Source organism: Parasteatoda tepidariorum, chromosome 8, assembly GCF_982258835.1.
Source record: "Parasteatoda tepidariorum strain Cologne lab strain chromosome 8, Ptep-v5.0, whole genome shotgun sequence".
In the NCBI taxonomy this organism is placed as follows: Eukaryota; Metazoa; Arthropoda; class Arachnida; order Araneae; family Theridiidae; genus Parasteatoda; species Parasteatoda tepidariorum.
The window spans coordinates 5,576,709-5,633,960 of record NC_141762.1 but is presented as its reverse complement, the minus strand read 5'-3'; the positions used below and the strand labels follow the sequence as shown (position 1 = coordinate 5,633,960).

At 28.4% G+C, this 57,252-nt stretch overlaps 4 protein-coding genes across 4 annotated transcripts; 2 read left to right on the top strand and 2 right to left on the bottom strand.

The window, feature by feature from the left end:
• Positions 1–7,584: 7,584 nt before the first annotated feature.
• On the bottom strand, positions 7,585–14,219 carry LOC107436570 (acyltransferase PGAP2). The gene has a single exon (XM_016048335.4). The coding sequence runs from the start codon at positions 13,951–13,953 to the stop codon at positions 13,129–13,131; it is 825 nt and encodes a 274-aa protein (XP_015903821.1). The 5' UTR covers positions 13,954–14,219; the 3' UTR covers positions 7,585–13,128.
• Positions 14,220–14,353: 134 nt separating this feature from the next.
• APP-BP1 (Nedd8-activating enzyme E1 regulatory subunit APP-BP1) lies at positions 14,354–16,378 on the top strand. The gene has a single exon (XM_016048340.4). The coding sequence runs from the start codon at positions 14,644–14,646 to the stop codon at positions 16,240–16,242; it is 1,599 nt and encodes a 532-aa protein (XP_015903826.1). The 5' UTR covers positions 14,354–14,643; the 3' UTR covers positions 16,243–16,378.
• A 7,287-nt stretch (positions 16,379–23,665) lies between these two features.
• LOC107436567 (uncharacterized) lies at positions 23,666–42,718 on the bottom strand. The gene is made up of 12 exons (XM_087149752.1): positions 42,688–42,718; positions 41,988–42,185; positions 39,759–40,034; positions 37,086–37,198; positions 36,204–36,283; positions 34,747–34,877; positions 33,300–33,548; positions 32,450–32,528; positions 31,951–32,085; positions 29,087–29,464; positions 27,591–27,670; positions 23,666–24,695 (listed from the first exon to the last, which is right to left on the bottom strand). Exons 3-12 carry the CDS (start codon positions 40,023–40,025, stop codon positions 23,847–23,849), a joined length of 2,361 nt encoding a protein of 786 aa, XP_087005878.1. The 5' UTR covers positions 40,026–40,034; positions 41,988–42,185; positions 42,688–42,718; the 3' UTR covers positions 23,666–23,846.
• On the top strand, positions 42,550–44,096 carry LOC107436577 (vacuolar ATPase assembly protein VMA22). The gene has a single exon (XM_016048341.4). The coding sequence runs from the start codon at positions 43,035–43,037 to the stop codon at positions 43,623–43,625; it is 591 nt and encodes a 196-aa protein (XP_015903827.1). The 5' UTR covers positions 42,550–43,034; the 3' UTR covers positions 43,626–44,096.
• Positions 44,097–57,252: the final 13,156 nt, after the last annotated feature.

The window sequence follows — 57,252 nt, the reverse complement described above, 5'->3', positions numbered from 1 at the left end:
ATGATGGCTCAATTAAGTCAATCAGAAGCCTGTATTTTTGTAAATATATTGCATTTTGCAATATGTAAAAATACAAGCTTTTGATTAGCCAAATTTGTCCGCCATAATTGTGAAAATTTAGCTGAATTCCGCTCTAGAAAGTCATGGATTTATGAAATATAGATTTTTTGTGTTCATACGATAGATTAATAAAAAGCTAACATAAAATTGACGGATTTTACACTGTACTGATATTTTGTTTGAAAAAGTTCATTGAAGAAGGAAACCTAAAAAAAACTTTTTATTCGATTTGGGGCCCCCCTCTGATGTGGGGCCCTGGGCAACTGCCCTCTATGCCCCTGCCTTAATCAGGCTCTGGGGTGGAGGTTCCCCAAATAACAAATGTAGGTGGGTCAGCCGAGTGTAACTTAGGGATTCGAAGACGGGTTAGCTTAACATCGGCATGCCGTAGACGCAATACAGGATAAGGGTTAAAATCTGGTTTTACTGAGTGCAATTTGTTATAAATTTTAAGATCCCATTGTTGTTGCCATAGAGAGGTGATGAACTGTCGAATATAAGTTTTTGCGTCCGAGAAAGATACAGATGGAGTTAAAACAGAGATCGTGCAGCCGAATAAACCAAGTCGTTCCCTGGAATACCGACGTGACTCGGTACCCAACAAAATAAAATCTATTTTTGTGAAGGGTTATCAACAAATGATTAATGAAACATAAAATAGGATTTCCAACCGGAGCAAAACACTCATACTGTCGAGTATATGCAATACTTCCTTGTAGAGCCGATAGAAATCAGCCGCAATGCCAAGAGGATGGCAACATCTTCAGCAGTAAAGACGGAGCAAATACCTGGGATTTCGTAGCGATGATGACACCACAGCCTACCTAACCCGCAGATTTTGATCCGTCAGTAAACATAGGTACTACATACTCTGAATATTGGCGACGATGAGAAATGAATAGTTGTTGCTAGATAATGGGTGCAACGTTAGATTTATTATACATCATAAAAGGGGAATAAAATTGATATGGTATAATGTTCTTTAGAGGTATGAGAAAAAGATCCACTGATTGCGATGGTGATTCGCAAATATCAAAAATTTGAATGAGTGAACGCATGCGAGCATGAAATGGACGGACGTGAGAAGATCTAGCTGCATATAATCTCTCCAAGCTTGACGAAATTATACATTGCTTTAATGGATGGTATCTAGAGGACCAATACCACGCACCTTCGGTTCCTACATGAGCTGATCAAAGTGGTCACTTTCCCACTTACTGACAGCAGCCATTGATGTTTGACTTCGGTGTTCAACTAGGAATCGTGTCTTTATGATTTGTCCACTGCTGGACGGCCTCATTATAAAACTCGCCCTGTGTAAAATATTGAAATTTGTCCCCAAGATTTAAAGTGGGTTCTTCATTTCGATCGCCAATTTAAAATACTCACCAAAAAATGTACTTAACTTTAGTTATTACAATCATCAACTAGATTGCTTTCAATTTCAATTTCCTCTTTCGTAAATATTATCGGACTATACAGCATAAAATATACTTCGCTGTCTAACTTATGAAATTCTTCATTCTTTATTTTCAATGTTCCGAATTTAGCCTTAAAGTACAGCAATTTTTTTAGTATCTTCTGGTTTTAAGTTCGCTGAAATCTGGTTAAATAATATTGTGAAAGACTTCCATCAATATTTCATATATAAAGATCGAAATTATTCTTAAAATCGCGATCTTCTTCACCACAAATGTTAAGATACTCTACCAAAAAGTTTAATATTCTGTCGTTCTCTTCTTAAAATAAATATTCAGACTCCATTTTATTAAAAAAAAACCTTTTTATTTACATAAGTTGTTCCATCATAATGTCAGAGTTCTGTTCTTGTCTCCAAAATAACAATAACTCAACAGCTTTGTAAAAATAAAACAATAATAAGTTTTATCAATTCTAGTTTATCTTATCACTTACTCGTAATTACCTAATTTCAACAAACACATTCCAAATAGCTTTAACTATGTAGCAAGCATGGTTTGCAAAGCAAACCATATAAGATCGCATAGCAATTTTCGGGGAATGAGGTGTCAGCGAAGGGATTGCATAATTAAGGAGTGTGGAGTCCACCAGTAATTTAGAAATCATATAATGAAGTTTGAATAGAATTGCAGTGTATTTTCAATTGATAAAAAGGCGAGATTTTTTTTTTTCACTAGAAGTAACAATTTTATTACTTATGAGTAAGAAAATTTTTTCTTCTTCCATAAACTGCAGAATTATTTTCAAAAGTTACTTAAATAATACATCCCAAAGAAATTGCTATTTTGCAGAGTTGGCCGTTGATTACAGTAATCGATTACAACTGTAATTGATTACAGATAATTACAGCTATGTAATCAATTACTTGTAATCACGATTACAAGTAATCAATTACTTGTAATCGTGATTACAACTTTAAAAATTTTTGATTACAGCTGTAATCATGATTACAATTTTGATTACAGTAATCAATTACTTGTAATCGTGATTACAACTTTCAAAAAATTTTGATTACAGCTGTAATCATGATTACAATTTTGATTACAGTAATCAATTACTTGTAATCATGATTACAAGTAATTGCGATTACAAGTAATCACAACAAAAACGATTACAAGTAATTATGATTACAAGTAATCAAAATATATGATTACATGTAATCATGATTACATGTAATTTGATTACATGTAATTGTGATTACTTGTAATCAAACTATACGATTACAAGTTATTACGATTGTATACTATAGTCAAATTTTTTATGTAAGTATTCATGAGTTTACATATTTTTATGTACATAGAATGTACGCACGCATGAACGTACAATTTGCGATTCCTATACATACAATGTATGCACAAACGTTGTTTGTACGTACAATATTCATAATTATATTGTAATATACTTAATGCAATGCGCATATGCTTAGTACATATAATTATGCATTTATGATACATGTACGCATGTATGTTAGTTTGTACAAAAAGGCAATGTTTTGTATCTTTGTATACATAGACAATGTATGTATGAACGTATATGAAAATAATGTTTATGCGTTTGCATGCTTTTATGTACTTAAGTGCATATATTGTATAAATTTACGATGATAGCACGTATATTCAATGTACGTTTGTATATAAAATTGTACGTATTTGCGTACAATATGTAAAAATGTTATTTAAAGGTACAATATATGCACATAGTTGCGTAAATAAAATGCGTACATGTATACATGCATATTTATATGTACATCGATATATGTGCACGCAAAGTATGTACTTATGTACAACTTACGTATGTACTTGTATAACTACATACTTTGTTAATACTTATGCGCATGTAATGCATGGATGTACAAAAAAATAGTTATATGCACAATGTATGCATGTGCATACAACGTATACATGTACATAATTACAAGTAAAGTACAAATACGTTCGTACATTTAAATATATGTAATTGCAATATACACATACATTGTGCATACGTTAAAAAAATTTATATGAGTAAAGTTATTAAAATTTGTTTTAAAATTATTCTAAGGTATATGAATCTCGACCTCATATTTTTTAGAAAGCAAACGATAATTTTATTTGGAATTTCTAAATATTAATTCCACACATAAAATTTACCGTTTTTCTTACCATTTAAAAAATTTCTATGAATCATCCATTATGTTATAAAAAAAATAAATCTGTATTGTCAAACATTTCATGAAAATACCTGAAAATAATTTTTTATTCAGAGAATTTCAAAATGATATAGAACAATTAAAGCTGAAAACTAAATTTAAATATCGTTTGATTTTGTCATTTAACTTGCTTGAGTCATTAAAAGTTAACTTACATGCATTTTATTTATTGCATTGTACACATATTTAGACATAAATGTAATGTACATACGTATACGTGTAATGTATGTACGCATGTACAATGTATGTACATACATTCATGTATTGTACGTGCGTATATAGTACATATGGATATGCATACATGGAACATACGTGTACATGTGTGGATACATTCATTGTACATATATACATTGCACCATATGCATAGATAGGGATAGCATGCATGTAAACATGTAAAATTTGTAGGAAAGAATTATGCCCAATATATTTATGCACATACGTACTGTATATGTACACACATATGTACATTATATGTTCATTTCATCATATGTACATTATATGAATATACATCTGTACGATATATATATAAACATCTGTACGCTATATGTATATACATCTGTACAATATATGCATCTCAAATGTGTGTATGTATGTACGTTACGCATGTCGAATACATGTATGAATATATGTGAAATATAAATACGCCCAATGTACGTACAATAGTTCACAAATGTATTATGCATATTTGGATACTTACATTGAGCATGAACATATTATGTACATGTACATAAATACACTGGACATGCATATCATGTACATGTATACATACATATATTGTACATCCTACAGATATACCTATATTGTACATGCATACATATATTGTACTGTTCATAAATAAATTGCACATACAAGCATGGGACATACATTGTACAGACAATGTATGTATGTTCGTACAAACACAAGTACTTGTATATACATGCGTACATTAACATAGATATACATTTTACATACACAAATATTTGCATAAAATGCATATATTCATTGTGTATAAATGTACATGTCTACATTGTTTGCACATACATACGTAATTATTATCTATATACATGCGTACATATATTTTATACCTACAATATAAATGTATGTACATGTGTGTGAAACTAAAATGTCTGAACATATGCACTAGATAAAATCATATGTACATACATTTCAGTTACATTCATTTGTACGTATACAAATACGTACAAAATGCAGTACATGTTAATACGTGCAAAATGTATCATTATAAAATACATTCTACTATCCACTGTAAAATATAATCATTTATAAGAATACAATAGTCTTGTAATCGTGTAATTAGATTACATGTAATCATAATTACATGTAATCAAATTACATGTAATCAAATTACATGTAATCAAATTACATGTAATCATATATTTTGATTACTTGTAATCATAATTACTTGTAATCGTTTTTGTTGTGATTACTTGTAATCGCAATTACTTGTAATCATGATTACAAGTAATTGATTACTGTAATCAAAATTGTAATCATGATTACAGCTGTAATCAAAATTTTTTGAAAATTGTAATCATGATTACAAGTAATTAATTACTGTAATCGACTATGTAATCATGATTACAGCTGTAATCAAACTTGGTAATCACGATTACAAGTAATTGATTACTGTAATCAATATTGTAATCATGATTACAGCTGTAATCAAAATTTTTGAAAATTGTAATCATGATTACAAGTAATTGATTACTGTAATCAAAAAATGTAATCAATTACATTTTTGGCCAACTCTGCTATTTTGCACCAAAAAACAAGGTCACTAAAATTTACAAAATCAATTAAAATCTCAAAACTTACTTGGCTTGTTTTATGATGTAAAAAAGGTTTTTTTCATTTTTTAAATTAATTTTTTAGGCAATTTTATAACAAACAATGTTAGAAAAAGGTAACAATAAACTTGAACTGACAGGTTATTCAAATTGAACTTTTTTCTAGGTTTCCTAACACCATTAACAATCAACAAATAGTGAAATTTTTCTTTAGTTATTTTAAATGTCTGCAAAGTGTAAAATTGTTTCAAATGCTTGTAATTTTTCGAAAAACAGTTTTTTTTTTAATTCTCTGAAACTTTTGTTTAACTTCCTTAAATTATTTCACAATTAAAGAATAAACTACGCAATAAATTTTTTTTTTCTCTTCTTATCTTTGCAAGCCTACAAGCAAAAATAAATTAATGTTCTTTTTCTTCTTATCTTTGCAAATACACAAACAATATTTATAGAATTATAAGTAAATATTGTACCCAAAGCAAATATATTAAAATTTTTTTTGTGACTAATTAAAAAGTAGATACATATATTTAACGGTCTCCTAAATCACCAGTAAAAATATCATGCCTCACTGATTCATATTTAATGTTGAAGTACACAGTAGCTCTTCTGCTTGAAGAGCATGGAAATCTATATTTTGATGGGCGCGTTTTTTGGATCGTTTAAATATTACGTAAGCACCTAAAAAGGGGTTTGCGATTTGTTGATAAGTGGGAGATGAGCAATTCTCATGCAGAGAGCTGTGATAGCACAGGGGATAGAGCGTTCACCTCCCAGTGAGGTGAACCGGGTTCGAATCCCAGCGATGGCGAGTTGATTCGAATTCCGCATCCGGCTTCTACCGACCACAGTGCTGACATAAAAATGTCTTAAGTGATAGACGGATCATGGGTACCCCGAAGTTCTCTAGCCAGCGGGCTAACCGTGGGAGGTTTTCCTCTCAATGCAACGCAAATGTGGGTCAGTTCCAACAAAAAAGTCCTCCATAAAGGCAAATTTCTCTCAATACTTGATCATCTAGGAGTTCCCTTGTCTTCTGGATTGGGTTCAGAATTACAAGACTACGGAGTTGAACATTAGTAGTTGTAAACTCAAAAAACTCGGTCCTCTGTTGAACGACGGGTATGAAATAAAATCCTCATGAAGGAAATTAATAACACCTTATTTTCAGGTCTTTATTATTTTTTTAAGCAAGAAATAAATTGTAACATAAAATTCGGAAAAAATTAAACTTTGCACTTAAATAAATTTGAAAATAAAATTTAAAAAAAAAAAAAAAAAGTTTCTTCTAGGAGATTCAGAGGTCAAGATTTTTGACCACAGAAAAAAATGCACAAAATAATCCTTAAGAATATTCTACGCAAAATATGTTATAGAATGAATTAAAACATAAATTTTGTTTCATGCAAAGTTTTGAATTTATTCCTAAAAATTAGAATATTACCACTAAGGTTATATTTAAAACAAAAGACCCATCTTTTGCTTTAATTGCAACTTGTCGTTCTTTACTAGCAACTTGGTATAGCGACTTTCTTATGTAAACATGTAGGGGATTTGTGATTAGCTTATATTTACTGACAAGAGAGGAAGGAGTTTTTGCAAAGTTTTGTTAAATTAGATCTTACAGCAAAATGAAAGCGAAAGACAAGGTAGTGAAACTTTCTTACGTAAACAAGAGGGGGGGGGGGAAGGTGTAATTTTCATATTTTTGCTGACAATGAAGGAGAATCTAAAATGACCAAAAACATGTTTACGTGATTCTTGAACGGCTTTGTTACATTGAAAATAAATTTTATCAAATAAGGCTTATTTATGTTTTGAATTTTTTAAAAAAATTTATTATATTTATCTGCACTCATACAGCAGAATGAAAAATTTTACTAAGCCCCTCTCCCCAAAAGAGAAAATACACATTTTTTTTATTAAAATCGAATACTACAAACTTTTTAAATTTGCAGCAAGCCATTGTTAGCCTTTTTCCGACTCTCATAATTAAATAAAATGTTTAGAAACTAAAATTAGCCTACAATAAAATGTTCAAAAAAGCAGTACAAAAACATGGGTACAAAATACTGATTAAATTTTTTTTTATTGTTTATATACAGTCATTTTTCAACGAATATAATTTAACAGACAATTTAAACGAATAATTGGCACATAACAAATAATATTTCGATTTTTTTATGCTTGACAATACATTTTTGTGATTTTTTATAATGCAATTAAAAAGAAAAACATACACAAATTAGATTATGATTATATGAAATAATGATCATATTGTATTGAAGAACTTAATATCACACTACTTTTCTTTTGATGAGGCTATGCTGACTAGAATAGATATATAAATTTTCACATTCATACTTAGCCTAGTATGCAATTATATAAATACTGAATGAACTGGAAGAGAAAGGATTAATTTCCTAAAAATAGGAACAGGTGTGGCACCATAAAAAGAGTCCTCTGCCCCCCCCCCTTTCATTCTCGTAGAGGGTTTTGTTGGGAAACATTCAACACACTCAAATTTTTATTCTTTTTTTCGTCCACAAATTGCATTTTTTAACAGCTATTAAGTCATCATGGTATATTAGATTGTTTGTGTCCGTCCATTGTTGCCCTTTAATACAAGCGGCTAAGGGGAGGACAATTCCACAATGTTAAAAACTCAGTGTGATGTCAGAATGGAAAAGAGTAAAATTACACTGAGGATAATGGGGATTTTTTCATTTGCCTCCTTGGAGCATTGACTACGTTTTTTTAACGAAATTATAAACAGTCCTTTCTAATGCATACTTATTTAAACTACTTGTTGTTAAAAAATTTGTCTTCTTTGCTGTCATCCAAATAGAATCGCCGAATGTGGCAAAATATATTCATAGATTTCTAATTTGTACAAATAATAAATTAAATATAAAATAATTAATAAAGTTGATTTTCAATGTTTTTTTTTTATAAAATTTTAACTAGAATGCATGACTTCTTATTCCCCTTTCAAGCATGAACAGAATTTTGGGAGCTCCCTCTGATATTTTAGAATAACCCCTCTATGGATCAAAACAATATTTAAAAAAAAAAAAAAAACTCCATTCTTGGTGTCGACATTACAAAGCTAATAAAAAATATTTTTTGGACTAGTCTATGTTTCTTTATATAAAAAATAATAAAAGTTTAAATAAATTAATAACGAAAGATAATAGAAAGAGCACCGCAAAAATTGAGCGAGGGTGATTTTTTTGAAAAGTTCCTACCAGCTATGTATTCCAAAGTCCCCTTTTTGTTCGTTTTCTGAATTTTCTAAATCAGTTTTTATTACAGAATTGTCCTGCCCTTACACGCTTGTCCTTTTAATAGCCTGAATAAATTAGAATTATTTTTTGTTCTCACCAATCGTATTTAACCAAATTGAATGAATTCAGCTTTTTGGCAGCTTAAATTATTGCAATAATGAAGTTGTATTAGGTACACTTCAAACAATAAAAATAATCATTTGCAAAGCTTAATATTAAAACCGTATTGTTACCCTGATTCTCTGATTTTAACCCGATAGTTATGTAATAGATTCTTAATTTTTAATGTCTTTTTTTAAATAACTTCTGGATAACATACGATTATGTTTTAATTCAATCAAAATTTATTACTTGACGTAAGAAAATATTTTTAATATTTCCTATTTTTCCAAGTTTTAAATTTATTTATCCCGAAAACATGAAAAATTGGGTTGAAAATACAAATGGTTTGAAACAGGATTCATATGTTAATATAAACAGTGCCCTCTAGCTGGGAAGTAAAGAATAGACTCATCAAAGAATTGCAATTTTAATTTATTACCAAAGAATTGTAATTTATTTTTATTTGTAATTTTTATTCATCTCCCTTTTTTTTCTTCTTAATGGCATTTTATGCTTACTTATTGGTTAAATAGATACCACGAATCCAAGTTCACAAACAATGCCATATTTACACATATCTTTCTCAATAAGACATAGGTTTCTTAAGAGGACAATACAGCAATAATCAATAGTAAATATGATATTTCAATCATTATGGATAACCATGATTAATGAATTTAATCCTGCTGCGATTATTATCGATAACATCACAACCTTTATTATTGAATATGATATAAGTGCGTTTTGAAATAAATTTTAAATTGAATGAAATAAATTGAATGAAATAATATTTGAAATAAATTTTAATGAAAATATTGATGAATGTAAAAATAATATAACTTAGTAAATTTTTATAAATCTCGCGAAAGATTGTTAAACCTATATTCCTTTTTTGATATACAACATCACGATCTTATTAATTTGTACTTATTGCCTCAGAGCTCCAGTTGGCAACAACTTTGAAAAGTAGTAGCAAACATTTGATCTCTCTAATCGATGAGTATACTTAAATTACATGAAAACTCTTTGTTTGATATCCGGTTATTTGAAAATAACTTTTTGTACATTCACCTGCTTTTTAGCATTCATTTTTAAATGTATTTTTTCCCCAAAATGAATAAAATTTGGTTTAAAGTACAATTGCTTTGAATCATGATTCAATATCCATATTTACAGTACAAAGTTCCATTACCGACATCTGTAAACGTCTATTTCCCAGACATTTCTTAACAATAAAAAAAAAGAACCTCTTTTCCTTATTTAAAAAATTTTTTTTGGATACACACTTTTAATCTGTTAAAAAAAAATAATCTTTTCCTTATCACCTTTGCCACAGCTAACTTTTTATTGTCTCAAAAAGCATACAAAGAGAGTTAAACCAAGAACAGTTAAATGAAAACAAACATTTGGGAGAAGAATAAACTATGAATATTAATAGTGAGTGAAAAGTACATCAGCCGACAAGTTTTCTTTCTCTTTAAATTATTAATAGATTCAGTGTGCCTTGCTATGACTGTTTTTTTATCTCCATTAAATCAGATTAACTGGAATTTAAGCCTCACTTTTTGATGTCATTTTCAGAGTTCTCCCTAGGTATAAAGAATGGCAGAGCACTTCCTCTTTGGAAAGGGAACTTTGAGTTTTGAAAGGGCACTCAACATCGCAAAAATTTATTAACATGTGTTAGATTTTGTAATACCTGAATTTGATCCACAACAATTTATAATCTATCCTCTTATACTGATATACGTGTAGATTTCAATAAAATAATGATCCTCCAAAATAAGTAATTAAATTTGTATTTTAGAAAATAAGTAAAAGACATGCTAAGAGAGAATTTCTATGCATAAATTTTTTTCAAAAAAAGTAAACTAAAAAAAAAAATTCATTGGTAAACTTACAGTTTGAAAACATTTTTCTATAATTTAAACTGAAAATAAGAAAATGAAGATTCAAAAGGTGGATTACTTTTTTAAAAAAACAGTTGGTACATATTTAAAAAATAATTTTCAAATTAAAAAACATTATACGTTTATTCAGGGATGAGAGTAGTCAGAAAGTAAAAAAGAGGAAATCCAAAAAACAAAAAAAAGAAAGAAAAAAAAAAGATGAAAAAAAATATATACACATATATATATAAACAAAAATTTGACAAAAAAGTGCGATTTTTAAACTTGTAAACCATGTGAATATAAATCCCGATATGAGACTTTTAAATCACGTAAATATGAAACTCTACATCGAATTTAAAAAATGCGAAAATACAAATCATGATTTTTTAATTTTTTGATCACGATGCATAATTTTTAAATCGCGCGATATTACAACCACAAAAACGAATCACGATATTGGATTTTAAGCTCACGTGAATACAAATTGCTACATAGGGCTTTAAAAGCTCGTAAATACAAATCGCGATATTGATTTTTTAAATCTCGTAAGTAAGAATCGCACTGTACAATATTTAAATCGCCTGAATAAGAATCGCAACGTTCAACTTTTAAATCAGGTAAATACGAAAATCGAGATTTGATAATAAAATCGAGATTTTAAAAATGCATAAATAAAAAACACGATATTGGATTTTTAAATGTCGTAAATAAGAATCATAATATACGATATTTAAATAGCGTAAATAAGAATCGCAATGTGCAACTTTTAAATCAGGTAAATATGAAAATCGATGATTGATATTAAAATCGCGTGAATAAAAATCGAGATCTGAATTACGAAAATACGAGCTATCCAGCCGACGGATAAAAAAATACGGAAAATCTTATTTTCTGTGCGTGAAATCGGAGAAAATAGCTAAAATAAGTAAAAATGCGGAAGGGTTAGTAGCTAGGGTGTAGATTGAATTTTCTGTTTATCTTTGAAAATCGTAAATAAATATAATTATTTTACTTCAATGACTGAATTTAAAAAAAACGGGATACTTATTTAAAAAAACGAAACTTTTAGAGAATCGGAGTTTTTGATAAAAAGGCTGAAATTCGAGAGACAAAAAAAATCTCATCCCTGTATAAAGGTCAACCAGTTTTATCCCAAGGAAATGATTTTTAGAGAAACTTCAGAGGGAGGAAAAGGGACTTCAACAATTTCCTTCCGCGGAAAATTAAATTCCTCATAAAACATTTTAACTTGGGCAAAAAAAAAATTTCAGCGGAAATTAGCGGGAAAAATGGAAAAATCTGAAAAAAAGGGGAAATCCGCGAATCCGCGGAAGAATCTCATCCCTGGTTTATTACTATCCCCCCTCCCCCCCGAAAAAAGAGATACTTATAAATATTTAACTAATTTGGAATAATCCTAAGAAAGTAAATATTTGTAACAGTAATCAGAATTAAACCAATAAACAGAGATATTTTTACTGCTGTGTTAATTATTATTTAAACAGTGAATTAATTTCTTTCAAAATGGAACATGAATAAAAAGGCAGTGTTTTTAAGGCAGCTTATCTTTTAAAAATGGGCACATTTATTGGGATCAAAGTGCAAGCAGGACAGGCCACCCTTCAAAAGAAAGAACACTATTACATTTATCTGAGCAGCTCATTTTTTCTCATCAAATTGAAAAAATGGAGGGAGAGACTTCACTCATGAAAGAGAAAATTCCAATTATCTTTCAGTTTTTGTTTGTTTGTTATTTCATCACATTTACAGGGTATCTGCTACATTTTAGATTTTCAAATTCATGACTAATTCAAAGAATTTTTCATGACTTATAGAAGTTACTATTTTCTCTCACAAAAATGTAACAATAAATTTAAAAATGCATTATAATAACATTCATTGAAATGATAATTATAACCAAAACAGTTAGACTCTGCATCTTCATATTTAGAGACTTTAAATTTAAAAAACAGAGTAAAGAAAGAGCTGATAAAAAAATACCAAAGCAAATTCTTTTTTCTGTAGAATTATATTCTAAAGATACTTTTCTTACGGATCAGAAAGGAAAGAAATACTCCTTATTTGTCTGTTCTCATTTTGAAATTAAAAAAAAATTGCCAATGATTGGCTTGCTTCCGCTTGAAATTTAAATTCATATAAAAATAAATAATAAAAATTCTTAAATCACAGAAGTTTAAGATAATTTGCTCTAGAAATGATGCTTTTTCTTTTATTCTTATTTCCACAGTATATTCTTCCCCAGCAAAACACCCCCTGTCAAAAAAGTTCCGTCCCCACCACTAATTAGGAATGACCATAAGTACATTTAAAGTTTAAGCAACTTTGACAACAAAATCATTTGTTAAATATTTTGCCTGTTGTTTTGAAGTAACTGAGAGACTGCAACAGGAACTAACAGAAACTACATGATCACAGAAATCCCAATAAGCAGTCATATGATAAGCCATGTTTGAAAAAACCACAATATATTCAAAGAAAGCAAAGTAAGTGTAGACCGTAGCCTCACAATACCAATTATGGCGGAAATAGAAGTATACAGCGAGTAGAAATGCAGTAACATTTGTCAAGCCAAATATAGTTTTATACTTCAGAGAAGTTCTTTCCAAAAGAGTAAGTCTATGCTTCACACCACGTTTCATTGCAAAATACAATAGCAGCATATTAGAAAGTGCGGATATCATGAAAGTGATAAAGCAAAGTTCATGAATGTGAAAGTTTTCAGATGAAGACACAAAGGTTAAACCGAGCAAACTCGACACTTCCGTGAATTGGAGAAGAAAAATAATTGAAGCTAACCATTGCCAAATAGCACTTTTATAAAGAATATCACAAAGATGGCTGTAATACATAGCAACTACTAAATATCTAGGTGCAGAGTGGATGGCTACGCAAATTTGCCATACGTGTCTTTGAGGTGTGAAACTACCGATAGATGCACTTATGGAAGGTAAGTAATTTGGAACATGGCAGTGAGTAAAAGTCGCTCTTTCAAAATTATAGAGAATAGACCATAAAACACAAAAAACAAATGACACCAATGGTAAAGACACAGTGTAGAGAGCTAAGGTTGGAAATTTTAGTTGCATTCGGGAAACCATGGTGAAATTGAGCTGACTTCTTCTCCAAAAAGGATACATTTATGCGCCAAATATAAATTTTACAATTCCTTTTAGCACAAAATCAAATCATCTTTAAAACACATCGATCAGATTATACATCTTACTAAATTAATAAGCGAATATTCACGGTACAAATTAAAATTTCATATCTCCTTCTCAGTTGCACAACTAATTTTTAATAGCAAATGATTGTACATTTATAAAACATAATACTAAACAGCAGCATTAAATCCAAAAACTAAAATTAAGTCAAGTAAACGAAAGAGTGTATTTTTTTTTAATTTGACAATATGAAAACAAATAATCGATTATTTGTTTCACATCTAGAAAAGAACTGGAAAACCTCTTCAAACGGAACTTCTTCAACGGACAATATCAAGAAATACTTTTACGAACAAAAATATTTAAAAAGTGTAAACAGTTGAAAAGTATGCGAACATGCATCAATTTATTTTGCATAAAAATTTCGCTTTTAAATTTCAATTTATTTTCTTCTTCAAAATTTAATTTTCTTCCTGTAATTAATTTAATCTGTCTAACAGCTGTTGAAGTCTCTTTTTAAGTTAGCGTACATAATTTACATTAATTCTTAAAGCTTAGGCTAAAGCGCAACTATATAATTTTGAACTGTTAAACTTGTAAGAAAAAGTAATTCATATCGTCCTGCATGTTTTGGTTTTGGAGGCAAAACCATAGAGGCAAAACAAGATGTCACATATCGGCGATAGTAGTTACGAAGATTCACCGAAAAGAATCAAATATGACAGACAGCTAAGATTGTGGGATGATCATGGGCAGTATGCTTTAGAAGCGGCTCATGTTTGTTTAGTAAATGCCACTGCTACTGGAACAGAAATTTTAAAAAGCTTAGTCTTACCTGGAGTAGGTGCTTTCACTATTGTTGATGGTCATACTATTGAAGGTAAAGATGTTGGAAATAATTTCTTCCTTAATAAAGATAGTATTGGCAAATCTCGAGCTAAAGTCGCCACAGAGCATTTACTTGAGCTTAATCCAGACGTTCGGGGTGAATTCGTTGAAGAATCCGTGGAAAGTGTTCTTCAAGCTGATCCTGATTTTTTCACGAAGTTTACTGTTGTTATTGCTACTGATTTGAAAGAATGCACTCTATTAGGCTTAGCTGATAAATTATGGAATCTAGGCACTCCATTACTGCTCTGTCGTGTTTTTGGAATGGTGGGATACATGAGATTACAGTTTACAGATAGAGCCATTATAGAATCCAGACCCGAAAATGAGTTTCATGATTTGAGGTTAGATCAGCCTTTTACTGAGCTAAAGGAGTTTGCTGAGTCTATTCTTATGGAAACGCTGTCTGATATGGAATATGCTCATGTGCCTTTTGTGGTTATACTTCTTAAATATGTTGATTGGTGGAAAAGTCAAAATAATGGTCAATTGCCTAAAAACATGAAGGAAAAAAACCTTCTAAAAGCTGAAATTATGAAAGCCATGAGAAAAAAAGACGATGAAAATTTTGAAGAAGCTTGTCGTGGCGTCAACAGGTTGGTGGCTAAAACGACCATCCCTGGGGAAATACAAGATATATTAAAAGATCCATTATGTGATAACATAACGAGTGAAAGCAAGCCATTTTGGATTATGGCCAGAGCATTGAAGGAGTTTGTTAATAATGAAGGTCAAGGTTGTTTACCTGTACGAGGGGTTATTCCAGATATGACGTCGGACACTCAAAGTTACGTAAATCTACAAAATATATACAAAAGAAAAGCCGAAGAAGATGCTCATTTCATATATAAAAGGGTTCAAGATATCCTGAGCAGTATTGGAAAATCTCAAAATTATATTCGTGAGCAAGATATCAAAGTGTTTTGTAAAAATGCTCACTGCTTAAGAGTTCTGCATGGACGTGCAATCAAAGATGAGTACAATCCTTCTACAACTAAAGTTCAACCTTTGATTTCTAATTTAGAGCATGAAGATAGCGATATTATATTTTATGTTCTTCTAAGGGCATCTGATAGATTTCGTGAGGAGTTTGGCAGGTATCCCGGCCAAACGGATGACGTGGAATCGGACATTTTAAATTTGAAAAATTCTGTTGCCTCTCTTTTACAGGAATTGCAGTGTCCGGCAGTTATGAAAGATGATTATGTGCACGAGATGTGTCGTTTTGGTGATTCGGAGCTTCACTCTGTGGCTGCTTTTGTTGGTGGCTGTGCTGCACATGAAATTATTAAATTAATTACTGGACAATATGTACCCTTTAATAATACATTAATTTATAACGCTTTGAGTCAAAGTACCTCTGTTTTTTACTTATAAATGAGCATATGTATGATAAAAATTATATTCTTAATTTACTACTTCTTTAGCTATATTTAAAATGCTTAATAATTTGATTCAAATTTTTTTTCATAACTGATTGAAGTTAAAAAATGTCATTAAAATTAATCTTGCATTTTGTGCGTCTTTATTATTTACATAATTTTAGTAGTACTTTTTATTTTTACTGATCAATACATTCTATTATGGTCAAAATTTTAACTTAACATTTGATATTCCTTGTGATTATAAATTGACTTTATCCTTCTAGCAACCACACCTTAAGGGGTTTAATGCCCCTGAGTGAAACAAAACTTATTAGCTAAATCTTCAAAGGATTTTTTCTAAAAAACAATGTGCAAGAATTCCAGAAAAGAAAGTTGTACAAATTACTGATATAAAATTTATAATATTCATATTAAGAATATATAAATGTGAAAATTATGTTAAAATAGTCTAAAAACGTTTCAATGTAACAGACTCTTAATTTAATTTGAAACAAACTCTCTGATTAATTTTATTTTTGACTGTTTTGAGCAGTAGCCAAGTTAGTCATCATTGTTTTTGTAAACATATTAAATTTAATTTTAAAACTATTATAATTAACTATTATATTATAAAAACTATTACATAAAACTATTATAAGATGTTAGTAAACTAAGAATGAGGATAAGTAATAATTGAACAATATTTTAAGAAAGGAAGTAGAGGTAATACATTGAATGTTTTAAGGAGAAATAATGTTTGAAATTTGAACTTAAAAGTTTTTCTATCAGGCACTCTCAGTTATTCCAAATACCACATCTGAATTCCATACCACGAGTAGAACAATAAAATTAGTACAATTTTTTTTTTTTAACTGAATGGAATTCGATGAAAAAAGACTTTTCCTTACTATTTTGTAAATTCCAAACATATTTCAAGGCGACAAATTTGTTGCTTAGGCATATGATTTTACAACACTTGGCATGAACTTTATATATTATAAAATGTTTTTCAAATATATAAATATCAACCAAGCACTTCACAAATTCTAAGTAAAAAACTTATGGAAAGGGGAAAAAAGTTTTTGAGAAAATACTTATGCCTGTAAGTATTTATATATATTTTTAAAAATTTCAGATTAATTTTAATATGGTCTTACAGGGTAAACTAAAATTTAATAAATTTTTACTAATACAAAAATATAAATTAATTTCACAGTGATTATTTGCACACATGTGATTATTGGAACAAAGAATTATATCTGAAAATTTTGGTGAATTTATGGTTTTATAGTTTCACTTTCAAATGAAATTTTTTCTCAATGTGTACTTTTTTTTAATACTAAATTTTTTTATACATCAAAGTTCATTTCTTTTCAATTGCATGAAAAAAGAATATTTTTTCGTGTTATGCAGAAACATTAACTGCCATAAAACGATGAAATGGTCCTGTTAAAGAGTGAGCACTCAAAAGCGTGATTTGAATTTCTAATCTTATAATTTTTCATATTAAAAATATCAGGATTTTAAAAAAGTGTGCGAAAATCAATAGTTACTAAAAAATGAATTGTTAGAATTTATTCTTTTTGTAGAAATTTAAGCATAAATATAACTTTAAAATTCGAAATTAATATTTATTCATTTTGAATTTAGCTAATAAATATATTTTATTCTAAAAGTGTTGAAAATCAACCGACGCAATCCTAACTAAATGTCTGGCATGCTCATCGAAAAAAGTGATATTGGACTGTTTATGATTTAAATGTGTTAATCAACAAAATAACTCTAAATGTTAGTGATTTATAATCTATTTTCAACAAGTATTTTGCAATTATATCCATGCAACTTAATTTCTTAAATTTTAAGTTATTATAGTAATAATTTCTCCAATATTTAAAAAGAGCCATTTATTTTTAAGTTTTAAATTATTCAGCTTATCATACAAAAAAAAAAAAAAAAAAAAATTGATTATATTTAAATGTAACATTTCTCTTATTTATAAAACATAAATATCTTTTTTTGTTATTAACATTTCTGCAAATTAATTATACCACATATATCTATTTACATAATTTTTTTTTAACATACCTTTAACACTGAAAATAAACTTTTTTTTAGATAGAGGTTTTCGAGATAAAGAGGTTCAACTGTAATTATAATTTCTCTAACATTTAAAAAGGGCCATTAATATCAAAGTTTTCAATTATCAAATTATTCAGCTTATCATAATAAAATAAATTATTGATTTTATCACTTAAATGTAACAAATCTATTTTTCTATTATTTATAGAACACAAATATCTTTTTCTGTTATGAACATTTTAAAAATAATAATTTAATATTTCAGTTTGTAAGACTGAATACAAATGATGCATAAATTTTAGAATATATCCTTTAATTATTTTTGAAATTGAAAATTTAAATAAATTCAATTTATACCTATTACATGTTACGATGATTTGCAATATTCTAAAGAATAAAATTATAAATTTTGAGAATGTTTTTCAGGATTATATAATGTTACACTATGTAAATGATCGCTGAAACAGTTTAAAATATCAGGGCTCGAAAAAACTGAGAAATTTTACCCGTCCCCGAGGACGGCTTGTCCAAAAATGTACCCATCCTCCTTTGAAACTAACCCGTCACTTCTAAATAAATAAAAATATAATTTTCTCTTATTTATTACAAACATTTATATAAATTGCACAATGAATTAGTAGTTACTAGGATTACATTATACAGTAATAAAATAAATACTAGGTTACTAATAGTAAAACCTAGTATTTCTATTATGAAATAATTTATTTCTTTGATGAAATAATTTAAATAACAAAGTTTAAGTTATCTGTCAATTTATCCGATGGTACTGCGTTTTTTAAATGAATCAAATATGACGTTTGCCAGTTCCACAATCAAGCCTATGATTTACAGCGGTTTCTGCACAGAAATCTGAAAGAGGTTTTCCATTTAGGTAGATGTACATAAATGCGTTTAACGCTTCTTGTTTAAGACCAGTAAGTAATGTGTTTTTTTGTAGGTTCATTGCTGAAAAGTACCTTTCAACCGCTGCAGTACTCCCAGACAGAGAAAACATCAATTCCACTATGCGCAGTATTTCGAGATTAGAGGGTCATTTTAGAAGTGTGGCGCTAGACTCTTGTAAGATAACAAAGATTGAAAATGTATCACGAACATTTACGGGAAAATGGCCATCCGCGCGGACGCTGGATTCGAAAAATTTGTTGTTCACGGGGAATTTTTGACCGCCGAGGACGGGCGTTTTTTCGAGCCCAGTAAAATATGATTTTTTTTTAATGATTCCTAAAACAATATTTTCTATCAAAGTTTATTTTAACGAAATTTTTGAGGGAGTGTATTCTTAATTGTTGATTTTCACTTCAGTTATTTTTTAACACAAAAATTAAATAAACCAGAAATGATGCTTTTTTCAATACAATTCTTTTTCTCTCCCGAAAAATCTCTAATTTCATATCGCCAAAAAAAAACATTGGCTATAGCACGTGAATATTTCTGGCAATGAAAGAAGGGATTGTCTTGAGATTAGTTAAATTCTGTAAATTAAGAGAAAAGTAACATATTTGTGAGATTAAAAACTTAAGTTTTTGTGTTACTTATATATTATTAAAAAAAACATAATTTAACATTTATTTCAAAAGCCAAAATATTCTTAAATATAAAATCAAAGACATCTTATTGTAAAACTTTCTATGCTATGCTTTAAATCAAATTTAAAACACATTCTAACCTATTATTTTTTTTATAAGACATTTCAGTTGAGAATATATTACTTGGAATAATGAAACATCAAAGTTTTTAAATGGTTTCATTTTTATTAATTTTTTTACACATTAGAGAGAAAGATAAACATTTTATAACTACATAATAAATATAAAGAAAAATCTACACTACATATTTTACAATCTAATTCATATCTAAATAGCTCAGCCATTTTGTAACATTTTCTCTTAATTAAGTTCAATATTTATGATCAGTTTACACTATGTTTTTTTAAATAAACGTTTCTATAAATATTCAAACAATCATTATGAAATTAGGTCCTTGTTTCAATACAGAAATTTTTTTTAAAAAAATATTTCATGATATAAAATAAAATTCCTGTGTATAACTCACGTGTACAATTTTTAATAATCCAAATGTTTTGAAATTGATGTGTATTCTTGAAAGAAAAGAAAAAAAAATGAGAAGACAGGCTTTTAGTTGTCTAAATAATCAAGTAAATACCATAAAATATGATAAATGTTATAAAAGCTGATAATAAATATTTAACCTGTGTTTTACTTTTCAACAGTAAACTAAACTAAAAATACAAATAGCTTAACTATTTAAAGAGTAATCAGGAAAAGAAACACAAAGTCGTCAAACATAGAAACATCACAGGAAGAGCATTTTAAGTGAATCTATTAAAAAACAAATTTATAACGCATATAAAATGTTACAGAGCTGATCATTGCATATTTGCTATCATTAAAATAAAAAAAATAATAATTTATCTCATGCTTACAATGAATCATTTAAGCATCCTGGAAAAATTCTAGTTGAAATTTTTTTCTTGACTTTTTATGCTGAAAACTCTAGCTTACTTTTTTCACGATATTTACTTAAATCTACAAATCAATAAAATATTAAACATGGTAGTATCAACAACAAAGCTGGTTGACATGCTTAAATAAAATATGAAATTTTCTTTTTTTAGACTTTCAATAAAATGAAAAATTTTAAATCTTAATGAAAATATATATTAAAAGAAATGAAATTGGGTTTAACATACCTATCATTAAATAAATTAAGAAAATTACTTAATTAAAATTGTAAACTAATGTATTTCAATAAAAATTGTCTGTTAATTACTAATAGAGAAATACTTTTTTTTCTATTAAATATGTACAGATTAAAGAAACAATTTTCACTAAACGTGTTTCTTTTATTCCATAACAAATCACACAGAATTTCTTAGGTTACAGATGGCAGAAATGCATAAAAGAGTGAAAATACATTTTTCACATACATTGAAAAATTTAAGTTTTAAAAGCTATGGAAAAATTCTATTTTTTCCCCTCAAGAACTCAAAATTTCTTTACTAAAAAATTAAACATTTTCCTCATTTTTAAAAATGTCCTTAATTTTTTTCAGTTTGCTAAATATCCTTCTGTAACATTTTCTCAAAACTAAGTTCAAAACAGGGATGACATTTTATTAGGAAGAAACTGGATGAAATGGAAGGAAAAAAATGACCAACAAAATTGTTTAGCAATATGTATTATAAGAATACCTTATAACCAAATTAAATTTATAATAGTATAGGCAGTTAAAAGTTTTTTGAATAAATTCTTTTAAATAATATATTTTTTTTTATAATTTAAGAGTCTATCTGAGTATTCATACTGCACAGTAATGATAAAAATTAGTATCCTATTTGTAATTATACATTCAATATGTGATTTGTAGTAGTGTATATGTTTATGTGATAATTTAATTTAGTAGTATTAATGGAATTTTATTATGACATTTAACTCTTTCCTCATGTAATTATAAAATAAGGTTTTATTATACTCATTAATGTAAATTATTGAAGGATTACAGTTATTTTGATTTCCTAAGAAATTCATTGAATGTATTTTTATTTACAATTGTTGCTTTTTAATTTTTACATACTTCAAAATAACGTAGTAATTTACACTATTATTTCAACAAGATAGCAATCATAATTATGAAAAAAAAATTGTTTTAATATTCAATATTTTTTTGAAAAAGTTTCTTCTTTTGTTGGAAGAATTCTTTTTCTTCCTGGGCGGATTTTTTTCATTGCGGAGGAAATTTGCTATCACTCTTTTAAAACGTCACTTAACATGCTCTTCACACTCAACTATTCTTATAATACACAAATATATATATATAAAACCCTCTAAGCAAATACCTAAGCAAACAAGTTGGATTTTAACAAAGACATTTATAAGCTCATTCATTACTGAGATCCATAATATACCTAACCATCACCAAATGGAGAGATTTTATAAAAATGTTGGCAACAGCTACAGGCATAAATACAAAGGTTGTTGTATCCTAATGTGTAAATTAATAGAAAACTTAGCTTCCATATATTTCACAATTCGCAAAACTACTACAACTACATGATTATTTTGTATTTTCTTTATTCCTCCCCCCTCCAGAAAAAAAGTCTTTATGGGAATTATTTCATCCAAGGTAAAAATTTAAAGCCCTGTGTTCTTTTTATTAATAATTCAGAGTTCTTATTCAAAGAGGAGTAGAACAGGGCGATGTGTTCATGACGTAGAACAAAGTGTATGTAAAATATTGAACAATTTTAAACACAACAATGAAATTTTATAAAATATACTCCGGATATATATTTTACAATAAATATTGAATACTTATTACAAGTATTATTAAATTCAATATTATTTAGAGTGTGTTTAAATTTCATTTTGTCAAGGAAAATATTGACAAATGTAAACTGGTAAAATATAATGCAATATTGTGAAATATTTCTGGGCATATATTGAGATACGAAAAATTTTGATATTGCCCAGCACTAATGTAAATGAGAAAAAAAAAAAAAAAATTCTAAAAGGACTCCAAAAGTAAGAATGAAAAATCTTTCAAGGTTAAAAATTAAAATTTTCTTGACTCTGACTATGTAAAAGTTAGGTTCTTAGGGTTAAAAAAGATTTTATGAAAATTAAGTTAATTGTAACCAGGACGTTGATAATAAATGAATTTTTTTTTAAAATTTATAAATTATAGATTTTTCTTCTAATTATTATTTTTTTTTGAATAATATTTAATACCATTAATTATTTTCTTTATAAATTGGTGAAAATTTTACATTAAATCTTGTTATTTTAAATAATAATAAAAAAAATTTTTTGGAAATTTTTAAAGGCAGTATTTACCCTTTTAACGTTATTTTTTATCGTTTTCAGAGGAATTTTTTAAATGTATTTTTGAGAACCTTTAGCTCATTATTATTGGTTATAACCTATCATGAAAACAATTCTGTTATAAAGTAGAATTTTGTATAATTATCATTAATTCTGCGAGAAAAAAAAAACGTGCATAGAAATGATCAATACTTGACTTAGATTTATAAAAAAGTTCAATTGAATACAAATAGGAATTTGGCCTTCCTAAAAAACATAAAGTTGAACATTTTAACTACAGATTCCATCGCTTAATTATATAAATATCTTACGGACTTTTACTATCGTTTAATAAAGCAAGTTATATTTGTGTAATAATGAGTAAAGCGGTCATAAAGTGAAAATTTTGAAAAACTTGGAAGTTTATTTTACTATAGTTTTTACATAAGATATAAATGATTTTTTCCTATATTTAAATCAAAAACATAACCGCAAAAAAAAAAATGTGATGTCATAGAAGGTGAAAAATAGTTTCAACATGTTTTATTAAGGACATGTATAATATATTTCTCTAGGTATCTAATACATAAATAAATTCAAAACTTTTAAATAGAAAAACAAAAACTACGCCTATACATAAGAATAAATAAATAATTTGCATCATTTTTCAACCCTTTAAATTTATGACAAGAGGGATTCAAACTTTTTTGTCACACACAGTATCATTTTCAAGTTTCAATAATGATGACTCTAATTTATTGCTAGCAGTGTTTTGAAGTTTTATAAAGGGTTGATACAGAAAAATAGCATCAGAGCTAATGTAAGGTGGCGTCATTAGTGGAGAAGGTGAAAGAATTTTAGCACATCCATTCGGTTTCTTAATCGGGCTTAAAATGGTTTTTTCATCAATCAAGAAAGAATGTGGACGAGATGCTGTGGCAGTTGCACCCAAAGGAACTTCTTTCAATATGTTGGTAACTTCAGCATTCAGACTTTCGCTGCTGCAGCTATCTGAATTGTGACGAGATAGTGGCATACCCTTTATTGGCACACAATTTCTGAAAGATTGAAGCATACCTTCGTGCTTCTTTATGTTCTCTCCAATTACAGGCACATCATTGCGATTTTCAATTTTCTTCAATATTGAATCAACTTCACTGTTTGAGGGAAACGAAGTTATATCCGACATTGAAGATGGTATTGGAGTAGTATAGCCACTAGGTATGCTAAGGGGAGAGTAAATTCCTTTAGTTTGAGAGACCGGGCTACTGTTTCTGGAACTATTGGCGGTTGATGATTTATCACTTTCATTGTTATGAGCACTGACATCTTTAAAAAGATCTTGTTGTTTAAGTTCTACAGAACTTATTTTATTACCATTATCGATAATTTTTAGTACATTACATTGATTATTTGGAGTTGTATTAAAAGATTGAGTAGAACCAGCAAGTTGAATAGCAGCTACTTGACCTGGTGTAAGAGAGATGTTTAGAGATTTCAAAATATTATCACGTTGAGCAGGAGATAATTCAATTGTTTGAGAAGTCTAAAAAAGAAATACCGTATTGTTAATTAAATTTATGATACAATATAATAACTATAAAACACTTATATGTACGCAAGAACTTTGGAGATTTAAGATACTCAAATACATTAAACATTAAAGTGAGAATTATCAAACTCTTAGGATTCATATAAAGATTATCACAGTTTTCAGAACAGTAGTTTTTAACAGGGTCATAACTAAATATAATTTACTCCTGCGATACTGGGTTATTGATAATTATAATATAACAAAGTATGATGAATGATATTATAAATTAGAGTATGAATTTTAAAGTCCTATTTTTTTTATAGGTGCCCCTATTTATTTATAGATGCCCTTATTTTTTATAGGTGCCCTTAAAAGTGTATTATTAAAGTAAAAATATTTAACTGAAACAAAGCTTTCTTGTTTAAAATTACTTTCAGTCTCGTTAAAATATATGAAAACAATACAATGCAAGTTCCATGCATCTTTTAAAGTGTTATTAGTTAATAGTCTGACTACTGAACATAATAAAAAATGGAAAAAGAATACCTTAAAAGTTAAAAAAAGGAAAAAAGCACAAAAATGCAAATGTCATCAAACTTTGGGCCTTAATGAGAGTCTTGAACATACTGGATGCATATCTTGTGTACTATATCTTAGAAAAAAGTATTTTAAGGTATTTATTTATTATTTTTTTAAATGGCACTTAGTTCTGTACTAAAATATAACATCATCTTTAAGATACATCTCCTTATGGCATACCCATCAATATTATGCATCTGTTAATAATTAGTTATATACGCCTGGTAGCAGAATTTACAAAGTCAGCTACAGAAAGACTGATATTGTAGAATGCAATGCAACAACTTAATGTAACACGCGTACAATAAAATTATCAATAATAATAAAATTACCTTGCAACATGAGAATTACTTTTTATATTATCGATTTTATACTTAACTCACAGTTTTGCCATGTTCACCATAATGGAAATCCTCTATTTTATTCTTTTGTTTCCAAAGTTTATCTGAAGCTTCGTTTTGCTTTTTGAAATCTTAAACGAAAATTGCTTTGCGCTCGAACGAGAACTCAGGAAGAAAAAAAAGACATTGGTAAAGGAGGAATAAATGTCTCGTTAGGAGGATTTCACAAAACAAAAAAAAGTGAGATTAGCAGAATTGAAAACAAATTTTTGCCGTAATGTACATTTTTAATTCACAATTTAGGTCTTAAAATTTGAGGAATTAAGCACATTATTGGAAAAATTACACACCTAACAAAAAATATTGTTTAATTTTACAAAAGAATTATCATTATATTTCTGTCATTGCAAATGATAAAATAACTAGCTTCTGACAAATAATTTTTTTCTTGATTATATTAGCCACCATAAAAATATCGAAAGATTTTTCAGAGGGTGGAAATAGAAGCCTGAAATTGAGAACATTTTGCAAAATGCAGCAGAGTTGCATCATATGAGAGTGCAAGAATCTCACCGAATCCAGCTAAGTAGATCCACAAGCAGACTCCCAAGTATTTCATAAAGTATGTAACACGATTGGCGCGCAATTATTTCCGAGAAGGGAAAATTAAGCACTTTTTAAAAACACCCCATGGAAAAAAGCACCTTTAAGGGCTTTTAAAAAATGACACCTTTCAGCACTTTTTAAAAATGCTACGCACCATGTAGAAAAAATTTAATACTAAAATTTCTTAAAAAGTTTATCATTTCATTTTCTAACAAGCAATAGCACACATTAAGAAAAAAATTTTGGCAACAAAAAAGTTGCCTTTCTTTTCCATGAGATGACCAAAAGATTGAAACAAGATTCTAATTATGAATGATGAGTAATTAGTGGCCAGTCCATAAATTGAAACTCTAGAGTGTTAGCAATTTTTAAGAATTGTTAAGTTTTATCACTATTAAATAAAATAAAAATGATTATATAAGCATTCCAAAAAGACAAAGTTTTGAAGTATCAAAACTATGCAATCAGAAATTAGTGGACCCAAGAATTTAATGACTATTTTTACAACTTATTAAAATAAAATAATAATAATCATTAAAATAATTGACTGCTATTTGAAAATAGAATCCAATAAGACTTTATTATAGTTTGTCTAAAGTAAGAAGTGCAAGAACTCCACTAGCCATTCGCCTGGACCCGTGGCGGTGAACGGTAACGAGGTATAACTATTTCAAGTAGAGGTATGGTGTCATCGTTTAGGAAAAGTTTTGGATCGGACCAGCAAAAGAAAGGGGATCTTTTTCTTCGTTTTACTGTGTACTTTGCTTCGTTTTACTAGCACTACAGTGTAGAGAAACTAGCCTCCCTGAAATGCGCTGCTCTTGTTTCCATTACAGCAGACGGCCTCAGACTGTGTGGATAGAGTAGTTCTTACCGTAGACAAACTATGCTTCATTATACTAAATTAAAAACATAGAGGGAAAAAAAAGGGTTTTGTCACTCATCATACATACATAGATCTGATGATTGGAATTCATATTGTAATTATGTACAATTTTCAGACAGATTTTATTGAACTTCTTTGATTTTTGTGACGGTATCTTAAATTTAATTATTAATATGCCAGTTATGTTTTATTCTTAGTCATAAAATATATTATAAGATACTTATAATTGCTACTAGAGTTGAAAAAAAATTTTTTTAGAGAAATTATCAAAAGACTATCCCCATCTTTTTTATTTTGCAAAAAACATCAGACTTTTAGGTGCCCTAAGTTTCCCGTTTTTCCCAAATTCATGAAATCATTTAACTTTTCCCTGTTCTATAGTCAATTAGCGTCAATATTTTTAAGACTCATAACTAGAGTATTGTAAAATTTTTTAAATAACATCAATTAGTTGATTGAAAAAAAATAGGAAAAAAAAAAACAACTATATATTACCTTGGCAGAGTTTTTCTTATTTTCCTCATCTCTTGATTGTTTAATTGGAAGAGAGCAATGATTTATGACAAATATAGTTCCTGAAAAAAAAAAGAACAAATTAATTTTCAAAAATAAGTTTGGCATTGCCATTCAAATGGAAACAGGCATTATTCGTGAATTTTGATGGATTTTTTTTTCTGACAGTAATTTATACCAACATAATTCTGCACTTATCTTTCTAAAAAACAGATTATTTAACATGGAAATTAGGAACTATTATGGAACTTTTTAGATATCTGAAAAATATTTGTTTCTGCATAATTTATATTAAGTTTTTCTCTTATTAAAGTTTAAATAATAATAACAGCAAATTTCTACTCAAACATTGTAATTAACATTGAAACATTGTAATAAATATTGAAACTTTGTTTTACTTCTGAAAAATTGAGAAAAAATATGAATAAGTTCTAGTGCTGTTTTATTCACTCTAATAAAACAACTTATTATTTGCAACTTGAACTGAAATGTATCATAAGTGATACATAAGAGTTAAAAATTTGTTGAAAGCAAAAAAACATTGAAAAAGGTAGAATCAAATCGAACCCTACCTAAAAATGAAGGAACTAGGTTTCTTTCAGTCCTGTTATAAATATGTTGTTACTTAATGTAGGAATTCAAAAAAATGGTGTGTAGCTTAGAAGAACAAATTTAGAGCTTTATCACTCATATAATAAACCTGACATTATTAAATTAATTAAATGACGAAGAATAAAACAGGCAGGCCACGTTATCAGAATGGATGAAGACCGTACCGCAAAAAAAGTTCTCAATGCCAGACGAAAAAGGGGTAGGCTGAATTTGAGATGGATAGATGGCCTTGAGAAATATCCTTTGGTCCTAAAAATTAAAAACTGGAAAACGCCAGCCGGAAAAAGGTTAGCCTGGACTAAACTTCTTGAGAAGGCCAAGGTCTACCCTGGACTGTCGAGCCATTGATAATGATGAATGTAGGAAAAAATAAAGATTTCAAATTAATCCAAAAAATTCTGTATCAAATAACTCAAAGAAGTTAAACTATAGATTAATTAAATTTATAATAGTAATGAAACAGGTTTAGGTTTGAGTGACAAAAATGTAAGTTTAGATCATTTACTGCTTTTTTAGTTTATAAAATACAGATAGCCAATGAGCTTTTTACTCTGGACATAGCTCAAAATCTGTGTGCTAAGAAAATACTTTAAGATAAATGTTAAGAATGAGTTGTGTCCATTTTCTAAAATACGGATTTCGATCAGTGTCTATTTTCTTAAACACGCATTAATGAAAATATCACTGATAAAATATATTTCAGAAATATTTTCAGATAAGTAGGATATTACTATAATCTGCAAAAATTGAAATCTGACTTGAGTGTAAGGGCTAACCAAAAAGTATGAGTTCATTTTTTTATTTTATAAAAACCCTAACATTGGTAAAGAAAGAAAATATCAATATATATCTAAAAGAATTCCAACCTGGTTGAGGAATGGTTGTATTGTGATTCAAAACAAAATATGACCCACTTTTGGCCAATGTAGGAATCTGTGCCTTCACAGTTCTTGCAATTGGTATTTTTGCAGGTTTTGGAACAGATTTTTTAGCATTGCTGAAGACATAATTGGCTCTTAAACCATTGGAAGTACTATCATTTTTACTATTGATATTGAAATTCACACAGTGAGGTCCTTTTCCTAAGCTATTTTCAAAAGGAGGTGCAGAATTTGGAGTTTCCTCTAGGCAAAGTTTCTGATGTTCAAGTTCTGCAACCTCACAAATTTCTTGAAATGAAGAATGACGAATCAAACTCTTTGGTTTGATTTTTCTAAAGGAATTCATCAGTACAGTTTCTTTACCTAAAAATTAAATACAAGATTACAAAAATGTTTTTTTTAAAGAAAAAAAAGCTAACAAAATTATTTAACATACAGTTTACTAAAGTACAATGCAGGCAAAAAATTTAAAAAATAAATAAAAAAGCACATTCATGCTTTTAAAAATATTAAAGAAGCTTGAATTAAAGTTTTGTACAGAACATTATGACATAAAAAATGAGATTATAGCACGTTATAATAAAGAATAATAATTACTCAAAAAATAATCTAAAGTGACATTTATTCATTCTAACTTCAGGTGATAGTATAAAAGTAAACTTTTTTATTTTAATACTAACAGATTTTTTTTGTGTCCTAACAAGCTGGATAAAAAAAATAAGAACTTCCGTATAAATTATTCAGAATATTTTTGTTATTGTATGTAATTTAATAAATGCCTTTGCCACAACAATTTTAAAATAAAAATGTAAACTTTTGGTCACAAATAAGAGTGGAAAACAAATGTCAAATGAAAATTTATTTCAAAATGCAGTGCCGAAAAAAAGAAAAAAAAAGCTTTCTAGGTTTGACTGGAAAAAAAATTCTTCACATAAATGTAAATTTTTTTTTCCATTTCAAATACTAAAAATGAGGAAAGGAATAAGATAGGATTTTGAATATTGAAAATTATCTTAAATATAAATGATAAACTTAATTGATTTTTCTTGATATTGTAGCAGTAGCTACAAAAGAAAAAAAAAAATTAAAATCATATTAATTTACAAATGAAGATAATTAAATAAATTTTCATTAATTCATTCTATAATAATAATAAAAAAATAAACAGATACATGAGGTGTACAGTAAAAATATTGACCATAAAAAGCCAAAACACAAAACCAAACTAGTAAGTAAGACATATAAATACAACACAATATTGAGTTTATTTAATAGCACACAAGATGATGTATTTCCCTAAAGGCAAACATTTATATAACCAATTAAGTAATCAAATAGTGTTGCCAGCTAAGTCGTGTTGCCAGATGCAAAAGGGAAGGAAAGATCAGCTGAGTGGTTCAAGGTCAATTGACTGATGAATACTTAAAAACGGCAAAATCCGATAAAGGATTTCAATACAATATTTAAGAAAATAGTTTGAAGAACTTTGATTTTACTAAAATTTTTGCCATCAAATAAAAGTTAGATTTTCTTAAAAAACATAGTTATGCTTAAATCCTTAACTTGATTTAATGATAAATTTATCTTTTAGATCAAGGGTTTCCAACTTACATGAGGCTGAGGGCCACAATTAAAAACACCAGTCAAAAGGCGGGCCATAACTTCATCAAAATTTTATATAGGACTCTTTGAAGTTTGAAGGAACATTAAATATTACTGTCAGACTTTTATCAAGTTGTACAAAATAAAAGTATTGAACTACAAATTAAAATAAGTAGATTTAAAAAAATATTTAATCGCATATTAAAAAAATCTGGCTATAATAACTTTAATGTGCACCTAAGTATTAAACAATTAATGTGCAACAGACATCAAATTGTCAAGACATAAAACTTAAAAGCATTTTAAACCCATATATATTTTTTGCAAAAATTGCCCACAAAAAATGACAACTAATATATTTAGTTCGCGAGCCACAAAAAAGGCTTCGCAGCCCGCCAGTTGGTAACCACTGTTTTAGAAATTTTCCCTAAATTTATCTGATAGATTCAGCTTGATTAGAAAAAATTCAACAGAAATGATTTAAATTGTTTTCAACAAAAACATGTTATAAAAGGCTAAAGTGAATCTTTAAAAATTTAGTTCACTTATAACAAATACATCAAAATAAGTAACTTAAAACTTGCAGGTCACATCTGCCAAATGGAACTAGAGTTAGGCCTCAGATCAGATGGCTTGACTGTGTGGAAGAGGATTTTAAAATCATAAGAATTACTAACTGGAGAACAGTAGCAAAGAAAAGAGCAGAATGGAGGAAAGCTCTGTCCCATAAAGGGCTGTCATGCCAATAGAAGAAGTTAACTTATAAAATATTGCAATACAACAATTTATAACCCTAAATGCTTCTTATCTTACTAAATTTTCATTGTGTAAAACATATCATCAATATTATATATTGCACAAAAATATAATATTGAAAAAGATTATAAAAAACCCCCCTCTGAAAATCAATTCTTCTGCATGACTGAAAGCATTACAATATCAAAACATCCTAAAACCATCCCTTAATAAAATCCTTATCTCTGTCTTGTAAAATCAAATTTTTGGGAAGTATGTGGAAAAAAAAAGATACTGTAATATATTTTTATGCATTAATATTTTCCCTATATTTAAACAAAGAGCATAAGCCCTAAGAGTTAAAACTATATTCCTACGAAACTTCCTGAGTGTCTATTGAAAAGAATGAAAGTATAAGGATTCTGACAACAGTTTTAAATTACTTATTGTAAAAACAGATCAATAAAAAAGCACTAGTTTGTAGCAATAAAAATCGAAAGAAATCAACTCACTACTGTAACTGTCTGCATCTGGCCCAACATATTTAAAAGCGGGCTTCTTTCCATTCGCACTTTTAATAACTTGTTTTTTAATAAGATTAATGCTTGACAGCACATTAGCAATATCATACAAACGTCTAATTTGAGCTAAAAGAGAAAATGAATACATTTTAGTATTGAATTGAAAAGGAAATACAATTCATTTAATGTCAGTTACACCATAAAACAACCTAAATTAAAAAATAATTTCTCCTAAATTATCATATGAATGTCAACAGAGTAAGATTCAAAAGCTTTCCTACACTGCTTTTTCAGTGGAGAAGCACTGATTTAAAGACAAGCTTGTCTAAGTGGAACAGCAGTAAAAAAGTTAAACATAATAAATAAATTACACAAAAAATTATTTTATATATATATATATAAAAAAAACTGATTCTTTTTCATGTTAAAAAAGATACATAAAAGCATCATTAATAATTTGGAATCAATAATAAGTGATAGTCATCCTTACTTTTAATCTGAGCACCTTTTTCAATTGTTTGAAATCCATTCAAAACTTTAGCAGCTTCACCGAGACTAACAACTTTTGTCTATAGGGATGAAAATATATAAACTGTTATAAGCTGTAATCATATAAAAAAACAACACAAACATGGAAAAAGTTAAATATTCAAACTATTGCAAACTGTAATAATAAAAAAATCAACGCAAACTGTTATAAGAAACAGAAAATCACAATCATGATCCAGTAAATATTTTTCTGACACACAACTGGTAAAATATTTAGAATGGTATAAGCTGTAATCCTAAGAATTAAAATAAAAGCAAAGAAACAGTTACTAAACGGTAAAAAGCAAACCAAACATAAAGGGAACCTATGGTTTTACTTGTTATTGTTTTTAAACATTTTATTGAAGATAGACTTCCATTATTAAGACAGAAAAAAATTGAAAATTCAATATAGCAAATAAGATTTATAGTTTTAAAAAATTAACGATGAAAAGAAAAAGCATTTGATTGTATATCAACATTTAAATCTCGTCTTTAAATTAGATCATTACTACTAATTAAATTCAGTATTTTCTTGTTTATTTATCTATTATTTTTGCTAGGTTACTATTAACATATTTTGCTTTTTACTATTAACATAAATGATATATTAACTTAAGAAACTTCCAAAACTTGGCTAATTACTTGGTTTTTGTTTAAAATATTCTTTGCCTACTTAGTAAAAAGAATTTCCATGCAAAACTTTCTCATAAAATATAATAAATGGAATATTAAACGACTTTAAATGATGTTACAATTCACTAATAATATAGACAAAATAACTAGCAACTAATTTGGAAATCGATGCTTACAGGAGACACTAAAAAGAGCATCAAAAACTTTTGACTCATAGCAGCCAATGACTTTTCTTTTCGAACTTCTGGATGTGAAAAAGTAGGGGTTAGCAGTTCTTTAACAACAGATTCACTCTCTCTGTCCAGTCGTTTACTAAAGTCTTGCACTTCATCTAAAATACATGACTGCCTTTGATAATTAGAACTACTCTCAACATCCTGAACATATTTAAATTTCCTTGCAATCCCTTCACAAACAGCAGAGTTCTGTAAAGGAAAAAATGAAAGATTTGAGATAATTATATTTATACCACTAAAAATATAATGAACACATTTGGAAAATAATGTTTATTACGATTCTCTGTTTAAAATGCATTTTGCAATAAAAATCCTAAAAGCGTGACAAATATAGAAAGATTTCTTATGAGTGGAAGTTAAAAATATATATCAGGGGTCTGTTTAGAAGAAATTTGGGTCCGTTAGCGGACCCTTCACAAAATATCTTGTCATAAAAACGGACCCATCACAAAATATTTTAACTTAAAAACAGACCCTTCACAAAATAATTTATCTTTTAATCTGATCCTTCACAAATTTGTTTATTTCATTATTGTTTTGTTAATCGAATAAACCCTTCCCAGGAAGGAGGGGAAGAAAGACAGATGCAAACGAACAAAACTTTGTCTTCGGCAGACGCTTCTTCCTTTATTTGTTCAAAATGAATATACTGCATACAGCAGTATAGACTAAATACCAAATATTTGTATGTTGCATCTCTAATTTAGTAGCAGCAATTGCTGTTTGTTTTCAAAAACTTTATTTTTTAAATTATAATTTTAAAGTATTGAGCGTAATCTTGTATGTCTTTACAATTTAAAAACTCCTTGAAGAAATTTTTTTGCAATAACGGACCCTATTTGCACAAATTCACAAAACGGACCCTGGTTGAAAGAATGTGACTTAACCTTTATTTCATATTCCCAAATTAGGAGTAATTTTTTCACAATTGTACAAAAAAGGACCTTTCACAAAATTTCTGGACAGACCTGTATATACATATAAAAGTGCTTAATTATATGAAATAAACAACAGCCATAAAATATGTACATATATATCTCGTAAATCTTGTTTATATATATAAACAAAGGCTTGCATGCTAGAAAAGAAAACTAAAGTTGTAAATAAAAAATAAAAAAAACTACACAGACAAATATAGATATTAATTGAAATGTATAAATACATAAGAAATGAATAGTTAAAACTATGAGTTAGCAAAATTCTATTATTTTAAAGGCGTACAAGAATTTTTTTTATTTTTAAAAGCATAAAAAATAAATAAAATAAAAATATGCAAAGATATTTGGGATGAATAAAGACATTCTTTAAAAATGCAAAACAAAATTAGGCAAAGATTAAGACTGCCTCTTGATTTTGTATGTAAAATAAGCTAACAAACTCAACCAACCTTTATGGAGTTCAAAGATCTTAAAAGAAATCTTCGTCCATACCAGATATAATGATTCTTTGCCACCTTAGAAAGCATTTCAATGCTTTCAAAGACATTAATAATATCATACAGACGTCGTCTTTCCACTTCTGTAAAAAACACATTTTCATAAGAAATAAATTCTACTTTCCTTTTAAAATGGAAAATCTGAGTTAATATTTTCTGCATTTTAACAATTAAAGTATAAACAACAGAAAAATCATAATTTTACTTTAAACAATAACTATAAATTGTTTTTAGTTATAAATTTTTTTTCACTTCCACAAAACAGCTGTTAACAAGCTGATGTAACTTTAACAAACCTTTGTAAACCACAAATTAGGCAAAGGGTTCTTTTACAAAAAAATTATAATTTTACTTTACTGACTATTGTTATCCACAGCATATTCATATTGACATCAATAGTAGAAATATATATATATATATATAGAAACATGCACTAAGTTAATGCTTGTTATATTAATATAAGATATATTACATGTCATATAATATAAGAAATAAAATTATTTATTGATAAACAAACATAAAATAAAAGAGCTTTACAGAACTTTAATATGTTCATTTTAATATTAAATAAATTACAGTAGTTATATAGTATGTGTTAATCAAAGTTACTATTTAATCTTAAGTTCATAAAGAATATTTAACAAAAACTGATTTAGTAAGAGGTGAGAGTTGGCTTTTAAACTTTAAAAAACTTTGTTTTTAATATACAAACCTAGTCTAATAATGTATTACTTCAATTGTAGTTCCATTTTTTATGATATTCCTATAATCAGTCTCCATATTAGGTTTAAGAAAGCATTGGATGTTTTCGGACAATTTTAAAATGTTCTAGATAATTATCCAACTAAGAAACTACTCTCGATCATTTTCTTAATATAAATTAATGAAATAAATTAAAAAAAATAGCTTCACTGAAATAAATTAAAATAATCCAACATTGGTAAATAAAATTGTCATTAAACATAAAAACATTTTTAAAAAAATCAGTTTTAATAAAATATTAAACAACTGAGGAGTTACATAGCACAGTTTAAATTATGGAAGATATTGGATTTAGAGTGGTTAACCCAGAACTGGTTAATAGTGTCTTAACCATGTTCAAGACACTATTGATCAAGGATTAATAAACAGTTTATTAATTCACATTAGCCTAATTAAATTGATATATTTGTTGAATCTTAACTTCCAAAAGATAAATAAATAAATAAAAATTCATCAATGTAAAATTTTACACTGATGAACAGTACTTATAGATCATAAAACAACAATTAGTTTCTGATCATAAATCCCCCCCCCCGGAATTAACATTTTAAAATGCCATAGTTTATGAAACAAAATAATTAAATTTCAATATCACACAAAAAAAAAAAAAATCATAATACAAATTTATGTAAGAAAGTGCAACTCACTTAATTTCCATGATGCTTCATGCAGTGACACAACAATATTTTCTTTAGGATCAGGATCAAGAGGGTACATAGTAAGAAACCTAAAGAAAAATAAATTTTATTAAAAAAAAAAAAAGACTTTTTTAAAAATAATACACAACTGACATAAAAAAAAAAACAATAAACAAAACAAAACAATTTTGCACAAAATAATTTAAGCTGATGGAGATACAGTAATTTTTAAAGATTAAGACTAATTGTACTAAAAAAGAAACTTGAAGGAAACGAAATATCATAAAAATACTTTTTAAAAAACAAATTGAAGTAGCACATTTAAAATTAGTATAATAAAAAAAAAAATATGAATAGCACCGAAATAATTGAAAGCAAGTATATCTTAAACAATGTAAAAAAAAAACTTTGAGTCATTATAAGAAAAATCTATAAACTATTAAAAATGCCAGTGATGCTCAATTAACAGCAATAAAAAGTACCAAATATACAAATACTATGGAAATAGGTTTTTTATACCCACATAAAGAAAAAAATAGGAAGGAAAAAAAAGTGTACATATATTCTGAAGTATTATTGAGATTTAAGTTTCTAACATTTAATCTAAACAAATAAAAAAAAGTAGTACAGTCAAAGAGGGTTATTTAATATTTCATTAACTTGAATTAATACAGTTAAAAATTTCATGAATTTTTTTTTTTCCTCATTGAAAATATACAGACATCTAAATTCATGATGTGTAACATTAAGCGAAGTTTTGTTTTAAGCTTAAAAAGAATAAAAACGATAAAAGTTAAGCAAATATATATATATATATATATATATATATATATATATATATATATATATATATATATTTAATAGATAAATACAAAACAAGGAAGGACATACTTAAAGCAAACTAAAGCTAAGGACTTTTCTTTTCGGCTGGGTTTGAAAGTTGAATCTAAAATAATATCTTCTTCATTGCTGTATTCAATACAGTTTTCTTCAGATTTTGTTGACTGTAAACAGAAATATATTTTAAAAAATATATATATATATTCATAGCACTTTTTAGCACTTAACGTAAATATTTTAATAAGCATAAACACTAAAATGTTAAGTTTCAAAGCAAAGACTATATATTGAAATTTTAACATTTAGGACAGTTTAGTGTCTTATCTCAGTCCAAATTAAAATGAAAATTTCAGAAAATATTGAATCGAATTTCCCTAATATTCTTATAATAAATTTCCAGAACCAATTTTAATAAAAGCAGGTCAACTAGTTAAAATAATATAAATCTTCCATTTAAAGATGTAGTACATAAAAAGTAAATCTTTTGTGATTAAGAAAAAAAAATGAGATTGGTTATTGGCAATTAGTTACTACTACTGGTAGCAAAGCAACTACCCAAAAAAAAAAAAAAAATAAATAAATGAAACTGAAATTATCCTCAATAGATCTGAATCATGTGATCTTTAGAAAAGATAAGACAATAATATGAATTTATTATACTGATCAAATCAATTAAAATAATGCTTTTCTAAAGGTAAGATAAAACTGAATTTGTAACTTGCAAGTAAAAAAAAATAAAATATCTGCTTTAGTATAACTTCAGAATAGCAACAAATAACATAAAATAATTGTGCTTCCCATAAAGAAAGACAACTGTATAATAGAATATTTTTAATAGGTTTTAGTTTCCATTTATTTCTAATGAAAAATACATCTAATAAATTATCAAAGCATTTTTAAGTGCAATTCAGAATGAAAATCACGTGTCCCACAAGATGTCCACAACTTTTTTTTCGAATTTCCTCAACAATTTTTGACCAATTAAATGCACTATAGCGCATAAGAAAAACAAAGTTCTTAATCTACAAAACTCTTGTCAGGCCAGTCTTGACACATGCTTCTAAAGCTTGGACAATGACAAAACTGGATAAAATTGTATCACAATAGTTGAGAGAAGGATTTTGAGAAGTATACTTGGTGGTGTAAATGAAAACAATAACTGGAGAAGGAGATTTAACTTTAAACTGAACAAGATTTATAAGCAACCTGATATTGTTAAATGCATAAAAATAAATAGAATGAATTGGATGGTTCACATGATTCGAATGAGTGATGATAATACAGTAAAAAAGATGCTGCTTTTTAAACCCACTGGAACAAGAAAGCGAGGAAGGCGGCGATTGAGATAGGCTGAATTGGTGGAGTCTGATTTTCTTGCAATTAATGAAAAGAATTGGAGATCAAAGATAAATTGGAAGTCATTATGGAGAAATTCTCAGAGGAAGGCATTGTCCCACATTGGGCTGTCTGGCCAACTATGATGATGATAGCTTATAAGCCGAATCACTGACTTACATGTATACTATTAGTTGTACCTTCATTCATCGTTCTCGAATGTTTTCGTTTTCCCATATGTATCACCTTGTTCGGTTCCATCACAAATACTGATTGCATAATATTAAAAATGTTCGTTTTTTGTCGCTAGTTAATATAATAACTACCGATATTTGTAAAAAAAACTTTGATTTGAGAAGAAAAGCAGTAACTTCTGATGCTAACCACAAAGAAAATAATAATGTGTTACATTTTGAGAAAAATGCCTTAATCATATTAGTTTGCATCAGTCAATGAAATTGTTTAAACTTGTGGTGTTGCTGGTTTAAGTTATGATTGTAAGAACAGAAGGACACACACACAGAGTGACATTGATGAATACAGCAAAATGGAACCACAATCAGTGCTAACATTAATAAGGAATTTTCTAAAATGACTCGAACATACAGAAAATGAACAGCAATATGTAACAAGTTATTTACATTGAGAAAATTTTTATTCAAACTAAGATTTCTTAATATTTTAAGTAAACAAATGTGTTTATTCTTTCTTTTGCATCCTAAATATTTTGCAGCAAGTAAATAATTTATTCAACTAGCTTTTTATACTTATAAGTAAATTTATTTTCAAGTTCATTATTTTTTTAAATACAGATTAAAGTCATTATTTGACATTTTATGTTAACCCTGAGTTTTCCTGTTTGCAATGAATGGTCTCACGAAAAACCATAGATCGAGGTTCTATACCAAGTTTTTTTTCTGGTAGTCCATTGTCAGTAATTCCAAGGTAACTATGTCACTGACGGTTTTAGAATAAAAAAAGTCCTTCCATGAATGGGAATGCGATACAGGTGAGCGTGTGCAAGTGCTGGAGAGCATTACTAAGGACTTTACAATGCCGGACCATTGCTAACAGCCTGTCAGTGTAGCTTAATATAATGTTAATAACACAACCAATTAACATGAAATTATATTTTGTTCAACAATAATAGATTATTCAACCCCCCAAAAAAATATATATACAGAAATACAGACATTTGGAAATAGTTAATTAATCTAAAATATAATACTAATTTTCAGCAAGATAAATCCGTCGTGAATTAACTTTCAGTAAATGAATATTTGTTTCAGGTCACAAAAATCTAAATTAAATATAAATTTCAAAACACGCTAAGAGGAGAAAAACAGATTACTTATGATGATTTACACCAAATTTTTCTTAAAAACTTACCTTTGGAGTGTTGCATATATTAGCATAATCAAGAGAGGCAGCCAATGATGTCAGCAATTTAATGTTAGCATTTGGTGTGATAGGTTCATCTTTAATTTTAGTACACTTTTTAGGGGTGATTCTTCCAGAATTGCTTAAGTTATTAGAGACATCAACCTCAGGAGGCGTATTTTCTTTCACAGAAATATCCACTTTGCAAGTTTTTGGTGATTTTAATGCGAATGGTTCCCCTGAACTATTCCTTTTTCTAGATGGTGGACTATTCATGTTTCTGACCTGAAATGTGAGATTAAATTACTTCTGTATAGTTATTTATCTGCTATTAAACTTTAAAGGAAACAAGAAATAACTTAGACAAAACTAAATATCTTTATCGCAAACACATTTAGGAAGGTAATATTTTATTATTTTTTTCTCCAAAGGCAGACACTTTTGTTCTTCACCTGGGAAGATGACAACCCCAGGTTTCCCCTGTTCTCCCTAATCTGTGGGAGCCCTGTTGGTTGCTTATTTCAGGTTTATCAGAACTAGACTTATATTTTTAGTTATTAATGGAAGAAAAACAAAATTTACCATGGAAAGTTTCTCCTGTACTCTCAATGCTAAAGACGTATAATTTTATGCCAATTTTAAAGTTTATATGCGATAAGGATTAAAGTTTTGTATTAGTCCACGTTATTGTGTGTATTTCACCATGAGAGACAAAAATAAAGAGTATGCAGACTTTCACTGGTGAATGTCAGCAATCACGTAGCCGCTTTGATCAATGTCTGAAATATCTATTATATTTGACTTTTTAATACCCGTTGAGGATAGATTAGAATAAACATCAGTGTTTGGAGTACCGGTTAAATGCATACAAAAAGGTGGCACTTGACCTTAAAACAAACATTGGATAACAATCATGCTGGGCAGTGGCATTGAGCCTTAAAAAAAAAACATTGATATAGGACAGACCGGGCATTTGCACTTAACTAGACCTAGTATATATTTCGGATATTTACCAAAGAGACTATGTGATTGTCAACATTCACTAGTGGAAGTCAACAACCACCAATTTCATTCACAGTAACACATACATTCATTTTAATTTATATAAAATAAACATTTTCTAAAAAATAAACTGATTGAAATTAGTATTATATGTACTTAATGAGGAAATAGATATTGATAACTTAGAACACAATAATGTGATAACTTAGAATATCACATGAATTTTTTGTGTTTGCATACAAACATTTAATAATTTTGCAACAGTTTTTTGGGTATATTACTTATTATTTTTTTTAATCACTTTCCAAATTAAAAAGAATATTCATTGGCACACAAAAGCTAATAGTATGGGTAACAAGAAAACCCATTAGCATTTTAATTAGAATGATTAAAATTATAATTTAAACCATTTTTTGAAATAAAAAAAAAATAATTCTCTGTAATACATTGTGTATAATAAAACACTGTAGATTTTATGCATTAATCACTTTACTTTCATCTGAAAATAACTGATCTGTTTAAAAAATGAAAACATACCAAGAGATGTTCATTCAAGCAAGAAACACACAACTTTAGAGAGTAATTTATGGTATATATACATTTTGCTACACATTATTCTTAAAAGTTTTTAGAGATAGATTAAACATTCTAAATAAAATAAAGATGTATAGTTTATGTACAGTCGTAAATAAATTGGAAGTGAAAATATAATACCATGAATTTCTCTTTAGAATTACTTGTGTTAAATTAAGTATTACTTCTGAAGCTATTTTTAAAATCAAATAAAAAAAAGCATTTTTAAGTTTCCTTATAGCCATGATTTACAATGCAGGGATCAGTGATCATATATTGACATTTTTTCTAAGTTTATAGAATTGAATATATACTTTATATTGAACTTAATTACCTTGTGTAACAACTAGTATATTGAACTTTGAAAGTAGGTATAGTAATATCAAACAATCGTAAAATTTTTTAGAACTGTTTAAAATTTCTTTTAACTATTAATAAGGAATTAAGAGATCGAAGAAATAAATTGCTACAAGATAAAATTGATTAACGTTAAAATTTAATAAAGTGTTAATAGTTGAGATAGCCCTAAAATCGATTAAATTTTTTAAAAGCTTAAACACATCAGAAATATAATATAATGTTATTTCGAAGTAAATTTTTGCAAATATTATTCTTTTTAGAATAATGGATTGAAGTTCGAAAAAAAAATAATTAAAAACTTACTCAATAAAATACCACGCTTTGCTAGTTACACAGATAACCAAAATAGTTAATGTTGTTTATTTGCAATACAGATGACGTGGTAATATAATATAATCTTATCAAGAAATTTTCGTTGAGGCCAGATGTTTACACCATAGCTCATTCGATACGTTCCCAACCCAGCGTATAGCCCGTTGTGAAGAAAAACAACATTAAGGCCTGTTTACACGGTCCAATTTCTTGAATCCGAGAAATTGGACGGATTTCTCTGTCCAAGAAATTGGATGATTCGTTGACACTATCCAAGTTCTTGAATGTCGCTGATTCGTTGAAAGAAAAACTTGCGCATGCGCATTGTTCATATTCAACATTATAAAATAATACTTACATAAGTTTAAAATTACTATATAAATTCAAATAAAATCTTAATAACACAAATAAACCTCAACAGATCAATTTATTTGGACTAAAATATATAAAAACCCACAACAAAATGACATAATTTTCTGCCTGCTTGCTGACGTCACAAAACCTAAGACGCTGATTGGTTAAGGGAGAAAAAACTTGGATGGAAAGTAGAACATGCTCTACTATCGTCCAAGAAGTTGGACCAAGTTCTTGGATGCTTGTTTACACGATCCAAGCTCAAAGCAAAACAAGTTTCCATCAATATCAATCAATCTCTGTCCGAGAAATTGGATCGTCTAAACAGGCCTTTAGCGCCGGAACGGTTTTGTAGTTTGAGATGACTCAATCAATTTTCGCGGTGAAATTCAGATGTGGCCAAACTCTAAAATATAATTATTTTTGAAAATACTTTCTTCTAAGTTTCTGTTTTATACTCTTAAAATTACTTATTTTTAGGAATAAAATCTTATTTTTTCTCTAAGAGATTTTAAGATTATTGTTTTATTAAAAATATATTAAATGATTTAACGACTATAAGCAAATAAATAAGCATTAATTAAAACAGAAACTGGCAACAATATTTTAATGTCTCCTGATCTTTATTTATTTTGGTTTCGATCTTTTTAAACTATCTCAAAGTCTTTTTTGAAGTTTAACGTGATGGATAGCACAAATTTAGAATCTTTGAATGAAAAGTTAGACAAACTATCTTTATCTATTCTGAAATCTATGCAAAGTATCATTTTAGAAAGGCAATATTTAGAGGATAACTTAAAAGAAGGCTACATTAACCTAGCTAAAAGTCGTTATTTGATGAGAGGACAAAAAATCAGTATGTTACAAATAAATACATCAACATTAAAATCATCTCTTCGATCTTTGAGTTCTGAAGATTTTGTGGAGGAAGCAAAATATATTAATTTTAATATTTTTGAACACAATTCTTCAAATATCGAAGAAAATGGTCTGAAACAAAGATTCACAGATGATGAAAAGCTAAGTAAAAGAATGGACGAGACACTATCTTTTTCGGAATGTAACTCTGAGGAAGCAACCAATTCAAATATAAAAGAAAATGATCCTTTAAGATGGTTTGGCGTTTTAGTTCCTGACTCTCTGAAAAACAGCCAAATGAGGTTTTTACAAGCAACCAAAACCGCTTTAAAACTTGCTTCGCTACAGAATGAATTAAATGCTCTTTGTGTTGTCTATAGAACTCTTAGATTAAAAAAGAAAGAGTTAAAGGAATAAAAAGCTGCATTAGTTTTTATATTATTACTATGATTGTTTGGTATTTTATTTATATTTCGTTTCATTTTCTTAAAGTTGTTAGGGGATAATTTAATCTAGAAATTTTAATTGCCTCTGTATCAATGATTTCCGTATCGTGAACTGTGACAGAATAATCACATAGTCTTGGCAACTTATGGGCAGTGGCGCTCAAAAATTTAAAAATGAAGAAAATCACAGTAAGGGACCAACTTAAAAGGTATAACTTGAAGCCACTGCCGGGTAAACATCTACCTGTTTCTTTTTTAAAGGTGCAAGTTTGTAATCTATGTGGCACCTTGGCGAATGTAGTTGGCAGGACAGACCACTGTGTGGAAATATCTCCCTCCTGTGCTGTTTTCATTTCATTCATAAATTGATGTTTTTTTTTTTATTCTTAAAGAAATATGTAGTGAATATTTTTTACTGTGTTATAATAAAGAATCTTATGTATTATTGTTTCTTTTTTACCAGAACTTTATGAAATGAGAAAATTTAAGTGAAAAAAATTAATCTTCATATCTAGTTCTTTATTGAAAATGGGATACAATTAATATTATAAATATCACAAAATTAGTTAAAAACCTTTTGAAACAAATTAAATGCAGAAACTTCCTGTATCATGAAAGTATTGAGTACTACCATTTAAAAGTATAACACAGGTTTTTTTTTTTAAAGATGTCAAATTTTTAATTCTGAGGAAAAAGTATTGGAACTAAATAACAGCTGAGCAATAATTAATATATTAATAACTTATCTATCTTCTCATTGCAAAAATATTTTATTTTATAACTGTCATTGAACAGCTGAGCCAGTTTAGAGTTTATGTCTACCAATGCTCAACTCCATAGCCTTGTAATTTTGAACCCAGTCTAGAAGACAACGGAACTTCTGGATCTAGTATTGGGAGAAATTTCCCTTTGTGGAGGATTTTTTAATGGAACTAACCCGCATTTGCGTTACATGGAGAGAACATCCCATGGTTAGTCTCACGGTGAGGGGAGCCTTACCCATGAACCGTCTACAACTATTTCACATCACCGCTGTGGTCAGTGCAAACCGGATGCGGAATTCGTATCGACCAGCCGTTGCTGAGATTTGAACCTGGTTCATTGGAAGGTGAACGCTCTATCCCCTGAGCCATCAAAGCTCTTCAAAAAATATTGAAATTACTTTAGATTTGAAGATTAAATGTGGATTGTTTTGATAATATTTAAAAAAAAAAACTGCCTAAAACTAATTTATGCTGAAGAACTATTTTTGCAAACTGATGTTACATTTTTAGATCTATCCTAACATTATCAATCAAACACTCAATAATGTGTATTGATATTGACAAAAATGAATTGTGTTGAAAAACTTGTAACCTCATCATATAATTTTTATTTTCATCTATCATTACATTGACCAAATACTTGGTATGTGATCATTATTGATAAAAATTTACTGAAAATTAATTATGACAATTATTATTTCTGTAAACTAATCTTAGAGCTGTATTATTGAAAATAAATTATAGCAGAAATTATTGTTTAAACTCATGCTCATGATACAATTTTAGATCTGTCCTTACATTGTTGACCAAATACTTGATGTGTGTTGCGATTGATTAAAACCAAAAATGTCAAAAAATATTTCTCTTCTCACTGTTAATAAGTAATAAGAAAATTTGAGATGTTCTTTAATATTTTATATCTTATGTTTGACTTCCAAATTTCATGCTAAAAGTGGAACATACAGTCACTTTTAATCTAGAAAACGTGAGAAATTATTTTTTAAAAAAAAAAACTTCCGAACACAGTTTTCTGAATTCGGGAAAAATAATATATATATGTTGCCCATAAATTGATTGAATTGTTGCAATTTTCAATAATTACTTAAAAAATAATTGGAAAAAGAAATTTTGTAATTGAATTTGTTACTCTTTTTTTTTTTTTTTTTTTAGGTTCTTAAATACTCTCAGAATTCTCTTAGCTGAATACCTGTTCACTGTATCAGGTGACAAAAATTACATACTAAATTGATAATCAGTACTGAACATCATTACGAAATCCTGCGTGAAACAGAAAGATATTTACCAACACAATTAATAGAACTAAAATAATTCCATTTTTTTATGTATTATTATTTTTTGTCTTTGCTGGTGGCTTTACATTATTTAATTAATCAAAATATATTTTGGTAGTTCATCCCATCGAAAGGAAGATTAACTCTATTCAGTATCATTTGGCATGATGCTATTGCTCCATGTCTATTCATAATAGTCAAAATTTACCACGATTAAGAATTTTTCTCTGGTACTTATCACTTTCGAATGCCTGTCAAAAATATCTTTCTATTGTATCTAGTGATAAAATTGCACAATATTAATGCAGTTGTAATGGGTACTAATTGTACCAAAGGTATTTTGGTATTGATTAAAATGGCACTTCTTACCGTAATATTTAAAGCAAAATTAATCAAGCATCAATGTTATATAATAGAGCAATTTATTAACTTTCGTATAAATGATTTAGGTACCATTTCTCCATTCATTTTTCTTTTCAGTTCATAACTTTTTTAAATTTTAAACTGTGTTGATTTTACATTATTTAGTTTGATATAAATACATTAAAAGCATAATTAAAATAATAAATGAACATGTAGCTTCAGATTACTGAAAAAAAATACTTATTTTGCTACATAGTCCCCCTATGCTACCATGTTCACATTGATTATTTAGTTTATCTGATATAAGAAATGATTTAATATCAAGAATGTGCAATAAATTCCTTTTTTTATTAATGAAAGCTATAAGCATGCAAATATCACAGATGCTATCCTTAAAATATTTGAAAAAAATAGAATTGATTTATATCAATGTTACTTCTGAATGTCTCTTCTGATAGAACGAATGAAAATTTTTGAACGATATTTAGGATCAAAGGCTAAAATTGACCCTTTCACTCACTGTTCAGGTTTTAGGACACTTTATAACCCTCGTTGAACAGCCTACCCAATCTTGGGATTACGACTACTGATGTTCAACTCCGTAGCCTTGTAATTTTGAACCTAATCTAGAAGATAAGGAAATTCCTGGATCAAGTATGGGAAGAAATTTGCCATCTAGGTTTACTTTAATAGAATTAACCCGCCATTTGCGTTGTTTTGAGAGGAAAATCTCCCACAGTTAACCTCACGGCAAAAGGGATGGTTCATAACGGTTTTGCAGTTAATAAGAAAGACAGACCTACTCTTCATTTAATTATTATTGTTGTGCCAACAAATACGTAAAATACGATAGTTAGAAATAATGATTTCGGGTTTATGTTTTAAATTTTTATGATCATTTCTTTCATTTTTTTAAAATTCTATTTAAGACTACAGTTATTTGAAAAATAGTGTCACCATTAATGATGTATTTCCAAAGCTAAGGGATCTTAAGGCAGCAGAATTTTTTTTCTTCCAAATATAATAAAAAAGGAGAAATTGAAACAAAACAGAGAAATGTTTAGATTGTGAAAAAAATTAACAAAATTACTTTCCTTAATCAACCAGTTCTCTTATTTCTCTAATTAGTTGGTATTTATCAACTGTTAACAGCCTCAGCTGTTACAAATTGTTCTGCAGAATGTTAATGATTGAAATTATTAATAGTGAAATTGTAAAATGCATAGTTAAAATTCTAAAGAAACAAAACTAGTGTAATGTTTGATCATTGGTCTACGTAATAAGTAGTAAAATAATTATTAAGGTGTAACTAAAAAGTTGTTATTTAAGTAAAAATCATAAAATTTAATGTTTATTTTTTTAATTGTTTGCAGAAATAGGAAGATTTGTTTTAGTTTGGGGTGTGCTTCCTGATTAACCGTCTAAGATTGATAGGTACTTGTGGTATGGTTTCGTTAGCTAGAATATTTTGAAAAGAATTATTGAGAAGAGATATCAAAAAATTTAAATATTTATGAAGACCAACAGATTTAAGTTAAAAAAATGTAACAAAATGTTTTCAAGCAATAAACATCTAAAAAAAATTATTTTTTTAAAAATTAAATTTTTCAAAAAAAAAAAAACTTAGAAAAGTTTTCAGACAATGAGATTACAAAATTTTTAAAAATTTTAAGTTTTTTTAAAAATTTTTAAATATATTTTCCGTTATTTAATGATGCATTTTATAATGGTGTGGTATAATAGTATTTTCCCAAAAGAAAGAGGATATCAAAAATAATTTTCTTCTGCAATATTTTAAAATTTAGAAAAAGAAACGCTAAATTGAAGAAAAATATTTATTGATAATAAATATTTTAAAAAAAAATACTAAACATTTTACTCAAATATAAATAAACAATATTAAAAATATTTTAATGTTATCATTTGAAAACTAGCCCAATAAGCATTTGAAAAATGTGTTACATTACCAAAATTACAATTAGGAGAATTACAATGAAAAATTTTAGAAACATGAAATCTTTTATTGAAACAGAATGGCCAACTTTCTATACATTTTTACTGTTAAGGATCAAGTTGAAAATTATTTTTCAAGCAATTAAGTTAAATACAAAACATCTAGCGAATTATTTACTCAAGAGCATAGACTAAAAACATGTGTTTAAATTTTTGGAGGAACATGGGATTGGGTAAAAGATGATATTTAAAGCAGCCTTTGTTCCACAGTTTTAATACCGCAATAAAAAAGGCTTCGGTTTTCTTCATACGACATTCCTCAATATTAATTCAAAAAATTCTATCACCCTATTACATTTTTAACTGTATACTTTTTATTATATTTTTTGAAAAAGATATTAAAAATAGAAATTGCAACAGGGCTGTAATTTCGTAGTCAAAAAAATTAGTTCAACTATCATTAATGTTAGTTAAAAAGTTAGGTTAAAGGTAATGAAGAGATTTGTGATATTAAGAAAATTACATTTCGACCAGCATTTATAATTATGTGTGAACAAAAATATTATTTAAACTATAATTTATCGCAAACTTAATCTATCACATTTGAACGTTTTTGGGGTTCTGATTAATTAATCGAATTAATTTGATTTAATCTTTAAATTAATAAATAAATTGTTGATAAATTAACTTTTAATTCATAAGTTCCAAAAACATATTTGACTAGTTGAGATGAAAATGTGTTTAAATAGAAGAGCAGAAATGAATGTAATTTATAACACTCAGCTTGTATGTGAAGCCGGTTTTTTGTTCTTAGTAGTGTTCTTTAAACTCAGCTTGAATTTGAATCGATTTATTTTTAATTTTTGACTATTTTATTTTTATTCGATAATTTTTAGCTTTTACTTGTTTAAAGATATCTTAAAAAGAAGTATCATAAACCTTTTTTTTTTAACAATATAAAGAAAGGGGTGCGTAGCGTTTTTAAAAAATGCTTTAAGGTGCTTATTTTTGATTTACGTTTTGTAAAAGCCCATAAAGGTACTTTTTTTATTTGGGGTTTGTAAAAAGTGCTTCATCTTCTATTTTGGAAAAAGAGATTTCTTTCATTGCGTATTGATCGTAGTTCTAAATTACAAAAAATACAGGATTTTCACAATTTTCTCTGCAATATTTATCATAAAGTAGTTATTTTATCATGATTACGTTTATTTATGCGTTATTTTATCATGATGAAGTTTTTTAATTTTATTGATTTTATGTTTATAAATTAAGAAATTTGAATGATAGAAAAAATATTTTTTATTACTGCGCAAATCCTAATTATGATATTTTTTTGGAAAGTGAATAAAAATATTTTTTGAGTACTTATAATGTGCTTATTTTTTGTTGAAAAATCTGGCTACGCACCCTGAAGAAAATTTAGATGATAAATAATCTGTCCTTTAAAAATAATCTGTCCTCTTTCCTCAGCTTTACTTTTTTTTTTTTCAAAGTGTGCGATTGGGATATTATTCACTTCTTGTAATAATTTTGTTTAATTCAAATATTTTGTAGAAATTTTAAAAATTTTATTTCTTTAATTGTAAAACTTTTACACTATTTTAAATTAGAATTAAAGATTTATTTTAAATTGAAAGATCGAAGTCGAACTCTTCTGCTACCGACTTGACAGCTACGTATTGCCGAATAATTTATAGATAGAATACTGTATTTAGAATTTATACTTACACTGAAGAGCCAAAAAAAATGGTATACCTGCCTAATATCGTGTAGGGCCCCCGCGAACACGCAGAAGTGCCGCAACACGACTTGGCATGGATTCGATCAATGTGTGAAGTAGTGCTGGAGATAATTGACACCATGAATCCTGCAGGGCTGTCCATAAACCAGTGGGTGTAAGAGGGGGTGGGGATATCTTCTGAACATCACGTTGCAAGGCATTCCATATATGTTCAATAATGTTCATGTCAGGGGATTTTGGTGGCCAGCGGCACTCTTCTGAATTTAGACACTTCCGCTAACCACCAAAATCACCCTAGATCGAATAAAGCATTTAGAATTTATAGATCGACTACAGTATGCAGAATTTAAAGATCGAATAAAGCATTTAGAATTAGAATTTATAAATCGAATACAGTATATAGAATTTATAAGAAGATATAGATCGTCTGTGAGTTTATTATTCTGGACATAGCTCCAAGTATAGCTTTTCAAGATCTAACTTTTCAGACATCTCTTTGTATAGTGTATTCGTTTAGTGTATTTAGAACACTAAACGATCAAGTCTTTTTTAAAAAATCTAAATTCGAACAGCGTCAATTTGATATCACTATTATGAATTTATAGTATCCCTGACAACTTTCTAAAACAAACTGATGATTTTTAATAAGGACTAATTTTAAAAAATATGTGCTAAATGATTTATGTAAATGAACGACATCACGTTGCCAATTTATTTGAATTTTTTTCTTTTTATTCTTTAAAGAAACAATACTCATAAAAGGAGTTTGTAAGGCAGAATCAAATCTTAATCTTAAACACGCATTTTGAGATGTGTCTCAATCACCCCGGCGAGATTCTAAATAGAGCTCACAGTTTTGGGACTAAATATCTTGGAATTTAAATATATGATATTCGGTTTCGCTAGGCTTTTTTAATCTTCATGAAATTTTGATTTTACAGTGACATTTTACGCGGAGCATGACATTTCAGTTGAAGTACTAACCAAACAGAAATTTTCACTCGCTACTATTTTTACGAAAAATATGTTTCAAAATGTTATTAATATTGCTGATCGAAACCATAAAAGAATGTAGAAACTGAGTAAAATGCCATTATATTTAGAATTAATAAATTTGTCAGTGAATTTTAGAACACTTTTTACTGTTAAATTTCTGGAGTAGTTTTTATCAGCATTTGAGACAATGTTAGTGAGGCGAACATAAACTGGAATCCTAGCTAAACAGCATTCACTTACTTCTTCATTGTGGATAATTGGTTTAAATTACTTAATATGTTTCTTCACATTACTTAAAATTCAAGAATTTTTCTTCGGAAGACCAACCCAAGATGTTAAAAGCATACAGGGGGATGTTGACTCCTGATTCCTCATATTAATGGATCAACCTAGTTTGCTTGCAGATTAGCTAGGTAACATGCATAGTAAGACAACTACGTGGTTGTCTTACTATTATTTAGGTTAAAGGCTTACTGGCATATTAAAAAAAACCCAAGTGGATGTGTTCATATGCGTGTCTTAATAAGACCCTAATATCTTAATAAGAATGTCTTAAAATGAACCTCTATGTAAACATTGTTGTAGATTAAGTTCAACATCCTGTGCTGCTGATGGTTCGGCCCAACGATGAACCATGCTTTCAACAGGATGAAGTTTCCTGCCTTACTGAAATTATTATAAGTTTAACATAATGGAGGTAGTTATTTGTTGCATGGCCCCCACTGTTTCCAGACCTCAATCCTTAGAAACTTTTATGTGCTGAAGTTCAAAAGATACCATTGAACGTGGCATAAATTACTTACCAACACATAGTCAAGAAAAAGCAGGGATATTATGAAGAAAAAAGAAAACTAAACACGATATTAAGGGTATTAATGATAATTAAGTGGGATGTATTCTAATAAATAACTCCAATTCTTTCTATCATGAAGCTATATTGCGCTTTTGATTTAATGACTTGACATTAAAAAAATTAAAAGTTGGCATAAGCATAGTAAATTTTAGTAATTGCTACAAATATTTGTTTAAAGTTACCTAAAAATGATAGTTTGGTATCTGTTGTTTGAGAAGGTGATTTTTTTAAACTACTAAATATATTTTCACCGTCTAAAAGTTCATTCGTTATACGTTTGCATAGTTTATAATCACGATATTTGGATATTGGATAGCTGTAAGTTTTGACCATTATTTTTGCCCTTATTATTTCAATATTCTCCGCTAGCAAAGTCTTCTAGGATTATGAATTTTAACATTATGAGCCATTATCTACAAAATAATGAATTACTTTTGGCGAAATCAGGTTTAAAAGGTTGCAGGAAAAGTGAAATAGAAAAAATATCCATTTTAATATTAAAAAACTTTAACTAAGTGCTTGGAAAATAACAGTAACGATCTGCATTATAATAAACTGCGAACGAAAAAAAAATGTATGTTTATAGTTTTTGTTTGACTGAAACCTTTTGAATCAGATGTAGTAAAATTTTGTAGCTAAATACGTACGTAGGAAAATATATACAAGATCTTTGTAGAATCTAAGTATACAATACAAGCTTTTTTCGTGATTTTTCATTGTGCCGCCAGCTGCAAATTAACGTGTTAATATATAAGTTTAGTAAATAACAAAGAAAATTTATTATTTATTAAATATCTACAAATTATTTACTTTTAAAGAAGACAGTTGAGAAATTAATGTGTCTAATGCAAATTGTTAAAAAAAAATTTAGATGGGATAGCTGTAGGCATACATATTTGAATTGTATCAAGATCTTCATCGAAATGTGCACATTATAAAAGAAGTGCACAGTAATTTATTTTTTACAAAAAGCTATAATTAGCCTTGGTAGCTCAGGGGATAGAGCGCTCGCCTCCCGATGAAGAATCCCAGTGATACGGATTCCGCACAGATCTTAGTGCTAGTGAAAAATATCCTCTGTGATATATGGATCATGGGTTTGAGTCCCCTTAGCGCCAAACTAACCATGGGAAGTTTTCGTGGTTTTCCTCTCCATGCAATGCAAATGCGGTGTTATAGTTTCATCAAAAAGTCCTCCACTAAGGCTAATTTCTTCCAATACTTTGATCTAGGAGTTCACTTATCTTCTGGATTGGGTTCCGCTACAGAGAGTTGAACATTGGTAGTCGTAAACTCAAAATTGGGTCTGCTGTTCAATAACAATAATATATTAGTTTAAATTACAGAATGAAATAATTTTGATTTTGACAAAAAGTTTTTTTTTTTAAATTAAATTAAAATAAATTAGGACACTTAAGCAATTTTGTTTTAGTATACATTTTTTTCAGTAAGAAATAGTTTTTCTTATCTGATAAATTTTTAACTACTACTGGGACTAATGTTAATCATATTCTATGACTAACTGCTACTTCTAATAGCAGTTTTCCACTGAAACTGATGAAGAATATCTGTGAAATTTTTACAGAGGTAGAATTTTAATGAAATTTAGCCACTTGTCCAAAGGACCAGTACCTAAAGGATACTACAAGTCCATGCACATTTTTACTACTCCGTTTACAATTCTTTGTGAGAGATTTTTAAATAAATAATTAAAATGTGAATTTAATTGAAAAACTACAGTTCAGAGAATGTATGAAGTTCTGCTCTTTTATGACAAAAACACGAGAAAAAAAATTAAAAATTCCAAATCATGATACCCTTTCTTTAGATCGATTGCTGGTACGGGGGAACTCTGATAAGTTATTTTGTGGTGGTCCAAGTCACCAAGTGTGGTGGTCCGAAAACCAAACAACACCACGGGATAAGGGTTCTTTCCAGTCCTGTTTTTATTGGACCTTTTCTGGTATTTAAATCTAATAACAGTCGTCTCGCTTCATTGCATTCGTTATTTATAATTGATATTTTCAGCTTTATAGTGAGTGTATTCAACTTTTACAGAAATGGCGTTTTTTTTTGTATTTTTTTTTCACTTTCTGCATAAAATACAAAAGTTAATGCATCGTTTCAGCTCCTGTAGTCCATGAACAAGATGAGTAAGATGGTCATCTCGGATGATGAAGAGAGTCCTCTTTTGGAATCTTCTAACTATGACATTTTGGAGGAATATGAAAGTAATTGTCATTCAATGATTCAAAATAACATATAAAACGACGTCAGTGGGCGTGACATGGAGGTTATCTCTAAATTCCATCTACTTTTGAAAAGTTACCGCTCGTATCGATTTTTCGACAGATCCTGCGCATCTCTAAAAGCTAGTTTTCACGTGACGTCATTGTTCTTTATATAATAATATAAAAAATAATTTATTAACAATTTTAATGATTCTATCAGAAAAACAAACTATAATAATAATAAAAAAATACTGCGTGGAGTCCCTCCGCGCGGAAGAAGTGAAACTTCGTAATGTGGAAATGAAAATAGGAAGGGGTAGAAATTGATTTTAAATCATATTGTTTCTTTAAGACAAACATTGCTTCCAATTCACAATTGATCGCATCCTTTAATTATCATTTTCAAGTGGAGAAATATCCAAATCTATAACATTTACAATGGGATTATGATAACTAAAGTAAGATACGAAATGTTTGAGTTCCATTTTTTCAACTTTTAGTGTAAAAACTGCATCAATGGTAGTTCCCCCTCTGGTTGTTGGATCATTCCTACCATTTATCATTTACAATCCAAATTTGTCTTTAAGGAAGGTTAATAATGTTTCAGCTTCAGGTAACGAGAAATTCACATTAAAATCTCCTACAAGGATCACAGGCAGCTCGTTGCCATGGTAGCGTTAAACGTTTAACGCAACCTTGTTGGAAGTCGCATTAGAAGTTTCACTTCAAAGAGTTAAAATTTTAACAAATAACAAAAGTCAATTCATTATTTTTAGGTAGGTAGGTACTTTATTTACATCGCACTAAAACTGCGCAATGGGCTAATGGTGACGGTCCGGGAAACTTTCCGGAAGATGATCCTAAGACATGCTATCGCAATTTTGATCATCTGCAGAGGGGATGACTCCCCCGCTTTGGTAGCCAGATGACCCGCGAGCGAAGTCGAGCACTGAATGGTAGAAAAGTTTAACGCGGACCGATACTGCGCTCCCTCGGTCCCTACGCAGGCTGATCAAAGGGGTCACCCAACCACTGACTGACTGCAGTCAGTGATGCTTCTACTGGAAACTTTGTCCGTCCACTGCGGGACTCACGATTATCAGAAACAGTCTCACTAAATCAGGTTTGATTGTTCATCATAAAATGAAATTCTTAATTTCTGAACGTATATTTCAAATGAATTTTTACTTTATTAATGATAAAGTTACAATAAATACTATCCGATGCAGCATTGGAAATAGTTAAAAATTAAGAAAGGTTTGTTTTCGAAACATTTTAACTCAACAGAAAACAATTTGTTTATGACAATAATAAATTAATGCTTTTTTTTTCCTGTCTTTCCTACACTTAAAAATGATAATGGTTGCCACCGTCGTTGTTTTAGGCCTACAATTTTACGTTATATATTTTCTTTTGCTGTGTAACAATGTAAAGATTTAGATTTGAAATTAGGAAGGCGTGTAGAAAAATGCACACGGATAGAATAAAGAAAAATTTAGATTCAAATTATTAGTTCGAGAATTATGAACTGTTAAACTTGCAATAAAAAATGCCATGACCCACAGCTTACTCAAGCGCAACAACAGAGTTGAAATTTGACGTTTCTTTAATAAACTTAAGGCGAGGTTTTTTTTTTCTTTTAAATTCCAATTTGCTTAAAAGTTATTGCAAATTCAAGCAATTTTTTTCGCGATTTCTACTTTAAATAGTGACTATCCATTGTTGCAGAAAAAGTTATTTCTCTCTCGAGATCTTCATTTTTATTAGCCCGTGCTTCACATGATCATAAAAGTAGCAAAAAAAGAATAAGCATAAAAAGAAATAAAAGAATGAAGGATTAGATATTGCCAGATACGATTCTTAGTACTTGTATCGAATTTTTTTTTTAAATATAAAATGCTCGAGAGAGATAGAAACTATTTCCAATATGAACTGTCATGTGATAATAAGGTTATCGCAAAATATTATTAATAAGTAAAATTACTTTTCATCAATTACTTTTTATTTTGCCACGCACTCTGCATTCTTAAGTTATAACTTTTTTTCTCAAGTACACTTGATTATTTTTCAAATCCAGGAATTGTAACAGAATGTTCTTTCTGAAATTAGAATGATCATATATTTTTTTGAAAAAAAAAAAGGATTTTTTTTTAAAAATATCGTTTTTTGAGGAAATAATAGAAAAAAAATAATAAAAAAATACAACGAATGAGAAGCAACTGCCAAGGTTATTAATTGGAGTGAGCGGGGGAGGGGGACCTCCTAGTACTTAATAAAAATTAAGGAAACCAACTTTATGCAAGCTTCAATAAACTAAATAATTGCTTTAATAAAAACCAAAATTACTTTCAAAGAGCCGTGATGGCTCAGGGGATAGAGAGTTCGCCTTTCAACGAGGTAAACGGAGTTTAGATCTCAGCGATGACTGGTCGATACGAATTCCGCACCCAGCTCGCACCAACCACAATGCTGACGCAAAATATCCTCAGTGATAGGTGGATCATGGTTTGGAGTCCCCTTGCCGTAAAGTTAACCGTGAAAAGTTTTCGTGGTCTTTCTTTCCATAACGCAAAAGTCCTCGACTAAGGCAAATTTCTCCCAATACTTTATCCAGGAGTTCCCTTGTCTTCCGAATTGCATTCAAAATTACAAGACTAAGGAGTTGAAAATTAACAGTCGGAAACGAAAAAATTGGGTCTGCTGTTCAACGACAGTTATAAGGCAAAATTACTTTCAAATGCTTGGATATAAGTATTTTAAATGTTAATAATATACAGGTATAATTTTGTATTATTACACATTGGATTGCAAAAACATTGGAATGGTTTAGATACTATTAGCTTACCTCAGATCTTTCGTTAACCAGAGCGTGTCGTCTCATATTTTAAAAATATAAACTGTGAGATGATGTGGTTTGATACTACTGGTTAATATTTTATGTCAGCCAGAGCGTCGCACAGTCAGAGAATAACAGACTGAAAGTTTAAATCACATTTTGTTAATGACATATTTTGAGGGGGGTTGATATAGATGTCGCCATAACACTTGAATCAATGAAGTATATAAAAAAAAATTGTGTACACAATTATAAAATTTACTTATCATAAGATAATTCCACTTGGAAAGTATTATTTTTTAATCATTTATTATTTTTTATTATTGGATTCATTAACTGTCTAGATAATTTGCTGTCTGTTTTATTACAGTAGAAAAAAAGTTTGAATTGAGTGAAAGTTTGAATTGAAATGAAAAACGAATTTAAAACACGACTGATTGAAACCTTATTTTTGAGATTGCAGCTACTGGCTACGTTTTGTGGGTCAGGAATCCTAAATCCATATCTGGAATCTAAACTTTATAAGTTTTCATTTTCGAACAAATCTTCTAAAATAATGTAGTAGTTGG

Excerpts from the sequence above, each read along its gene's own strand:
- LOC107436570 (XM_016048335.4), bottom strand. The coding sequence starts at position 13,953 with ATGTATCCTTTTTGGAGAAGAAGTCAGCTCAATTTCACCATGGTTTCC.
- APP-BP1 (XM_016048340.4), top strand. The coding sequence starts at position 14,644 with ATGTCACATATCGGCGATAGTAGTTACGAAGATTCACCGAAAAGAATC.
- LOC107436567 (XM_087149752.1), bottom strand. The coding sequence starts at position 40,025 with ATGAATAGTCCACCATCTAGAAAAAGGAATAGTTCAGGGGAACCATTC. Across the intron at positions 36,284-37,085 it reads TTAGCTTTAGTTTGCTTTAA|GTTTCTTACTATGTACCCTC; the intron begins GTATGTCCTTCC and ends ATTTTTCTTTAG. Across the intron at positions 33,549-34,746 it reads GATCTTTGAACTCCATAAAG|AACTCTGCTGTTTGTGAAGG; the intron begins GTTGGTTGAGTT and ends TTTCCTTTACAG.
- LOC107436577 (XM_016048341.4), top strand. The coding sequence starts at position 43,035 with ATGGATAGCACAAATTTAGAATCTTTGAATGAAAAGTTAGACAAACTA.